Source organism: Myxocyprinus asiaticus, chromosome 8 (assembly GCF_019703515.2).
Source record: "Myxocyprinus asiaticus isolate MX2 ecotype Aquarium Trade chromosome 8, UBuf_Myxa_2, whole genome shotgun sequence".
NCBI lineage: Eukaryota > Metazoa > Chordata > Actinopteri > Cypriniformes > Catostomidae > Myxocyprinus > Myxocyprinus asiaticus.
This window is the reverse complement of record NC_059351.1, coordinates 28,826,971-28,899,059: the sequence shown is the minus strand read 5'-3', so window position 1 is coordinate 28,899,059 and position 72,089 is coordinate 28,826,971. Positions and strand designations below refer to the sequence as shown.

The 72,089-nt window shown below is 41.0% G+C and overlaps 2 protein-coding genes across 5 annotated transcripts; one reads left to right on the top strand and one right to left on the bottom strand.

Annotated features, from left to right (window-relative positions):
* Positions 1 to 35,619: 35,619 nt before the first annotated feature.
* Positions 35,620 to 47,557, top strand: LOC127444953 (interleukin-5 receptor subunit alpha-like). 3 transcript variants are annotated; one of them, XR_007897896.1, is made up of 10 exons: positions 35,620 to 35,720; positions 35,950 to 36,112; positions 36,645 to 36,756; positions 37,276 to 37,454; positions 37,669 to 37,793; positions 37,884 to 38,025; positions 38,117 to 38,228; positions 45,098 to 45,220; positions 46,868 to 46,940; positions 47,035 to 47,109. XR_007897896.1 is itself a non-coding variant. In XM_051704636.1 (9 exons), exons 2-9 carry the CDS (start codon positions 36,016 to 36,018, stop codon positions 47,104 to 47,106), a joined length of 912 nt encoding a protein of 303 aa, XP_051560596.1. In that variant the 5' UTR covers positions 35,620 to 35,720; positions 35,950 to 36,015; the 3' UTR covers positions 47,107 to 47,557. The 3 variants fall into 3 exon arrangements, 2 of the variants coding, with proteins under 2 accessions (XP_051560596.1, XP_051560597.1); XM_051704636.1 differs by lacking the exon at positions 45,098 to 45,220 and having other exon boundaries at positions 47,035 to 47,557; XM_051704637.1 differs by lacking the exons at positions 35,620 to 35,720; positions 45,098 to 45,220 and having other exon boundaries at positions 36,095 to 36,112; positions 37,281 to 37,454; positions 47,035 to 47,557.
* A 699-nt stretch (positions 47,558 to 48,256) lies between these two features.
* Positions 48,257 to 57,712, bottom strand: LOC127444928 (protein aurora borealis-like). Of its 2 annotated transcripts, none has more exons than XM_051704594.1 (12): positions 57,632 to 57,712; positions 57,239 to 57,416; positions 57,055 to 57,161; positions 56,914 to 56,959; positions 56,734 to 56,815; positions 56,574 to 56,627; positions 56,382 to 56,438; positions 53,252 to 53,481; positions 52,938 to 53,091; positions 50,519 to 51,117; positions 49,087 to 49,218; positions 48,257 to 48,898 (listed from the first exon to the last, which is right to left on the bottom strand). In XM_051704594.1, the coding sequence occupies exons 2-12, from the start codon at positions 57,389 to 57,391 to the stop codon at positions 48,878 to 48,880; spliced, it is 1,635 nt and encodes a 544-aa protein (XP_051560554.1). In that variant the 5' UTR covers positions 57,392 to 57,416; positions 57,632 to 57,712; the 3' UTR covers positions 48,257 to 48,877. The 2 variants fall into 2 exon arrangements, with proteins under 2 accessions (XP_051560554.1, XP_051560553.1); XM_051704593.1 differs by having other exon boundaries at positions 57,239 to 57,421; positions 57,632 to 57,690.
* Positions 57,713 to 72,089: the final 14,377 nt, after the last annotated feature.

The window sequence follows — 72,089 nt, the reverse complement described above, 5'->3', positions numbered from 1 at the left end:
AGCTTCTGGATAACATAGGAGGCTGAAGACTTGTATTTCTATGCTTGTCTCAGCATCCACTATTCATGGTGCAAATATGAAGAAGATTAGAGAAAGTCAAAAATTTTGACCAAAAAGTCTCAAAGGGTCTTTGAGTTTTTTTGAGCTGAATTTTCAAGTTTCTCCAATCTTTTTGAAATTCACACCATGGAATGGAGACACCAAGACAAGCAGAGGACTGTGAGTTTCAGCTTCCAATGTCATCCAGAAACTGAGATCTGGACATCCCATGTACAACCTATCACATTTGAAAATTTAGGCTGTTCATGGACAGATGAATTTTGAGGTTACAAAGGTTGCATATTGTTCATGGGACTTGTAGAGTCATATAAATGTGTTATTTTATTAAAAATATGTCATTATAAAAATAGGCTGTAAGGGGGCATCTTAGAGTGTCAGTGGATGCGGGGGGTGGTCGGGGGTGGTCCTCCGACCTCGGGGGGCATTGGTGTCACTTAGATGGGAAGGGGGCAGAATAGGCTGTTCATGGACAGCCCCGCCCCCTCCCAGACACTACCCCATGGTCAGCCAATCGAAATCCTGGATTGGGTGGCCAATCCCAAAAACTAGGCAGTAAGGGGGCATCGTAGGCTGTCCATGGATGCCGGGGGGTGGTCGGGGGTGGTCCTCCAACCTCGGGGGGCATTGGTGTCACTTAGGTGGTAAGGGGGCAGAATAGGCTGTTCATGGACAGCCCCGCCCCCTCCCGGACCCGCCCCCGTGGTCAGCCAATCGAAGTACTTGGAGGGGTGGCAATCCCAAAAATAGGCAGTCAGGGGGCATCAACGGGGGTCTGTGGACACTGGGGCACGGCCCCCCAACATTGGGGGCATCAAATAGGTGGTGGGGGAAGGATAGGCTGTCCGGGCAGGAAGACACCACTCCATGGAATGCCGACGATCTGCGAGAAAACAGGCTTTAGAAAGGCAAACTTTGGTGATTTTTAGCCCCGCCCAGGGGCTGTCCAGCGCTTTGGGAAAAATCATCTAGGGGGCGTCATGCAGCGTCCACGAAGTGCATCCACAGACTGCACTTTAGGCAGTTCAGATACCTACTGTTGGATTCCTTCCCTTAGGGCCAGTAGGGAATCTTTCCTTTGTTGAATTCGAACTACCCTAGCCATACATCATCTCTCGCTCTTGTAATCCACCAAGACAAACACTTGCTCCACGCCTTCCACGGCCCCTGTCTCCAAGCCTACCACGGCCCCAGTCACCAAGGTAACTTCACTCCTTACTTTTCCCTCTTACACTGTGAATTATGGCGGGAACCCTGGGCCACAACCAGTGCCCATGCCTGCCACTGTTAACGAGCCAGTGCCCATGCCTGCCACGGTTAATGAGCCAGTGCCCATGCCTGCCACGGTTAATGAGCCAGTGCCCATTCCTGCCATAGTTAACGAGCCAGAGACAATGCCTGTAGCCTCGACCGTCCCCGTAACCATACTCCCTGCTGACCGGAAGAGGAGGAGAAGGAAAAGGACACCTTCTCTCCAGTCTCTGCCCATATTCATGACCACGGAGGTCGTTCCCCAGTCTCTGCCCATATTCACGACCATGGAGATCGTTCCCCAGTCTCCGCCAGTGCTCACGACCACGGAGGTCGTTCCCCAGTCTCTGCCCATGCTCACGACCACGGAGGTAGTTCCCCAGTCTCTGCCCATGCTCACGACCACGAGGTTGATCACCAGTCTCTGCCTGTACTACTACCATGGGAGTCACTTCCCAGTCATCCACGGCTCTTAGCCCCGAGCCTTCCATGGACTCTTACCTCGATCCTTCCAAGACTCCGCCTTCCACGGCCTCATCCCTCAATCCTCCCATGACTCTGCCTTCCATGGCTCCGCCCCTCGAGCCTTCCATGGCTCTGCCTTTCCTGGCTCCACCTCCCATGGCTCCGCCTTCTATGTCTCCACCCCTTTAGCCTTCCATGGCTCCACCTCCCTTGGCTCTGCCTCCCATGGCTCCGCCCCTCGAGCCTCTCATGGCTCCGCCGTCCATGGCTTCACCCCTCGAGCCTCTCATGGCTCCGCTGTCCATGGATTCACCCCCCAAGCCTCTCACGGCTCTGCCTTCCATAGCTTCGCCCCTCGAGCCTCTCACAACTCCACCTTCAATGGCTCTGCCCCCTGAGTTTTCCACGGCTCCGCCCCCGAGTCTTCCATGGCTCCACCCCTGAGTCTTCCACGGCTTCGCCCCCTGAGTCTTCCACGGCTCCGCCTGCCTTCGTCAAGCCTCTCCAGGCTCCGCCTGCCTTCGTCAAGCCTCTCCAGGCTCTGCCTGCCTCTGTCAACCCTTCCTTGGCTCTGCTCTCTGTTTCTCCTACTGCTCCGCCCTCAATCTCTGGATCTCCACCACCTATGGCACTACCTGTGTCTCAAAACCCAGATCCTCCTGTGGCTCCGCCAGCTCCTCCTCCGGTTCCTCCTCTTGAGACCCAAATCCTCCATCCTCCTGTGGCTCTGTCTCCAGACCCATCTCCGGCTCCGCCATCTAGATCTTAAGTCCATACTCTGTGGCTGCCTCTTAGGCCTCCTGATCCTGTCCCTGCTCTGTGGCCACCTCCCAGGCCTCCTGACCCTGTCCCTGTCCTGTGGCTGTCTCCCAGGCCTCCTGACCCAGTCCCTGTCCTGCAGCCTCCTCCATGGCCTCCTGACACAGTCCCTGTCATGTGGCTGCCTCCCAGGCCTCCTGATTCTATTCCAGACCTGAAGCCGCCCCCCCAGGCCCCCTGACCCATTCCCAGCCCTGAAGCCGCCCCCCAGGCCTCCCGATCGTCTTCTTTGGATCTTTCCTCACCTTCTGCATCACCTTACCTTCCTCATCCATCTTTGGGGCTCCAGGAGACACCCTTTAAAGGGGTGGGGGTAATGTTACAGTTATTCACCGTTTTGTTCTATGGACTCTTATTTTGAATTGTTTTTGTGTCATCCCTCCTTAGTTTCCCCTGGACTACACTTCCCATAATTCACTGCCCTCATCGTTACCATCTGTTCCTTATCTTCCTCACCTGTCCTCCATTTCCTCATTAGCAGCTTTTATTTAAATATTCTCTAGTTTTGTCCATTGCTTTGTCAGTTCTTGTATTGCTACGTTGTGTTGTTAAAATGTTATTTAGTTGGTTATGTGATGTTTAGCATTAGATTTTGTTCCACTCCAGCGAGTTTCCTTGATTATTCCCTGTATTTGTTCCACTCCAGCGACTACTATTAAAAGATTGAAAATTTACTCCTGCGTCTACTCTCTTCCTCTCCACGAACCCAACATTACAAGAAGAGGGCTATTTCAAAGTCTGTTAAAAGTGCATACTTCCTGCTGCCATTTGGTGGCGCTATGACTGTGGCCCATAATAGCTGCATAAATTTGATCAGCCCCCATTACCAAACAAACAGCTGAATATTTAATTAGACAATGCTGTAAAATGTCTTTGCATAGTTAATGCATCTAGCCTACTTACATTTATTTGACATTAAAACTGTTTTCCTGTTGTGATATCAAAAACTTAAATTGTACTTTTGCTTCTTTTCTTAAGAGGTGATGGATTAAGATTAAATGCATTACATTATGAAAGAAATAAAAGCTATGATGCACATTTCTGCAAATTAAAAAATTGAGAGGCCTAATAATTTCGTTGACTCTGAATATGGCATTGTATCTTATGGTTATTAAAAAAAAATTGCAGCTATCTGTTTTTAGGCAGATAGATGCAAGTAAAAGAGATATCCTCAAGTTTGACAAACAAATTACAGTATGATGCACACAGATGTTATACACACTCCAAAATGGGTTTTAGTCTGAATAAGAAGATGAAATATAAAGAATTAGTTTACTGCATTACCATTTTTGTCTAGCTGGCAGGGCAGGAAAGGGATTTTTGAGAGTACAGATCTGTTCACTTATAGTTTATGTCGTAATGTTGTCCAGTGTTTGGAGTGAATGGAACCGTTGTTTATACTGAAATGCTCCCTCACCTGACTTTATCAAGCCCGCTTCACGGGTGCGCTTTAGTGGTCGCATTCATGCGGATATGAAATGCTGCACAACGTATAGTGTGTGTTCAAGCCATATTTCATTTTGGATGACTGTAGACACTGTTCCGCGAGTCCACCTTATTGCCTGTCATTTCTTGGCACTGCTTCAGTTCCCGCTCCATTTTAAACCAACTAGGTTCAGTCTGGCAGTATTGAATGCCCACCTCCGACTTTGGAGATGGCCAATCACAGTGAAGATTTTGGGGTGGCACCTGGGATGGCCAATGGAGCGAACTTTCTGACAGCACTTATTTAAAGGTCATTGAAGTACACATATACATTTTTTTTTAATTAAATCACTTTTACTCTCTACTTTTCAAATAAGCTATAGTTTTTGTAATGCAAAAAAGAAAAAAAATACGATTAATTAAAAACGAAGAGCTGCATCAATGCCATATTTTTTCCCCCCTCTTGTCATCTATGGCAAGGCGGGCCAAATCAAAGGTCATCATGGGCCAAATCTGGCCCGCGGGCCCTAGTTTAGGCACCACTAAAGAAGTAGTATTTTGGGAATCATTCAACAATGGAGCTTGGATGCCCTCCATTGGACATTTCTGGCAAGTTAATTGCCACTCAGAACTGGGTTAGACATATGGCTTTGATATTCTAGTATTTTTACATTTCAGTTAATATTTTTATTATATTTTATTTATATATAAAAATAAAAAGTTTGTGCAGTATATTTTCATTACAATAAACTTAGATTTTATAACTTTTTTGTTTCACTTTAAAAACTGCTTTCACTTGCAATGGCAACAGTATTTAAAACAATTTTACATCAGCAGTATCTTGACATTATTCTAAAGAATGACTTGGCATAATATTGCCTAAGTTTGATGCCAGTCACATGAATCCCTTAGGAGGAGTATTCAAAAGTTCAGGGCCTGCAATTTAAAAAAGAACACATTCAATCCAAAATAGCTGAATTCCTATTGGGTGGAGCTAATGACTGTAATTTTGAAAGTTGCTTGTTGAGAACAAAATATGTAGCAAGTTTGGTGACCGTAGAAGAAAATTACCCCACCACTTTTGTCAAAAGGTGGTGCTACAGAGCTCCCCAGCCACACTCATGTGTTAACATTTGCCCAGGCCTAATGGTCGACATCTCTGAAGTGTGTGCAAAATATCATGAAAATTCAAGCATGCCAAGCACCTCAAAAACAGGTGACTATACATAAAAAGGAATAATGATATTTAATGCGTTACCATGGCAACAGTGTGTAAAATATCAAGAATCCCTTCAGAATTTTAAAACTTGATATTATTCTAAATAAATTGAAGCAATTCAGGTAAACATAAGAGGGATATTTCAGAGTCTGTTAAATGTGCCACACTTTCCGTCAGTTGGTGGTGCTACGACCATGACCCACTATAACCACATCAATGTGATCAGCCCACTAGGCTAAACATTTGGCTAAATTTTTATGTAAATCACACAATGCACGCAGAAGATATGAGACACTTCCTTTTTCCCATTTTTTGACGTTACTTTATCACATCACCATGGCAACACCGTTCGATACATCAAGAATCCATTTTTTTTTTACATCATCAACGTCTTGGCATGATGTTGCCCACATTTGGTACCTGTTACATGAAATCCCTAGGAGGAGGATTTAAAATTCCAAATATATCCAAATCCAAATATATCCAATATCTAAAATTGCTGACTTCCTGTTGGGCAGAGCTTATGACTGTCAGAACAAAAGTTGTCCGGCTTGATGAGATCTATATGTGTACAAAGTTTGGTGACAGTAGCTCAAAAGGGATGTGCTACAGAGCCCCCCAAACATGCCCATCTTCTAGGTGGCACTACACCTGCATGCCCCCCCTGCAACTTTTCCCAGCCCTAATGACTCTGATGTGTGTGCAAACTTTCAAGTGTTTTCACGCATGTTATGTACCCCAAAAGTACTGAAAACCTTGAAAAGAAGAAGAATAAAGAAAAATCCTTAAAAGAACAATAGGGCCTTGCACTTTCAGTGCTTGGGCCCTAATAATCCTTAGAAGAACAATAGGGCCTCCGCACTTTCAGTGCTTGGGCCCTAATAATAATAATAATCATAATAAACCTTAGAAGAACAATAGAGCCTCTGCACTTTCATTGCTTGGGCCCTAAATATAGCTGCAAGCAGCGATGATGGGCCCAAGCACCATAGGTCCATTTCCACCTGGTGTCTTTCGGAAAACTATGCATACTGGACACCGCAACAACTCAACATTCATGTAAACTTTGACCCTAATCATACAAGGCATTATAAATATATACCACCATTACAGTTTGACCACCATGTAATTTAATCCATTGCAATGACAACACTTTTAAAGTTATCAAGGATCCCTTCACAATTTTCCATCAGCAGTGTCTTGACATTATTCGAAACAATTTTGAAGCAATTTGGGTAAAGGTAAGAGGTCTTTTTCAAAGTGCCACACTTCCTGCTGCCAGTTGGTGGCACTATGACTGTGACCCACAATAGCCACTTCCCTGTGATTAGCCCCTATACAAAACATACATCTCAATTTTAAGCTAAATCACACAATGCATGCAGAAGATATGTGACACTTCCTGTTTCCCTATTTTTGCCATTAATTTAGTGCATCTCCATGGCAACAATGTTCAACATATCAAAAATCTGTTTGCATTTTAGCATTTTCAATGTTTTGGAATAATGTTGCCCATATTTGGTGCCAGTCACGTTAATCCCCTAGGAGGAGTATTTAAAAGTTTCGGGCCTGCATTTTTCAAAAAATCCAAATTCAATCCAAATTGGCCAACTTCCTGTTGGGTGGAGCTAATGACTAATTTTAAAAGTTTCCTGGCTTGATTAGAACAATACATGCACCAAGTTTGGTGAAACTGGTCCCACCACTATGAAAGTAACCAGGACGTTCCTTATCTGTCACTCACTCGACGTTGTGTCGATGTAGTGACACTAGGGGTCCCAATACTGTGTTGCGTAGACTGGCGGTGTGAGACGGGCAGACCACTGTGTGCCTCGTAGCCAGCGCACCAGGCTGTCACGTAACCTCCCCCAATGCTCTTATGAGCGTCGAATGGTCCTTTGTCTGCCCAACAAATAGGGACAGGCTAGCCCAGCCATGGCCTCTTTTCCTCTTTTTTTCTCCCCAAAAAGAGTGGAACCTCAGAGACAACACCCCGCCCAAAGAAGGGGGCGGGGGGGGGGGTATTTTGAGTGAAAATACATCACATGGTCTTACCCAGTATTGTCGGAAGTATGTCATGTGGAGAAGTCGCATGGTATGTCCTACCCGAGGGGGGTGGAGTTTCTACAAACATGGTGACAGGGGCAGAGGGGCCTCTGCCCAAGGAAGATGCAGTTTACAGACAGGGAAACATTTTAGTGGAAGATATCACATGGGGTCACCTACAGGGAACCAGCACATGTGGAGCACCTACCCCAGTACAGGGCCTAATTAGCACATGTACTGGGCCGGCAGCGAGTTTCTCAGCAAACTTAGCCACAGGGCTAAGGAGGAATGTCATCCAGGGATCACAGCTTGTGAACACGACTGGGGGTCAAAAGCGCATGTCTTCACCTCAAGGGAGGGGAAAGACGCTATGTGCAAGCGGTACACCCGGCCAGCTGTCCCGGAACTTACCTGCTCGTACCTGACAATACACGGGACAAAACGATGGCATCAACGACCAAGTGGGCGATCCTCTGTTTGGAGACAGCGCTTCCTTTCCACTGTCCATCAAAGCAGACAAAGAGCTGCGCGGCGCTTCTAAAGCTCTGCATACGATCTAAATAGATGCGTAAAGCACACACCGGACACAGCAATGCCAAAGCTGGGTCTGCCTCCTCCTGGGGCAGCGCTTGCAGGTTCACCACCTGATCCCTAAAAGGGGTCGTGGGAACCTTGGGCACATAGCCCAGTCGGGGTCTCAGTATCACGTGAGAGTAACCCGGACCGAACTCCAGGCACGATTCGCTGACAGAGAATGCCTGCAGGTCCCCTATCCTCTTGATGGAAGTGAGCGCAGTCAGGAGAGCAGTCTTCAAAAAGGGTGCCTTAAGCTCAGCTGACTCCAGGAGCTCAAAGGGAGCTCCCCGTAGACCCCGAAGGACTACAGAGAGGTTCCACAGAGAGATGAGGTGCGGTCTGGAGGGATTCAACCACCTAGCGCCTCTCAGGAACCTGATGATCAAGTCATGCTTCCCCAAATACTTACCATCCACTGCATCGTGATGTGCTGAAATGGCGGCTACATACACCTTCAAGGTGGAGGGGGACAGCCGCCCCTCCAGTCTGTCCTGCAAGAAGGAAAGCACCGACACGACTGCACATCTCTGGGGGTCTTCGAGTTGGGAAGAACGCTACTTCAAGGCATACAGGTGCCTCATAGAGGGAGCCCTAGCCTGAGTGATCGTGTCTACCACTGCGGGTGGTAAGCCACTTAGGTCTTAAGGGCCAGACGTGGAGATTCCAGAGGTCTGGTCGCGGGTGCCAGATGGTGCCCTGTCACTGAGAAAGAAGGTCCTTCCTCAGGGGAATTCACGGGGGGGGGGGGGCTGTCACAAGGAGTGTGAGGTCCGAGAGCCACGTCTGGGTGGGCCAGTAGGGTGCTACTAGGACGATCTGCTCCTCGTCCTCCCTGACCTTGCACAGTGTCTGTGCAAGTAGGCTCACTGGGGGAAACGCGTATTTGCATAATCCTGAGGGCCAGCTGTGTGCCAGCACGTCTATACTGAGGGGTGCCTCGGTCAGGGCGTACCAAAGCGTGCAGTGGGAGGATTCCCGGGAAGCAAACAGGTCTACCTGTGCTCAACCGAATCGACTCCATATCAGCTGGACCACCTTGGGGTGGAGTCTCCACTCTCCCCTGAGCGTAACCTGTCATGACAGCATGTCCGCTGCGGTGTTGAGGTCGCCTGGGATGTGAGTGGCTTGCAGTGACTTGAGGCGCTGCTGATTCCAGAGGAGGATACGGCGGGCGAGTTGTGACATGCAATGGGAGCGTAGACCGCCTTGACGGTTGATGTACGCTACCGTCACCATGTTGTCCGTCTGGACCAACACGTGCTTGCCCTGGATCAATGGCCGGAACCTCCGCAGGGTGAGCAGTACTGCCAACAACTCGAGGCAGTTGATGTGCCAACACAGCCGCAGGCCAGTCCAGGAGCCGGCGGCTGTGTGCTTGTTGCATACGGCGCCCCAGCCTGTCTTGGAGGCATCCATCATAACCACGATGCACCTGGAGACCTGCTCTAGGGGAACCCCTGCCCATAGAAATGCATGGTCCAAGGGCTGAAGAGGCAGTGACAGATCGGCGTGACGACCACGCGATGTGTCCCGTGGCACCAATGCCCATCTCGGGACTCGAGTCTGAAGCCAGTGCTGAATCGGTCTCATATGCATCAACCTGAGCGGTGTGGCCACCGCTGAGGATGCCATATGCCCCAGGAGCCTCTTAAAAAGTTTCAGTGGAACCGATGTCTTCTGTCTGAACACCTTCAGACTGTGCACGCTCGTTTCTGAGGCACGCCGTCATCGATTCACCAATTCCAAGCCGAGAAAAGAGATGCTCTGAACCGGGGAGAGCTTGCTCTTTTCCCAGTTGACCCGAAGCCCCAGTCGGCTGAGGTGCATGAGCACCAGGTCCCTGTACGCACACAACACATCCCGAGAGTGAGCTAGGATTAGCCAGTTGTCGAGATAAGTGTGGATGCGGATGACTACTTCCCTTAGTGGGGCAAGGGCTGCCTCTGTGAACTTTGTGAAGATGCGAGGGGACAAGGACAGGCCGAAGGGAAGGATCTTGTACTGGTGCGCCCCCAGCCCTCGAAAGTAAACCACAGGAAGGGTCTGTGTCAAGGTAAGACCGAGACATGGAAGTATGCGTCCTTCAGGTCTACCACCACGAACCAATCTTGATGCCGGACGCTCGCTAAAATGCGTTTTTGCATCAGCATCTTGAACGGGAGTCTGTGCAAGGCCCGGTTCAGTACTCGCAGGTCCAAGATTGGCTGCAACCCACCACCTTTCTTTGGTACGATGAAGTAGGGGCTGCAAAACCCCTTCTTCATCCCAGCCGGAGGGACAGGCTCTAACGCACCCTTCCGTAGAAGGGTTGCGATCACCACACGCAAGGTAGCGGCATTCTCACACTTCACTGAGGTGAAGCGGACACCACTGAACCTGGGCGGGTGCCTGGCAAACTGAATCGCGTAGCCAAGTCGGATGGTCCGGGTCAGCCATCGCGACGGGTTGGAAAGTGTGAGCCACGCGTCCAAACTCCGGGCGAAGGGGACCAAGGGGACAATCACATCGGAAGTACCGGCGGGTGGGGCCTTGTGGCAGGGCGGAGCCTGAGGCGCCACATCGAGGGAGCTCGAACCCCATGGCCAGTCCAGAGTCCAGAGACATCGAAGCACTTATCTGGCTCCTGACACCCACCTTATGATTGGTCGAGGAGGGGGGAGGAGGAATATCGTCCCTGCAGTCCATCGGAACCAACCCAGTGTGGGCATGTTTGTGCCACAGCTGGGCACGCAGGGGCAGGGGGGACCGCCGCTGGAGCGCCGAACCTGTCGAAATGGGATGGTGGACGGCAGCGTGACAACAGCCATGTGCACCTGACATGTGACCCAGGGAACAAGAAAACCACTCTTTTGTTGAAGTTTTAGGTACCGCAGCCTCTTGGGCATGCGGTGAAAAATGTAACAAAAGATTCTCCTCCTGGCCCTCCACCGAGGGATGGAGTGGTCTGTCTACCAGCTCCATAGAAGTGGGTCTTCTCATCCCTGGGTCGCCCATCTCAGGGGTGCTTCGAAGCCTTCCTTGGGTTCTTGGCGGCCGGCCGTGAGACGGGTGGCGTCTGCTTCCTGCGGTGGGCTCCATGCCGGGGCCGGGCCGCGGGGGCGTGCTGCGGCGGAGCCAGTGCTGTTGTTGCAGGAGGACACCCTTGGTGACGAGCAGACGGGGTGCGGGGTCTTGAGCCACGCTGGGGCAGGATGTGTTGAATAGTCTCCGTCTGCTGCTTCACCGCCGAGAACTGCTGGGCAAAGTCCTCGATGGTGTCGCCGAACAGGCCAACCTGGGAAATGGGGGCGTCAAGGAACCGTGCCTTGTCAGCCTCTCTCATCTTGAACAGGTTGAGCCAAAGGTGACGCTTCTGGACCAACAGGGTGGACATTGCCTGCCCGAGAGACCGCACCATGACCTTCGTCGCCCGGAGAGCGAGGTCGGACACTGAGCGCAGTTCCTGCATCAATCCCAGGTCAGAACTACCCTTGTGCAGCTCTTTTAGCACCTTGGCTTGGTGTACCTGCAGGAGAGCCATGGCGTGCAGGGCGGAGGCGGCTTGTCCAGCAGCACCATAGGCCTTAACCGTCAGAGACGACATAAACCTACAGGCCCTGGATGGGAGCTTTGGGTGCCCAGGCCAGGTGGCGGCGCTCTGCGGGCACAAGTGCACCGTGAGCGCCTTATCCACCTGGGGGATCACCGAATATCCCTTGGCCGCCCCACCATTGAGGGTAGTGAGAGCAGGGGAGTGAAAGATCAGGATCGGGTAGTAAAAAGTGTCCCCCATGATCTTGTCAGCTCCTCATGCACTTCAGGGAAGAAAGGGATCGGGGCGGGGCGCGGCTGTGAGTGGCGCTCTGGGCCCAGGAACCAATAATCGAGCCGTGAGGATTCATGGGAGAGTGGAGGGTTCCACTCTAGCCCAGCGCTCGTGGCTGCCCGGGAAAGCATGTCCGTCATCTCCACGTTGGCCTGAGACTGGGCGACCATACCCGAAGGAGGAAGCCCAGCTGAAGCCTCTGCATCAGACTGCACTAGCCCGCTCTCTGATGCTGCGCTCGATAACTCATCATCTTCCCGGGCCCCGAATAAGAGGTTGGACTCGCCCTGAGGCGACCCAGCGGTCTCATCCGAGAGCAAGCGAGCATGCTGAGGAATGGGAGGTCCGTGGGGGGTTACCTGGCGGAGGTGCTCCCATTGAAGTACCCAAATCTCCCCCAGTGCTAACCGACGCGGCCTCATACCCGTAGGTAGAAGGACCTAGGCGGGGAGCCGCTGGGGTGGCTTGCTTTCTTACGAAGGCAAGCCACGACCGCAACGTTGCCATGGTCATATTCTCGCAATGAGGACAAAACTCATCCATGAACGATGTCTCCGCGTGGGCAGCACCCAGACACATAAGACAGCGATTGTGGCCGTCAGAAGCGGAGAGATAATGACCGCAACCAGGAATAACACACAAACGGAAAGGTATCTCTAAAAAGACGTTCCATGTGTGCCGCTCTTTTAGGATTGAAAATATACTCTTTTAGAATATACTCCTTTGTTTTGCTCTGTCGAAGCGCCCAGGGGCGTTCTTTGCACTCCACGGGTGGAGAGGGGGAGAAGCTGCTGAAATGCACCGTAAATGCAGCAGTTTGAGGTGAACGGTAGGGAGAACTTAATTCAGTGCACTGAATGCAATCGCTCGGCTCCGAAGAGAAAATGAGTGGTTGCATACCAGCTCCTTTTATACCCGTATGTCCGGGGGAGTGGCATGCAAATTCCACTCACCAATTCCCATTGGCCTTTTTTCAAAAAGCAGAGGTGTTTTTGACTTTATCACAATTTTTTAATGACATTTATAGTTAAAAATGTTGTACCTCTTCAAGTATCTGAAGAACCTTTTAAAAACATATCAATATGTATTTCCTTTTTTAATACAGGTGCATCTCAATAAATTAGAATGTCGTGGAAAAGTTCATTTATTTCAGTAATTCAACTCAAATTGTGAAACTCGTGTATTAAATAAATTCAGTGCACACAGACTGAAGTAGTTTAAGTCTTTGGTTCTTTTAATTGTGATGATTTTGGCTCACATTTAACAAAAACCCACCAATTCACTATCTCAAAAAATTAGAATATGGTGACATGCCAATCAGCTAATCAACTCAAAACACCTGCAAAGGTTTCCTGAGCCTTCAAAATGGTCTCTCAGTTTGGTTCACTAGGCTACACAATCATGGGGAAGACTGCTGATCTGACAGTTGTCCAGAAGACAATCATTGACACCCTTCACAAGGAGGGTAAGCCACAAACATTCATTGCCAAAGAAGCTGGCTGTTCACAGAGTGCTGTATCCAAGCATGTTAACAGAAAGTTGAGTGGAAGGAAAAAGTGTGGAAGAAAAAGATGCACAACCAACCGAGAGAACCGCAGCCTTATGATTGTCAAGCAAAATCGATTCAAGAATTTGGGTGAACTTCACAAGGAATGGACTGAGGCTGGGGTCAAGGCATCAAGAGCCACCACACACAGACATGTCAAGGAATTTGGCTACAGTTGTGGTATTCCTCTTGTTAAGCCACTCCTGAACCACAGACAATGTCAGAGGCGTCTTACCTGGGCTAAGGAGAAGAAGAACTGGACTGTTGCCCAGTGTTCCAAAGTCCTCTTTTCAGATGAGAGCAAGTTTTGTATTTCATTTGGAAACCAAGGTCCTAGAGTCTGGAGGAAGGGTGGAGAAGCTCATAGCCCAAGTTGCTTGAAGTCCAGTGTTAAGTTTCCACAGTCTGTGATGATTTGGGATGCAATGTCATCTGCTGGTGTTGGTCCATTGTGTTTTTTGAAAACCAAAGTCACTGCACCCGTTTACCAAGAAATTTTGGAGCACTTCATGCTTCCTTCTGCTGACCAGCTTTTTAAAGATGCTGATTTCATTTTCCAGCAGGATTTGGCACCTGCCCACACTGCCAAAAAGCACCAAAAGTTGGTTAAATGACCATGGTGTTGGTGTGCTTGACTGGCCAGCAAACTCACCAGACCTGAACCCCATAGAGAATCTATGGGGTATTGTCAAGAGGAAAATGAGAAACAAGAGACCAAAAAATGCAGATGAGCTGAAGGCCACTGTCAAAGAAACCTGGGCTTCCATACCACCACAGCAGTGCCACAAACTGATCACCTCCATACCACGCCGAATTGAGGCAGTAATTAAAGCAAAAGGAGCCCCTACCAAGAACTGAGTACATATATAGTAAATGAACATACTTTCCAGAAGGCCAACAATTCACTAAAAATGTTTTTTTATTGGTCTTATGATGTATTCTAATTTTTTGAGATAGTGAATTGGTGGGTTTTTGTTAAATGTGAGCCAAAATCATCACAATTAAAAGAACCAAAGACTTAAACTACTTCAGTCTGTGTGCATTGAATTTATTTAATACACGAGTTTCACAATTTGAGTTGAATTACTGAAATAAATGAACTTTTCCACGACATTCTAATTTATTGAGATGCACCTGTATATGTGGCCCTCTAACTGTTACATCTGCAGCACCTGCTATCTCTACTGAATGCCGCCAGAGGTCGCCATGTCCAGAGTACTAACCTTTCCTTCATGAACTACATTTCCCATAATCCTCCACTCAGACTGATTACTCACCCACCTGTTTCACATTATCTCTGTTTATTTAAGTTCCCTGTTTACACGCAATCAGTGCAAAGTCTTGTTCTGCCTAGTCTGCACTTCTGAGCGTTATTTACCATTACTGTTTTCCCTGTGTTTTGACTCCTGCCTGTTCATTGTATTTCCCAACCTGCTTGTGTGTTTTTGGACCACCCCTCTGTCTCTCGGATTTACTTGGTTTGCATTTCTTGGACTGTCTTCCTGTGTACCGAACCCTTGCCTGCTTTTTGTTTACCTTTTGATTTGCTACTTTGTTATACTGTTTATACTTTTATTAAACTGCATATGGATCTTAACATTACTGCCCCAGTGTCTTCGCTAAAGAAGACTTCACCCAACTTAGATCCAGCAGCCTTCCAACAGTTACACGAGCTTGTTACAGCGCAAGCAGCAATGCTTACCAGTCACCATCAGCAGCTGTGCAAACTCACCTCTATAACGGAAGAACTCTTTAAATCCGTGCAGCCAAAACCGCAAGTATCTCCGATGGGGGTTTCCACAAGCAACTCAGCCCGCAGCACAACGCACTCTACAGCTGTTGTTAATCCTCGACTCTTGCTTCCTGAGAGTTTGACGGATCACCCAGTAAGTGTAGAGGATTTCTCTTGCAATGTGAGCTTTTTCTATCTCAACTACCTCGAATGTATCCCAATGATGAAGCTCGTGTTTCCTTTATTGTATCACTGCTGTCAGGAAAAGCACTAGACTGGGCTACTGCAGTATGGAGTCCTGAGAACATTTTAAAACACTCTTTGCCTCACTTCCTAGCTCGTTTACGGAAGGTTTTTGAACACTCTGAGGATGGTAAGGACCGGGAGAACTTCTATTGTGTTTAAAACAGGGGAAGAGGTCAGCTGCTGAATTCTCTTTATTCTTTCGCATGCTAGCAGCGCAAACAGTGTGGGTGGAGGACACTTTGAAACTGTTGTTCTGTCAGGGGTTAAATCCTGATCTTCAAGCTGAACTAGCATGTCATAATGAGGGGAAATCTCTTGATAAATTCATCAGATTAGCCATTCGCCTGGATAACCTGATCAAAGCCCATCGTCCAGTCAGTTCTCTACAGACACTTCACTCTGACATCGCTGCAACCAGTTATCACAAGCCCATGCAAGTGGGTCTTTCTTCTCTCTCCTCCGAAGAACGAAGACGCCATATCCGGGAGAGATTATGTATCTACTGCGGACAGTCGGGACATTTACTGGTTGCCTGCCCTACTTGTCCCCCTAGGAAGGGGGACGCGGCGGTGAGTTTGGAACTTTCAAACCTAATTCTCATCGAACAGTGTGAAGTTTCTGTTACTTTGCATGTTCTAAATAATGAACATCATGTATCTGTCATTTTAGATTCAGGGGCTGCAGGTAACTTTATTGATCTTGGTCTCGCCATGAATCTAAATCTGTCTTTTGTCCCCTGTGTCCCTCCTTTACATGTATCAGCGCTAGACGGATGACCTCTGGGCTCTGGCAAGATTCAACAAATCACACGACCCATTCGTATTCAAGTTGGACTTCATCATGAGGAGATTCAATTCCTAGTCACTCACTCTCCTAAGAACCCGACTGTTCTTGGCCTGCCATGGCTGAGACTTCACAACCCTGAGATCTCATGGAGAGATGGACAAATCACTCGTTGGAGTGCTTCTTGTTTTCAGTCTTGCCTCAACCTTCTTGAACCCATCTCTCTCCCTCCTGTAAGCACCACGACTATCCTCACTGAGAAGGAGAGGTCGATCCTGCCACATTATTATTTGGTTCTCCAGGAGACATTCAGCAAATCAAAGGGTACACAACTTCCTCCTCACCGTTCTTGTGACGGTGCCATTGACCTTCTGCCGGGCACCTCTTCTCCAAGCATACAAATATACCCCATATCAGAATCTGAAACTAAAGCTATGGAGGAATACATATCGGAGTCCCTAGAAAGAGGGTTCATTCGACCATCCACTTCCCTGTTTCTGCTGGTTTCTACTTCGTAGGAAAGAAGGACGGGGGCCTTCGTCCATGCATTGGCTACCGAGGCCTGAACACAGTCACCATCAAGTATCGCTATCCTCTCTCTCTGGTACCAGCAGCATTAGAGCAGTTATGATGCGCCAAAATCTTCTCCAAACTGGATTTTCTTAACGCCTACAATTTAATCCGCATTCGGGAGGGGGATGAATGGAAGACTGCCTTTTCTACACACACTGGCCACTACGAATACCAGGTGATGCCTTTCGGACTTTACAACAGTCCAATTGTTTTTCAAGCCTATGTAAATGACATTTTTCGCGATCTTATTGGCAAATGGATTATTGCCTACATCGATGACATTCTGATATACTCTTCTTCCCTTGAGGAATATGTTCAACACATTAGAGTGGTGCTCAACCACCTCGTTCAACATCAACTGTATGCCAAGATGGAGAAATGTGAGATTCACCAATCTACCATCTTTTTCCTGGGATATGTCATCTCCCCCGAGGGGGTCACCATGGACTCCTCTAAGGTGCAAGCCGTGCTGCAGTGGCCACTACCTGTGTCTGTCAAGGAACTACAGTGCTTCCTTGGTTTTGCCAATTTCTACAGACGTTTCATCCAAGGTTTCAGCTCGGTGGCTGCTCCACTCAACTCATTGCTCCGAGGAAAAGCTCTGAAACTAACCTGGACACCTTCTGCTCATCAAGCCTCAAACGATGCTTTACGACTGCACCCATTCTCCATCCAGACCCCACTCGACCCTTCATGCTGGAAGTGGACACCTCTGATTCAGGAGTTGGTGCAGTTCTCTCTCAATGACAAGGATCTCCCACCAAACTCCATCCCTGTGCCTTCTACTCACGCAAGTTGTCAGCTGCTAAGAGAAATTACGATGTCTACAATCGTGAACTGTTGGCCATGAAAGTGGCTTTCGAGGAGTGGAGACATTGGTTAGAGGGAGCTCGTCATCCTTTCCTGGAGATCACGGATCATCGCAACCTGGAGTACATTCAGTCTGCTAAGCACCTAAATCCTTGTCAAGCTCGATTGTCTCTATTCTTCTCCAGGTTTGATTTTCACCATTACCTTTCGACTTGGCTCCAAGAATACCAAAGCCGATGCCCTGTCCCACATTTATGGGTCCACTACTTGCAACAACCCTGTGACTCCGATAATCCCACCAACCCTCATTGTCGCTCCCGTACAATGGGACATTATGGCAGACATCACCCAAGCTCAGAACCAAGAACCCACTCCCACTGACTGTCCTCCTGATAAGGTCTTTGTTCCCAGATCCTTACGCAACAGAGTTCTTCAGTGGGTTTATGACTCAGCCTGCTCCGGACATCCAGGCACACAAGCTACTTGCAGGTTAGTGCAAAACCAGTTCTGGTGGGAGAACCTAGTGACTGAGGTCGCTGACTATATTAAGAACTGCAATGTGTGTGCCACCTCTAAATCTGTTCGACAGCTCCCGTCTGGTCTCCAATCTCTGCCTGCCCCTCATCGTTCTTGGTCCCATATCGCAGTGGATTTTGTCACGGATCTACCCAACTCTCAGGATTTCACTACCATCTTAACCATGGTGGACCACTTCACAAAGGCCTGTAGATTCATCCCTCTGCCCAAGCTCCCCTCATCTTTGGAATGTGCTGAGAACCTGTTCCAGTATGTCTTCTGCTTCTATGGCTTACCAGAAGACATTGTCTCCGACCGTGGTCCCCAATTCACCTCCCGAGTCTGGTCTGCATTCTTTAAATTGCTCAACGTCAACGTGAGTCTAACCTCTGGATATCACCCTCAATCCAATGGACAAGCTGAATGCCTTAATCAAGACCTAGGTAAATTCCTCCGGGCTTACTGTCAAGTGAATCAGCACGACTGGAGCCATTTCCTTCCCTGGGCCGAATATGCTCAAAACTCCCTGTTCAAACCGGCCACTGGAACCACTCCTTTCAAGTGCATCCTAGATTTTCAACCCCCACTCTTTCCCTGGTCTGGGGAGCCGTCCGATGTACCTGCAGTTGATGATTGGATGCAGCGCAGTGAGGCTATCTGGGATCAAGCTCACGTCCACTTACAACATGCTAAGTCTACAAGCCTGCTTTGACTGCACTGATTGGAGTGTTTTTGAGGCTGCAGACACCAATCTTGACGAGCTCACAGATACTGTAACATCATATATCAGTTTCTGTGAGGATATGTGCATTCCTACTAGGACTTATTTAACATTTAACAATGACAAACCATGGTTTACAGCGGAACTCAGGCAGCTTCGTCAGGCCAAAGAGGATGCTTACAGAGTTGGGGATAAAGTCTTGTACAATCAGGCCAGGGACACACTGAATAAGGGAATCAGAGTGGCTAAAAGAAGATACTCTGAGAAGCTGAAAAATAAGTTTTCAGCTAACGACCCTGCATCAGTGTGGAGTGGCATGAAACAACTTACGAATTACAGGACTCCTGCCCCCAACCCTGTGGTGGACCAACAACTGGCTGACGACCTGAATGTATTCTACTGTAGATTTGAAAGGCCCAATCTCACACCCCACACCCACTCTGACCTTCACTTCACACAAACACCAACACCTCCTGCAACCCCCCTCCTGCTACTCAACCTGCACTTAAGATCTGTGAAGATGATGTGAGCCGCATCTTTCGACAACAAAGTATAAGGAAATCACAGGGCCCAGATGGCGTTTCACCTGCATGTCTTAGATCCTGTGCTAACCAGCTGGCCCCCATCTTCACACAGATCTTCAATAGATCACTGGAGCAGTGTGAAGTCCCATGCTGCTTCAAAAGTTCCAATATCATCCCCATCCCAAAGAAACCAAAAATCACAGGACTTAATGACTACAGACCTGTCGCCCTGATGTCTGTGGTCATGAAATCATTTGAGAGACTGGTGTTGGCCCACCTGAAGAACATCACTGGACCCTTTCTAGATTCCCTTCAATTTGCTTATCGAGCAAACAGGTCTGTGGATGATGCAGTCAACATGAGATTGCATCATATCCTGCAACATCTGGACAGACCAGGGACATATGCAAGGATCCTTTTTGTGGACTTCAGTTCGGCTTTCAACACCATCATCCCAGCTATACTCCAGAATAAATTACACCAACTCTCTGTTCCCTTGTCTATCTGTCAGTGGATTACCAGCTTTCTGACGGACAGGCAGCAGATTGTGAGACAGGGGAAACTCACTTCCAGCACCTGTACAATCAGCACTGGTGCCCCCAGGGATGTGTGCTCTCCCCACTACTCTTCTCCCTCTACACCAATGACTGCATCGCCAAGGACCCCTCTGTCAAACTCCTGAAGTTTGCAGATGACACCACTGTCATCAGCCTCATCTGAGATGACGATGAGTCTGCATACAGAAGGGAGGTTAAACAGCTGGCTGTCTGGTGCAGTCAAAACAACCTTGAGCTGTACACGCTCAAAACAGTGGAGATGATTGTGGACTTTAGGCGGAACACCCCAACACTTACCCCCTCACCATTCTAAACAGCACTGTGGCAGCAGTGCAGTCATTCAGGTTCCTGGGCACTACCATCTCACAGGACCTGAAGTGGGAGACCCACATTGACTCCATTGTGAAAAAGGCCCAGCAGAGGTTGTACTTCCTTCACCAGCTGAGGAAATTCAACCTGCCACAGGCGCTGCTGATACAGTTCTACTCAGCAGTCATTGAGTCTGTCCTCTGCACTTCAATAACTGTCTGGTTTGGTTCAGCTACGAAATCAGACATCAGAAGACTTCAAAGGACAGCTCGGACTGCTGAGAGGATTATTGGTTGCCCCCCCCCCCCCTTCAAGAACTATACACTTCCAGAGTGAGGAAAAAGGCTGGAAAAATCACTCTGGACCCCACTCACCCTGCCCACTACCTTTTTGAACTGTTGCCTTCTGGCCGACGCTTCAGAGCTCTGAGCACCAGAACTGTCAGGCACAGGAACAGTTTTTTCCCTCAGGCTATCCATCTCATGAACAGTTAAATTGCCCCATTGAGCAATAACTATGTGCAATACACAGTTTAGTCTTTCTTACATTTATCCAACACATCCAACCTCTTCTGCCATTTCATTCCTCTGAAAAAAAAAAAAAAACATTTGCACTGTACATAACAGATTTGTATTTACACTGTACATAACAGATTGTATTAGATTTGCACTACCCATGTGTATGTGTGTATGTATGTAAGTGTGTGTCTGTACGTATGTGTATAATTCGTTTTTATTTTTTATTATTATCTATGTCTTGCTGCTGTTTTGGTATTGCTTTTGTATTGCTGTACACTGGAAGCTCCTGTCACCAAGACAAATTCCTTGTATGTGTAAGCATACTTGGCAATAAAGCTCATTCTGATTCATTCTATTCGCCGACAGAGGGAGCAGGCCAATCTCCATCGGCGGCCTGGCCCCAACTATGCTCCAGGGCAGTGGGTTTGGCTATCCACCCAAGATCTTCATCTTCGGCTCCCGTGCAAGAAATTAAGTCCCAGGTATGTTGGCCCTTTCAAAATCCTTCGTCAAATCAATCCTGTGTCCTTCAAGCTTCAGCTCCCTACTAATTACCGTGTTTCCCCCACCTTTCATGTTTCCTTGCTCAAACCCACGGCGCTTCTGAGAGAGGAGGGCTCTCAAGACCCCCAGAGACCCCTTCCATTCCTCATTGATGGAGAGGCCTTTCAGGTACACAAGCTCCTGGACTCTTGACGCCAGGGTCGGACTCTCCAATACTTGGTTGACTGGGAGGGCTATGGCCCTGAGGAAAGTTTCTGGACGAACTCGGAGGACATTCTGGACCCTGCTCTCATCTCTAAATTCCACCACAATTTCGTAATCATCCCACTCCCAGAGGTCGTGGTAGACCCCGACGCAGACAACCTCCTCTCGTCAGGAGCCGCTCGCGGGGGGGGGGGGGGGCTCTGTTACATCTGCAGCGCCTGCTATCTCTCCTGAACGCCGCCAGAGTTCGCCATCTCCAGAGTACTAACCCTTCCTTCATGAACTACATTTCCCATAATCCTCTGCTCAGACTGATTACTCACCCACCTGTTTCACATTATCTCTCTATTTAAGTTCCCTGTTTACACGCAATCAGTGCAAAGTCTTGTTCTGCCTAGTCTGCAATTCTGAGCGTTATTTACCATTACTGTTTTCCCTGTGTTTTGACTCCTGCCTGTTCATCGTATTTCCCAACCTGCTTGTGTGTTTTTGAACCTATTGCCTGTTTACTGGATTACCCCTCTGTCTCTCGGATTTACTTGGTTTGCATTTCTTGGACTGTCTTCCTATGTACCGAACCCTTGCCTGCTTTTTTGTTTACCTTTTGATTTGCTACTTTGTTATACTGTTTATACTTTTATAAAACTGCATATGGATCTTAACATTACTGCCCCGGCGTCTTCGCTACACTAACTTATAAAATTGTACATTTCTATTACTGTTGTGTTTAACCTCTAATGTGCAATGATTTTTATAGCTCTGAAGCTAGTACCAAGAAACCATTTTAATAACTACATTAACAGCTCAACTGGGTACAAATTTTATATTTTTGTACATGAATATTGCACATAACTATTTATTTGGGTGAGTAACATGCAAAACACATCCCTTGAAATAAATGCTTTTTCCACACTCTTTGTATTGTCTATATCTTCAGCACTTTTGGACTAGTGTCTATTACAAACTAGATTTGTAAACAGATAGTTGAATATAACAGCTAAGAAATTCTATGTAATTTAGTTTAAGATTAATCCTGGATGGTGCAACCTACCCTTAGTCTATCTTTAGTTACTCTTTGAATGATTTATAGTTATTTGGCACCCTCTGGTGGACAAACAGTACTGCCTTTAATACTTATGATGGCTTTAAATACAGTTGAGAAATTAGGTATTTCTTATGTTACAGCCACTGATGAAATTTTGCATGTTACCTCAGAATGTTGTTTGTGCATGTATACTAAGTTTTGGTAAGTTTAAAATATGTGCTCACTAAATATGTGTCAATTAGTCATAATAGGCCATACCCAAAAATCGGCTAATATCTTCTGAACAATTTACCATATCAAAATTCTTTTGATAACTTTTTATCAGGAATGTCTGTAGATAATGTATACCAAGTTTTGTCTGAATAGGGCAAACAGCATAGGATGAATTTGAAAAAACAGGGTAGGTCTGTCACGCTACTGGGAAGGACAAGACGAGAGAGTGGGGATCCAAATGTAGAACTATTTATTATGAAACTCAGAAGATGAAGAAGAAACAATAATGAAAATAAAGCACTGGAGCAAAAGGGAAAATCAAACATAACAGCAGTTTGCTGGCTAACTAGGTATATAGCGTTCAAACACTAACATGCTTGCAAGCGAACAAACAAACAAGAACTGACAATGAGTGAAGGAAACAAGAGGGTATATATACACAGATGAATAATGAGGGAACAGGATACAGCTGTGGAAAATGGAGGGCAGGTGAGTGTAATCAAAAAGGTGCATACTGGGAAATGTAGTCCATGAACAAGGGGAAAATTAAACAGTCACTGAAACTGAACTGAAGGTGAGGGAAAAACACAAGGCAGTTCTTGACAAGATCCAGACAGAAGGATGCTTACAGGACTCAGGTGATGAGACTGTCATGCTGCTGTTTTTCGGATAAAATACAATTATTTTGTGGGAGATGACTGTGTAGGAAGCTCAATCTAGCTTTATAATTGTTAGTTTACATACATAATATCCTTATCTAAATGCTGTAACCTACATGAAACGTTTTAGTGTTAACTAAACAACTAATCCTCAAATCAAATCAAATCAAATCACATTTATTGTCACACAGCCATATACATAAGTGCAATGGTGTGTGAAATTCTTGGGTGCAGTTCCGATCAATATAGCAGTTGTGACAGTGATGAGACATATACCAATTTACAAAAACATCAGATTAACACAACACAATTTAAAGTCTAATATACACATAATTACACACAACACAATATACAAATAATAACATACACTGTACAGTATACAATACGCACAATATAGATACCCATTATTCAATAAAATTAAAAAAGTATATATAGTAGTAAATATAGAATGTACAGTATTGTACTGTACTGACATTCAGGCTGTCGGTTGATAGTAAGTTGTTAAGAGAAAATATATATAATAATAATATAATTTATGACAGTCCGGTGTGAGATATAAGAGTAATAGTAATAATAATAAAGTGCAGTGCTGATGTATTTTGATCGTGGGAGATCAAGAGTTCAAAAGTCTGATTGCTTGGGGGAAGAAGCTATCATGGAGTCGGCTGGTGCGGGTCCTGATGCTGCGATATCGCCTGCCTGATGGTAGCAGTGAGAACAACCCATGGCTCGGGTGGCTGGAGTCTCTGATGATCCTCCGAGCTTTTTTTCACACACCGCCTTGTATATATTTCCTGGAGGGAGGGAAGCTCACCTCCGATGATGTGTCTGGCAGTTCGCACCACACTTTGCAGTGCTTTGGGCTATGCTATTGCCGTACCAGGCGGAGATGCAGCCAGTCAGGATGCTCTCTACAGTGCAGGTGTAGAACCGTGTGAGGATGTGGTGGTTCATTCCAAACTTCCTCAGCCGTCTCAGGAAGAAGAGGCGCTGATGAGCCTTCTTCACAACGACTTCAGTGTGGATGGACCATGTGAGTTCCTCAGTGATGTGGACACCCAGGAACTTGAAGCTGCTGACTCTCTCCACTGGTGCTCCATTGATGGTGATGGGACTGTGTTCTCTGTCTTTCCTTCTGAAGTCTCTGTCTTTCCTTCTGAAGTCCTATCTATCCTGTTGATAGATTGAATTTATTATTTTGTGTAGGAAATAACAATGTCTTAGCAGTAACACAATAAATTGTACTGTACAAAAAGAACTACATGCAGTACAAATAAACATTTATTTGGATATACACTATAAACATTGTACAACAAATGTTCAATGTTCTCTGTAAAGCAAATATAAAACAGTATGTATTATTAAAAGCACTGTGCAAATACATTTAATTGATACTGAATTAATGTCCACACTGTTTTCCAAATCACCTTGTCCCCTTAAAGGTGCAGTATGTAAGATTCAGAAACCCTTGTTATTAATGACACCTGTGGCCGTTAAGTGAACTGCAGCCAGCTACCTGTTGCTTGTGCACACACTCCATAGGAATGCAAGCGAGTGAGCATCGGCCAAAACAATGACATACAAAGAGACTGAACGTGATTCACTGGTATCATGCTGACAGATGAGGTAGCATAATTAAAATTACACAGTTATGATTGTTTACTACAAACTTTGAGACTAAACTAAAACTACTTATCAGCTAACGTAGCATACTGATACACACATACAGCTACATATTACCGAACTATACCAGACAGTTTACTGTTGCACTGCACTGTTATGTTGCACTATTGTATGTTTTGTATGTCATATGTTGTACTACGATCAAGAAATGTATTTGCTTACATTTATCCTGTATACCTGACTTTTAGTATAAAGAGAAGATAGTTGAAATTATTTGAAAGTTACAAAAGCAAGGTAGCTTGCAATTCATCAGCGTTAGCAGGCAAGATCAAGTTAGCTAAAATTACACAGATCAATCCTTATGGCACTATATTCCACATGCTTTGCAGTTATGTAAGCTTGCCTGCCTAATAAGAAGAACGCCGATTTGGGGTCGGTTTTGATCCCCAAAACCGACTGAAGGTCCCTCCAGTAATCAAATGCCCTGCCGATGTTCACTCTAGTTTTCGCTCGATCACGTTCCCGCTTAGCCAGACGGGATACAGTAGATAAATGTTTTTTTTTTTTTTTTTTTTTGGCTAACTCAGAGTTTGTGTAGGAGTCGGTGTTGTGCTGGAAGCTGGATGTTTGCTGGATTCCATATCTAAGATAATGTTACCTAGTGTTATTGTTGTTGCTGTTGAATAGTGGAAGAGAAGCTATTATGAGGCAAGGCTTTCGGGAGCGTGCATAAATGTCACATCCTTTGGATTTTTTCCCGGCAAAACTGACCCGCTCCCTTCGCATGAAAATCAGTCTACAGGCTTTAATAGGTAACCTAGGAAATCCGGGAAGGGCTCATTTTCTAAGTTGCATTACAAGCATTTCACACATTGGCAAAAAAAAGCCGAATATTACATGAAAATTGTTACATACTGCACCTTTATGAGAAGACATACACATTCTGCAAAGACACTCAAAAGAAAGTGAATTGCAGGCAGGAAAAATGCAGGAAAACATCTCACTATTGTACATGTCTCATCTAATAATTATGTAGAATCATCTAATCACCTATAGAATTTATCCATTTAGTATCAGCATGAAAACAGTTGAAAACATCATCACAACTCACAGACAGTTCAGGAAAAACACAGTTCCTTTTTATACTTAGTAATAATGCCATTTCAAAACACGTGAAACATTCACAAAGGCGAACACTGAACAAACTCTCAAAATTTCAAATAAACTTTCAGCACATTCACACACCTATTAGCACAATAATGCTATCGTTTATAGGAGTTGTTGCTCCTATAAATGCTCAGTTTCTGGTCATCTATCATAGCTGGATCATAACGGTGGATAATATAAGTAACCCCTGCTGCTGACTTCTTGCCAGTAAAGTGAAAAGAGCACACAATGAATTATGTCAAGCTTTTTTCAAACAGATGTTTCTAAGTCAATCCTTCTGTAGGCAACCGATGACAGAGTCAGCATCTGGAACTGGAGTGCTGTGCTTTGAGAGTGGTTTCTGATAATAACATTGCTGTTTTAGAATAAACTTTAGTTTCACTTGATTAATAGGATAACCATTGGTCCGGGAAATTTATGTCATCTTACAACATTTAAAAAGCAAGAATCTAACCGCATGACATGTAAGCAAGCAGCGACCGACTACACAAAAAAACGCTGACCAAACGCACTTCCGCTAGCCATCCTGAAATTTCGCCCACTTTGTGAAATATAGTGGACTCGCTGAGAATACTGTGGATAGGGAGAGAAAATTAAAGACAGGTGCGCTGATAATCAACGAGCTGCGCATTCAGCGTCTCCATAGAATTGCTGATCACGCTCAACAAGTGACACCTGAACACACAGAACAAACCTGACAATCTCACCAGGACCATGACAAGATGATGGAGATTTTTCGGTTAACGCAACCCCTGGACCCACCTATATCTGTCACGAGCTGCAATACATCAGTCATTACATTACTGTCTTACTGCAGGATTAATGTGTCACTTGTGGCTATATTTAAATAAATATAAATCCCCCACTGTCTTCCCCTGCTTGATATGCAGAGTTTGATAGGCTAACTTTGGCCTCTATCCCACTTCCCACCACAACTTGCTGAATGTTTGATAAATTCAGTTAGTAATAGCTAAATTATTAGTAGTTAAAAACTAATAGTTAAATGATTCATTCAATTAAAAAAATAAATAAAATAAAAACATATCATGGTTCTTCAACACTACACCTTTAAGGAATCGCCATAGCTCTTTATGCCAATTCCTTTACGTATGTAAATTTGATGTCTTCCATAATAGATGACGTCATCACTTGATCTAGCTAATTTTAGCAACATTTCAGCAAGGGTTTGGGGACTTTCCATGAGAAATAGTTTGCAACACTGAGAGCACACACAGATTTAAAGAAGACTCAAATGTGAAAACATCCATAGCGACTTTCAAGCCAACATTTCGGATATCCGCTTCCCACACCACCAAAGTGATTTCCATAGCTACTTTACTGAGTTTACTTGTCTAGTGAGAGGACATTTTCCTGCACGTGCTGCGAGTGAGAGAGGGAAGAAGCACATGTAGCCTGAAGTAAAATGAAATTTTGTATCTGCTATATCCTCTTTTTTTAGTAATATTTGTACTAATATTTATGTTTAAAATGTGTAACATTAAGATAACAGTAATTTAAGTCCAGCCTTTGTAAAAAATATAAAGCCAAATGTAAATGTGTAAAAATCTTGAACAGTTTAATGGGGAAAAATATTAACCAACTAGTAATTCCAGTGTTGACTAGCAGCATCAGAACCGTTTACTGAGTCGACTAGTCTCGCACATCCCTAAAACATACATATACTGCTGACCCTGAATACCAACAGATGCTGACAATGTATGAAGAACCAGGCAGAAAGCTTCAGGCCAGGGGTTCTTCTCCTATGCCAAAACCAACCAGCCCGGCTTTATCTCAGCTCCATACAAACCCCTGGTCACGCAATGCAGATGATCAGCTGACCAAGAGAGATCTTCCATACCTCTCACGTAGAGTGTTTAAATCTATGGAGGCCAGATTGGTGACTCCGCCTCTGAAATCAGCTTCAATAGCTTTTTCAGACAAATTGAAGAGGGCCTGCAAGAGCATTTTAGTTAATGTGAAATCATTAAAGTTGTCCTAAAAATCACAAAACCTGGCTGCTTCAAAGAAATGCTGATGGAGAAAGAGGACTTAACATTCAAGGAGTTAAAAGGGTTCTTGCAGTCACTCTTGATAAGAAAAGTAGCATAGAACTGTTCCAAGATCTAATGTGTGCATGTCAAAGAGAGCATGAGAACCCACAGCAGCTCTTATATTGTGTCATAGGCCTTAAACAAAAGATCTTGTTTGCCTCCAAACAAATGACAGTTGATATAAAATATGATACAAATACCATACAAGAAGTGTTTCGCCATACTGTGTGCCAGGGTCTGGGTCCTAAATACAACGAGATCCACTGTGATTTTAAGCAACTTGTCGCAGCTGGAGCTGTAACAGATGTCATGCTTCTTGGACATCTTGTAAAGGTAACAAGTGAAGAAGAGGAAAGACTGTGACAGTACAGTCACTCTCATGACCCAAAGCCACATATGCTCGCATTGCTCAAGTTGAAGAGTTCAGAAACCAGGGCAGCAGTTGCAGCATCTGAACTAGCAGATAAAGAGATTTGTAAACTCATCAATCAAGTAGAGTCTCTGACATGTGTTGTTAATTCATTGCAGCATACCTTGTCAGTACAGCATGAATTTAGCAAGGTTAAAGCACCTGATAAAAGGAGACGAAGATCATGTTGTCCCAATTGTGCTAAGCTGTGGAAATGGAGACCTGCAGTCACTGCTTCTCATGTGGTGAAGAAGGCCACAGGGCTGTCGGCTGTATGAACAGACAAAAGACATCAGTGGCCAACAGTAAACCCAAAAGCACTCAACAAACAGCAGTCCCTGATTCACAATCACCCAAACTTAGCTACAAAGTTGATGCTGGAGTGTGGAACCATGATGAGAGTACTGCATTGAGGCCACAGAAAAGACAACTACAAAAGTATGGAGACAGGGTAGTTCAGTTTGTAGGGAAGAAGTGTCTGTTGGACGCTGAAATTGGACGACATCAAGTGAGCATGTTTTAGACACTGGTGCCCAGGTTCACATAATTGACTGGGCCTGGAGACCGAAATACTTACCAACACATAATGTCCGCCCTCTCTCTGAAATCACTGAATTTACCAAGTGCCCAGCAGCCTTTCAGTGAAGTATGGAGGAGATGTTAGAATCCCTTCATGATGAGTGTTGCCTGTCCTATTTGGATAAAGTGCTGTGTTTCCCCAAATCCTTTAAGGATCATGTGAAAAGACTGCAAGTGGTGTTCAGAGCTCTTCGCCGACATGGAGTCAAACTGCATCCAGCTAAATGCGAACTGTTCAAACAGGAGGTCCGATACCTAGGTCGTCTGGTCTCTGGAGATGGAGTGAGAATAGACCCAAAGGACCTGGAGGTTGTCAGAGTACTCCGTGACAAAATACCCCAGACTGTTGGTGAAGTTTGACACTTGCTAGACTTTCTTTTACATCCAGGATTTTGCAAGGTTTGCTAGACCGTCCATCCCAAGTGAAATGGAGAAAAGACAAGGGGAAGAGAAAGAGCCTACAGCTGCCATCTCAAACACCAGTCATGTGAGAAGACAAACATCAGCAAAGCCCAGATAGGCACATTGACATGCTAAACAGCCCACCCGTCCTCGCTTACCCTGACTTTGACCACCCTTTCGTACTGCATATGGATGCTTCAGAGCAGGGACTCGGGGCAGTCCTATAACAACAACAAGAGGGGAATTAACGCATCATTGCATATGGGTCAAGGATGCTGACACCAGCCGAAAAGAACTACAGACTTCAATCTGGCAAGTTGGAATTTCTTGCACTGAAGTGGGCTATGTGCGAATAATTCCTTGACTATCTCATCTATGCCCCACTTTTCATAGCCTACACCGACAATAACACTCTGATTTACGTAATGTGTTCTGCGAAGCTAAATGCAGCTGGTTATCGTTGGGTGGGAGAACTCGCAGACTTCTGGTTTGAGATCAAATACGGACCTGGCAAGAGTAACGATGCCACTCCATCCAAGTCCCCTTCTTAGTGAGTCAGCTGCCGTTAGAGAGACCTCTATTGGAATTCAATGTAATTGCGGAGCTTTTTTCTGGCCCACAAGGCAATGCAAATACTCTAACCACTCTGGATAGTCTCATTAGAAGCACTGGAAACAGCCAAGATGATGACAAAGCTCAGGTGTCTGTTGGTTTCATTCGGGCCAACCAAGTTAACACCATTCTCCCTGGTCAGGTAGCCAATGTAAGGTGCCCCTAACTTCAACACGTCCAACTGGACAGTCCTTTTTGAGGCCAATGATGATAGTCCATCTCTAGGGCAGCTTGATCTCAGTGAAGGGCTTGTTGAAATTCACAGTGGACAGCCATACATCATGCTCAACAGAAAGACTGTTTCTGACTGCCATCCCCTGCCATGAATTCAGGACCTGATAAACACACTTGGTGGTTCTCCGTTGGTTCTCTATACTGGACCAGGGTTAGGCCTACCACTAGGGGTTCATGGCCGAAGGGTCACGACACCTGACAGCATTTATAACCCCTGGGGCCTACTCAAATGCGAACTGTTCAAACAGGAGGTCCGATACCTAGGTCATCTGGTCTCTGGAGATGGAGTGAGAATAGACCCAAAGGACCTGGAGGTTGTCAGAGTACTCCGTGATAAAATACCTCAGACTGTTGGTGAAGTTTGACACTTGCTAGACTTTCTTTTACATCCAGGATTTTGCAAGGTTTGCAAAAACGGAGTACAGCTCAGCATTCAACACCATAGTGCCCTCCAAGCTAGATGAGAAACTCCGGGCTCTGGGCTTAAACAGCTCGCTGTGCAGCTGGATCCTGGACTTCCTGTCAAGCAGACGCCAGGTGGTTAGAATAGGCAGCAATATCTCCTCATCACTGACCCTCAACACTGGAGCCCTGCAGGGCTGTGTTCTCAGCCCACTACTGTATTCCTTGTACACACATGACTGTGTGGCAACACACAGCTCCAATGCCATCATTAAGTTTGCTGATGACACAACGGTGGTAGGTCTGATCACTGACAATGATGAAACAGCCTACAGAGAGGAGGTGCACACTCTGACACACTGGTGTCAGGAGCACAACCTCTCCCTCAACGTCAGTAAGACAAAGGAGCTTGTGGTGGACTTCAGAAGAAAAGACAGAGAACACAGTCCCATCACCATCAATGGAGCACCAGTGGAGAGAGTCAGCAGCTTCAAGTTCCTGGGTGTCTACATCACTGAGGAACTCACATGGTCCATCCACACTGAAGTCGTTGTGAAGAAGGCTCATCAGCGCCTCTTCTTCCTGAGACGGCTGAGGAAGTTTGGAATGAACCGCCACATCCTCACATGGTTCTACACCTGCACTGTGGAGAGCATCCTGACTGGCTGTATCTCCGCCTGGTACGGCAATAGCACCGCCCACAACCGCAAAGCACTGCAAAGGGTGGTGCGAACTGCCAGACACATCATCGGAGTGAGCTTCCCTCCCTCCAGGAAATATATACAAGGCGGTGTGTGAAAAAAGCTCAGAGGATCATCAGAGACTCCAGCCACCCGAGCCATGGGCTGTTCTCACTGCTACCATCAGGTAGGCGGTATCGCAGCATCAGGACCCACACCAGCCGACTCCACGATAGCTTATTCCTCCAAGCAATCAGACTTTTGAACTCTTGATCTCCCATGATCAAAATACATCAGCACTGCACTTTATTACCCTTACTCTTATATCTCACACCGGACTGTCATAAATTATATTATTATTATTATATTATGTTCTCTCTTAACAACTGACTATCAACCGACAGCCTGAATGTCAATACAGTACAATACTGTACATTCTATATATATATACTTCTTTATATATTTTTATTTTTCATTTTTTATTGAATAATGTGTATCTATATAGTGCGTATTGTATACTGTACAGTGTATGTTATTATTTGTATATTGTTGAGTGTAATTATGTGTATAACAGATGTTTAAATTGTGTTGATAATTTGATGTTATTGTAAATTGGTATATGTCTCATCACTGTCATGACTGCTATGTTGATCGGAACTGCACCCAAGAATTTCACACACCATTGCACTTGTGTATATGGCTGTGTGACAATAAAGTGGTTTGATTTGATTTGAGACTGTCCATCCCAAGTGAAATGGAGAAAAGACAAGGGGAAGAGAAAGAGCCTACAGCTGCCATCTCAAACACCAGTCATGTGAGAAGACAAACATCAGCAAAACCTTGATAGGCACATTGACATGCTAAACAGCCCACCCGTCCTCGCTTACCCTGACTTCGACCACCTTTTATACTGCATATGGATGCTTCAGAGCAGGGACTTGGGGCAGTCCTATAACAACAACAAGAGGGGAATTAATGTGTCATTGCATATGGGTCAAGGATGCTGACACCAGCCGAAAAGAACTACAGACTTCAATCTGGCAAGCTGGAATTTCTTGCATTGAAGTGGGCTATGTGCGTATAATTCCTTGACTGTCTCATCTATGCCCCACTTTTCATAGTCTACACTGACAATAACACTCTGATTTACATAATGTGTTCTGTGAAGCTAAATGCAGCTGGTTATCATTGGGTGGGAGAACTTCTGGTTTGAGAGCAAATACCGGCCTGGCAAGAGTAACGATGCGGATTTGCCATCGCAATGTCCACTGGTGAAATTTCACCATTAATAATATAGGATTGAAATGAAAAAGACTCATTTTAATGCAGGCAAATTATAAAAATTATTTTATGCTTGGTGAATTGAGAAAAGAGTCATCAGTGTCCATAATTGTGTTCACTGAAGAGAATTTTCTTGTTACCAATACAGAGGATGTGGCCATAGAGATAGGCATAACATGTAATAGAGTACATTGGTGGGGGAGATCCTGAAAAGCAACCAGTCATAGTAAGCACTAGATGTTTAGACAAATGGCCAGTAAGAATATATTACTAAGTGGAAAGGGAGTCAGGGAAGTTCAAAAGAATTTGGACATTGGTGCAGTCTGGCTACAGGGAGAAATAATAAAATGTTTATATCTGTGTGACAAGTCACAAACTCTCTTTGGAGGAGGAAGCGAGGGCCAGGTGAACAGTCAACGTAAATCTTTTTATTTTTAACACAGGTTGGCTTTTTAGCGTAACACACATAAATAAATGCACACATCCACACCGCTGCGTGCAACTCTCTCTCTCCCCTCCGGCGGTCTGGATTGCCTCTTTTATCCATCCAGTTCTCACTGCAACACAGAACAGCTGTTAGAGATCATTTCCCACTGGTGTCAATCCTTACCGTTCTTTCTCTCCTGGCTTCACTCCCTACACGTCGCTCGGCCACGCCCCCATCACCACAATCTGTCAGATGTAAAAATGTTTGTCAGATTTCATCAGGCTTATCTCTAGATCAGTGCACCAGTTGAAAGATCAGACCAGTTGAAAAAACAATAAAGCGAAATGCAACTCTAGTTGTTGTATGGATGTGAAGATGTTGTGTATGTTTTGTGTTTTTCAGATCACTTGACCGCTAAAACCTGAGCACCAAGGACTGTCTTACAACTACAAAATTACTAAATTATAATGAATTATAAAAGCAGTTTGTTTCAGGTAGTTTAATGGGAACTTTGAAAGCATTGATTAACATGAAAGGTTAATTGATTATTATAAAAGTTATTTATTCAATGTATATATATATATATATATATATATATATATATATATATATATATATATATATATATATATATATATATACATACACACACACACACACACACACTGGCTACCAAAAGTTTGGAATAATGTACAGATTTTGCTGTTTCGGAAAGAAATTGGTACTTTAATTCACCAAAGTGGCATTCAACTGATCACAAAGTATAGTCAGGACATTACTGATGTATAAAACAGCACCATCACTATTTGAAAAACAATTTTTGATCAAATCTAGACAGGCCTCATTTACAGCAGCCATCACTCCAACACCTTATCCTTGAGTAATCATGCTAAATTGCTAATTTGGTACTAGAAAATCACTTGTCTTCAAAGACAAAGGACAACTGGCTCTAACAAGGACAGAAAGAGATGTGGATGGCCAGATGTACAACTAAACAAGAGGATAAGTACATCAGAGTCTCAAGTTTGAGAATTAGATGCCTTTATTGAATTCTATCCTCTCAACACCAGTTTCATGTACAACAGTAAAGAGAAGACTCAGGGGTGCAGGCCTTATGGCAAAGAAAATGCTACTTTTGAAACAGAATAACAAAAAGAAAAGGTTAGGGTGGGCAAAGAAACACTGACATTGGACAACAGATAATTGGAAAAGAGTGTTATGGATCTTAACCCTATTGAGCTTTTGGGATCAGCTAGACTGTAAGGTGCATGAGAAGTGCCTGACAAGACAGCTACATCTATGGCAAGTGCTACAGTAGGCGTGGGGTGAAATGTCACCTGAGTATCTGGACAAACTGACAGCTAGAATGCCAAGGATCTGCAAAGCTGTCATTGCTGCACGTGGAGGATTTTTTGATGAGAACTCTTTGAAGTAGTTTAAGAAGTCAATTTTTCAAATTGTAATAATAATTTGTCACGTAATTAATGTCCTGACAGTACATTGTGATCAGTTGAATGCCACTTTGGTAAATAAAAGTATAAATTTCTTTCCATAAGAGCAAAATCTGTACATTATTCCAAACTTTTGGCAGCCAGTGTGTGTGTATATATATATATATATATATATATATATATATATATATATATATATATATATATATATATATATATATCCTTCTTCAATCTGAACTTTTTTCAAACATTAGAGCTCTTAATTTTTTACGCTATAGACAAAATCCCAGCAAAACTATCAGCTCTGCACAAACAAATACTTTTGTCTTGGTATTTAATCTGCAGTACATGCATCATTTTCTCCTTACAGAAACGTTATCTGGAACAATAGAGATATTTTATACAAACACAAATCTTTCTTTTACAAGAACTGGTTTGATAGCAATATAAATTTGGCTTGTCAGTTAGACAATGCTGATGGGTTACTATTTTCTTATGAAGAATTTTTTTTGCACTTTAGGAGGTGCCATTTAAACTCATACACAGATCCTGTCCAGCAAATAATTATTCACAGATATACAATAAAGATATGAAAATAGACAGTAATGTTTTCTGTAATGATTTCCATGAAACTACTTAACATTTATTTTGGCATTGCACTCATTCAGTGACATTGTTGCGTCAGCTACATACATTTATTAATGAAAACATTGTATTCAAATCCTTTTTTGCTGTTCTGTGAAAATGTACAGTTTGGCTTTACTGATTATCCAAAGATAAGAATAAAAAAATGAAAAATAAAAACATTCTGGCGAAAGTTTAGACACGTATGTACTAGTAAAAATGCCAATAGACAGTAGCCTATTAGATACTCTCAAAATAAAAAAGCTATTAAGACTTATGGCTTTCTAAAGTTTTTATTTGAATTTTATTTTGAATGTACTTTGTATTTTGCCTTTTGTGTTTATAACTACTGTTTATAAGTTGTTTTTTACTTACCTTATTTTGTGTTAAATATTTATAATTATACAAATTCTGTAATGTTGAGTTTATTGAATCAAAAATGTAGAAGCATTATTTTGAGTATTCAGAAGCACCCCATACAGTTTAATCATAGCTGCTTTTAATACTTCCCCCATTTTAACTTCCTGGCCTGATGCTTTCCAGTAAAGAGTGGGCTGCGCTTCCTCTTTTTCAACTTCACAGTGCTGTGCAAATTCTCATAAGGGAAGTCAGTTGTTGCATCAGCTATACGGTACCATCAAAATATTGGTGAAAGGTAACACATTTTATGTTATTATTTACAGTTAATAGCACTACTTTTTCAAATGAAATATTATTGAAATTAATTCTAGAAAACAATTTTTTCACACTCTTAAAACATGGGGACAAACAACACGATGTGCTATGTGTTACACAATCAACACATGTTGTAATGTGTGTTTTGTTTTCATCACATTTGTTTAAGGAGTGTTTCAGTGTGTCTGCTCTGTGTCTTTTATCCACAGACTTTGTGGTTCTGCTTCTGATTGAGGATACCACAGATTGTCTGACAGAACATTTCTTCATAAAACATGATTTGTGAAGCACATTTGCCAAGAGTTATTTGTCTCAGTTTCATTTTGACATTTGGGTTCATATTCACTCTGTCATTTACAAGGGCAGATACTGGTCAGTGTGTTCTCAGATTAATTATATACTATTAGATACAAAACTAATCTACTGGCTTTTATAGATTTGTAATGTAGCCTACAGTTACATATGCATAGAAACAAACTAGTAAAAATATTATTTTACAGATTTGTATTAATTTTAGTTAATGTTAATTTCAACATATACTAATACATTTTTAAAATTAAAAGTTGTATTTGTTAACATTAGTTAATGCACTATGAACTAACATGGACAAACAATGAACTAACATTAACAAAGATTAATAAATACTGTAAAAATATATTGTTAATTGTTAGTTCATGATACCTAATGCATTAACTAATGCTAACAAATAGAACCTTATTGTGAAGTGATACCGTTTTTTTTATTTTCTTTTTTCACAGTTTTTTATTTTTTATGTATATATATATATATATATATATATATATATATATATATTTGTTTAATTGTTTACCATTGTTTAAATGCTCTTTGTATTATTTTCATGTGAACCCTGTTTTTCCTTGTCTTTCTCCTCTATCCTCTAAAGCACTCCATTACTTTGACTTTGACAACATTACCTGCATCCTCGATATGAAAGATCAACTCAACTGTTCTTGGAATATAACTGGTCTCCCTAAAAATGCTCAGTACTCAGCTTAGTAAGTTTGAATTTGTTTATCATGATCATAATCCTGTTTAAACTATCTTAAGTACTCGATGAGTTACTGCAAGTACTACTCCTCAGATTATTATATAATAACTGTTTGTGTTGAGTAAATAATTTTGTATTTAGGTGTGCCCTTTGTGTGAATCAGTTTGGTGTAATGATTAAAAGCTGGATTTTTACAGTTATATTCCTTGGTACAGTTGCCTGAGGTCCAAGATAATGAGCTTGTAGTGAAGTTTTTTTTTCCCCACAGTATTCATTTGATCTTACCCTTCTTTATGTGAAGCAAACAAACATTCAGTAATACATAAAATAGCAACAGTTCATGTATCGCACAATGTTGCCTGTGTTTTAACTGCAAATAGTCACTAACTGGTCCTGTAGTCACTAATTTGATCATTTTGACATAGATAATATGCACATTCAGCAATTCCACTCAACCTTCTTTCAACTTCACAGTTTATATCTTTCAGAAAATCAGTAAAATCTTTTCTTTGTCTTCATTTATCAGTGTAGGCCAAGGAAAGTCAACCCATCAATTGAACTGTTCACATGTTGCAGCAAATGAGTCTGTTAAATGCCACGGCCATATTGCTTTAAAACAATCAAAATACATGGTTGTTAAAGTAAATGTTTCTATACCAACGCACTGGTACATCATTGGGAAGGAGATTAATAAAGTAAATATAGGTAAGAAATTCTCTTTGCATATATGAAGTTCCTGTATTTATTTAATGTATGAATAGGTATTTTACCATTGCAAATATATACAAAATGAATAACATAATAATGTAGCAAGTCTTAAGTGTGGATGTTCATTCTACTGCTACAAATACTTATACTGCAGTCAAACTAAATGAAATGAAGCCATTTGGCACTGGAAATATTTTATTTTTATTTTCAGAAAAGCTTGACCCCCCAAATAACATTAAGATTTCAATCCATTTAAATAAGCTGAAAATAAATTGGACATTTCCTGAGGGTGAAAACAATGAATGTTTAAAGTATGAATTACAGATCAATGATGAGGTATAGACACTAATGAATTAATATTAATTTAATATTTACATTTTCTTTATGCACAGCTGCAAAACTTCATAATAAACATTTTGTCTCAAGGTGGTTCATCTGTCAAAAGGAGAGTTGTCATATGTTAAGGAAGACACAGACCTGACAAAGAAGTATGCTGTTAAGATGAGGGTGACGAAAACTCAGTACTGCACTGCTGCCAGTTATTGGAGCGACTGGAGCAATGTTCAAGGTAAGTCTTTATTTTATATACTGTAATTGATTTTGTGTATCAGTACAAGTAAGAGCTTTACATTCCTTTTTGTTGTCTGTTTTTGAACCAGAGGTTGGCCCATTTGAAAAGGTGTACCAGGTGAATCCATGGGTGATAATAGTCATAGCATTTGTCCTTCCTATGCTCCTTTTGTCTTTCCTGTTGATCTGCAAGTGCCAAAGGTACAGTGTTCTAAAACAATTATGTTTTTTGTATTATTAATTTTTGTTAGATATGTTAATCAATAAAAACATCTAATTTAAAGTGGCGGACGTAATTTGAATCAACATTTAAAAAAAGTGCATTACAGCAATCCATTATGCACTCAAGTTTATCGGTCTGTCCAAGGTATACATGGGCTGATCACACAGAACACATTCTCACAGTCCTTCTGAGCTATTTTTTGATTGTACATATGCATCAGACAGATGTCTTTGGTCTTTAGAATTCTGCAACAGTAGGTTGAAAGTTCTGCTGCTGAAATTGTTCTGTGCTAACTGAAATTCGAACCATTGCCCTGAGTGGCTGAAGCTGGAAGTGTTAGTTATGTACTACAATCAACATAATGTATATTTTATTAACCCTACTCCATAATAACCCAACACTAAACCTAACCATCTATGGAGTAAAAATTTAATTTTAGAGCGAAAATGTAACATTGTTTAAATGAACATGATTACTTCTTGGCTTCCATGGGTACAGATTACAAAACCCATGTCTAAGAGTAATTCAGCAGAATGGGGTCTATTTTAAGGTACATGAACAGTCAGAACCAATGTATTGATTTCCAATGCCGATCATGTTGCTTTGTCTGCCGTGAAGCATCACGCTGTCAAATACTGACAATACTTTTTTTTAATTTTAATTAAAAAGTAGTTCTGTGAAAAGCGTGTCTCAAGACACCCTGTATTCTTTTCTATTCTGTTGTGCTCTGTCTTGTTTTTTTTGTTTTTTTTTTACGCAAGAGCACGTTCTGTGAGAATGAGACTAGTCACTAATCAACGGGTCAGTTGTACAATGTACTTAATTACACTGGTGGGAGACAAATAGGCACTCAAATATGATATTTAGACACAATGTTGCTGTTTTATTTCTCCTATTTTTGACAGAAAACATGACAGGAAATGTGCACTGATTGTCACTGATCTTGATCCTTCCCATATGCCACTTCTGTCAAGTGTAGCTTCTGGGTAATATAGCAATAGATGATGTTAGGGCTCTCACATGCACTAACTCACATGAAAGGTGTCTGTGTTTCAGGTCCATTTGTCTGGATTTGTGTTCCATTCTAATCTGTCATTTTTAATTCTGAGCACAATTCTGTTCAGGACAATACTGTATTATACGGGATGGTTATTTTTGGACAACTAGTCTTCCTGGCTCATCCCTAGATGTATGTAATTTTTGGGCTTGTGCTTAAATTGTGGGGTGTGCAAAGACAGCTCTGCTCCACATTCATCTTTAATGATGGTTCTGGATTCTTCATTGTTAAATGTTTGTAAAATGTTTTCTGTTTGTTAGTGCCGCCATACCGTATAAGCACAACATACAAACACATGACCCAAAGCTCAAATCTTATTGTGTCAGTATGTGTTCATCAACAAAAAAACAACAACAAAAAAACACTCACTAAAGAACTCTGGTTTGTCATCAGATGAGGGTTGCCAGTGTTAATATTTCCAAAAGAGTGTATTGTTTTCATTCAAAATCTTGTTTGCGTTCAGTAGTTGCATTTGTATATGTCACATCAATACAAATGAAAATGTGAAATGTCCTTTAAAGTGTCTTTATGAAGTGTTTCATGTTGATGTGCATAGCTATGACAGTAACGTGTTCAGGATTATTTGAGACAACCAGTTTTAACAGCACTCACACATGCTGTGCTGTCCTGTGTAAAAAGACAATGTGTGACTTCACACTATTTTATAGACACACTATAGACTGCAAAACTCACCATAATGACAATTTTGTTGCACTGCTAACTTGACAGATGCTAGTGTACTTGTACAACCGAAACAGCTTGACTGACAAATCCTAACTCTTCTTGAGAATAGGGCTTTAAAAAGAGAGAACAGAAAAATACCCAAAAAGGGAAAGTGACACTAAACCTAAAAGGCTGTATATGTGCAACACTCTCCTCTTGATTTAACTGTTATTAACTGTTGAGTGCAGGGTTGCCAATTCTCACACATTTAGCATTAGACACACACTTTCAGACTCTGTCTCAGGCCACCCAAATAAATAAATGTTATAAATATTTAGTCGAAAAACATAATATCAAAGTCAAAATAGCACGCCATGACTTCGGCTCTCTGCAGGTAAATATCTCTGATCGATCACAGGCAAAGTCCTGGTAATATTAACCATGAGATACATTCATGCAGAAGAACTGTGACAAAACACAACTAATGTAGAATGTTCCTCCGCAAGTTGCTTGCAATTTTAGAGTGCCTAAATTTCCGGAGTGCAGCTTTTAAGATACTATAGTACTAGTATCAAATATGTGCATGGAATTGATTCACCCCATGTCATCAAAATCTTACTCCAACCATTTAACTAAAGTTGGTGATCCTCTGAGTGCATATTTGATGTAATGTACTGTAAATAGATAGACATAGTTTATTTACCCCCTGGGTCTAGGGGATATTAATTAAAGGGATAGTTTACCCAAAAATTAAAATTCTTGCATCATTTACTCAACCTCATGCCATCCCAGATGTGTATGAATTTCTTTCTTCAGCAGAACACAAATGAAGATTTTTAAAAGAATATTTCAGCTCTGTAGGACCATACAATATAAAATAACTTAAATATTGTTCTGTTTCTCACCCACACCAATTATATCTAGGGATGGGAATTGTAAAATTGTGTGGGTGTGTTGGTATGGATGTCAAAGTGTGTTTTGTATGTGTGTATTGAGAAATGTGTGTGTGTGCGCGCGTGTGTGTGTGTGTGTGTGTGTGTGTGTGTGTGTGAAAAAACAACGGTGGCATTATGTAAACAAACTTGCATTTAATGGGTTAAAATCCTGAAAATGAATTAATATTTGGTAGTTATTATCAGGACTGATGTTGGTTAAAAAAAATAACTCATTGAAAGTGGAAAATAATATTAATATGTCAGTTTTTGACGCGGACATTTTTGTCCTCTAAGGACCTCTGAGTAACTTTTTTAAAATTGACACATAAGGGTTAAATCTCACAGCTGATCATTAAATAAACAGTAACAGTTCCAGAGACAGTTTAGACTGTGTTTTGTAGCCTAATGTTGTACTTCAGGCTTGTAAGATTTCAACAGTTCTTATTTAATTTTGAGTTGGACATTCATAACTTGCACATCAGTATAAAGATTACTTGTATACTGGACTATAAATGGAAGCGCTGTATGTTTTGCGCTGTAGATTCAAAAGAACCGACTCATTAGAATGATTCTTTCGGGAATCGAACTATACCGGAAGTGCTGTACGTTTTGCACTGTAGATTCAAAAGAACTGGCTCATTATAATGATTCTTTTGGGAATTGAACTGTAAAGAAAGCGCCATATGTTTTGGGCTGTAGATTTAAAAGAACCGACTCATTAGAATGATTTAGAATGATTCTTTTGGGAATCAAACTGTGCAGGAAATGCTATATATTTTGGGGTGTATGTTTTGTAGTCAGTAGAGGGCAGCACTGCTGCAGAGATGCACTGTTAGAAACACTGGCCCTGACCCAATATCCCCACTTGCAGTTTTGGTCTTGCCTACTTACCCACTTGTCTTACGTATTTCTGGTGTTTGGCCACTAGTGTGTGGCCCTGTCCCAATACCCACACTTGTGGTCTTGGCCGCTTGATTGCACGTGCACATGACAGGAAGTAAGTGTTCAAGACTGTCCCATGTCTAAAACATGCCAAAGCTCAGTGCATTTAACTCACACTAAATCCACACTAGCGTGAATACTGCTTCGGAGTGGTCTTTCAGGCTAAGTGTATCCCAGAGTTCATCATGATCAGGAGCCACACCCCGCCTACACATGCGATCGGTGTATTTTCGCCATGATGACATCAAGAGAAGCTTTTCAACATAAGTTATTTATTATAATCAGATATAAAATCTGGAGAGATGTGAGAACTTCAGACTTCCTCAGGGAAAGGAAACATCTTGGTTACTTTCGTAACTTCCGTTCCCTGATGGAGGGAACGAGACATTGTGTCGATGTAGTGACACTAGGGGTCACCCTTGGAAGCCCCAAACACCTCTGATCTTTGAGGAAAGGCCAATGGGAATTGGCGAGTGGAATTTGCATGCCACTCCCATGGACATAAGGGTTTAAAAGGAGTTAGCTCGCAACCACTTATTCAGGTTTTGTGCTGAGGAGCCGAGACAAGGTCCCGGTCGTTTCAACAGGTAGTTCAGTGTTGTGGCAGGAGGGACACAACATCTTGTTCCCTCCATCAGGGAACGGAGGTTACGAAAGTAACCAAGACGTTCCCTATCTGTCACTCACTCGACGTTGTGTCGATGTAGTGACACTAGGGGTCCCTATACGAAACGCCACAACTAGCTGAACTGTGTTATGTGGACTGGCAGTGTGAGACGGGCAAGCTGTTGCATGCCTCGTAGCCAGCACACCCGGCCGTCATGTAACCTCCCCCAACGCACCTACAAGCATTGTACGATCCCGCGCACCCCGAGGACAAGTTGACTGCCCAAAAAAATGGGGACAGGCTGCCCCAGCCGTGGCCTCTTCTCTTTTTTTCTCCCCAAAAAAGAATGGAACTCTTGTTCAGCTGGGGGGCCATAATTGTCCGCGTCGGGGAGGTGTCCCTTCCCAAGGGGAAGACACCACGGAGGGGAGGTAATCGTGTGGAAATACGTCACATGGTCTTACCGAGCTTGTCGGCAGTGTCGCACGTGGAGAAGTCCCCGTGGTAGGTCCTACCCAGAGGGGTGAAAAAATCACATACATACAGCTTAAGAATACAACAAGCATTTAAACCGACAAAGACAAGATAAGAGAAATTGACATAATACAATTTATAATGCAATTAATTAAAAGCTAATGATAATAAATATGTTTTTAAGGCCCCCTGGAAAGACACTAGAGACGGAGATGATTTCATGGCCAATGGAAGCACGTTCCAAAGTCTAGGGTCTGCCACCGCAAAAGCTCTATAACCTTGAGTTTTAAGGCAAGATCGAGGAACCGACAGACACAGCTGATCACCAGAGCGGAGAGACCTTGAAGGTTGATGCAAACGTATTAAATCAGAGATGTACTCTGGTGCTAGACCATGGAGAGCCTTAAATACATATAGCAACACTTTGTACTGGATTCTGTATTGGATCGGTGACCAATGTAGGGAAATCAATACTGGGGTAATACGGTCTCTTTTCCTGGTTCCAGTTAAAAGCCTAGCAGCTGAATTCTGGACTAGCTGCATGCGAGAGAGAGAGAGACCTGATTCACACCCAGATACAAAGCATTACAACAGTCCAGACAAGAAGACACAAAGGCATGCACAACCTTCTCCAAATCATCAAAAGAGAGGATGGACTTCAACTTTGCTATAGATCTATGATGAAAAAAGCTATTTTTAACAACAGCATTTATTTGCCAATCAAACTTGAGCTCAGTGTCAAAAATAACACCCAGGTTTTTCACATAGGAAAGTTTTTTCCCTGGAAGCAATGACAAGTTGCCATCTAAATTTATCCCACATCCCTTTTGACCAAAAAGAATAAACTCTGATTTATCCTCATTTAATTGGAGAAAGTTGTTTGCCAACCAACACTTCACATCGGCCATGCATTTATACAGAGACTCAAAAGAGGGTTGCATCCCATGTTTAATAGGAAAGTAAAGTTGAGAGTCATCAGCATACAGATGGTAGTGTATGCCATGCTTATCAAAGATCTTTCCAATTATGTGTTTGAGTTGAGACAGGGACACAGGTACAAAATAGGTCAACAGATTTTGCAGAACAGAATAGGTAACAGGATCATTACAAACAGGTAAGATCCGTGAGCATATAACAGCAATTTTAACAGCCTTGAGCCTTGAATTTTTTCTTCCTAATTTTTAATGGAGCCACAATATTTAAGATGCCAGAACATGACAAGTTGAACTGGGAGACCAACTCCTCAGGCCCCATACCAGAAAATGGAGACTCCAGCAGTGAATTCAGCGGAGAAACATTAAAAGTAGCTGAAAAACGACTAGTGGTAGAGGGAGAGATAAAACGAGATGCAACAGCAACAGGGCCATCATTAGCCTGATCATTGCATGAAAAAATAGGGTTAAAAATAACAGTATTATGGTCTGAGAACTCAGTGTCAGCAATTTGCACATTGCTAATGGAAAAACCAAGAGATAAAACCAGATCAAGAGTATGACCACATATATGTGTAGGGCCAGCAACACTCTGAAATAAACCAAATTAATCTAATAAATTAACAAACTCTTTGACCAGGGGTCTCGAAGGATAACACTTCCTACATTTTTTTTTTCTCTCTTCAAATTTTTTTTTCTCTCTTCAAAAACATTTTTTTTTTCTCTTAAAAAAAATGTATTCTCTCTTCAAATTTTTTTTTTCTATTTTCCAAAAAAAAAAAAAAAATTTCTCTCTTCAAAAAAAATATTTTTTTTCTCTCTTCAATTTTTTTTTTCTCTCTTCAAAAAAAAATGCATGCGGTACCAACCTTGGCCACCAGGTGCCACTATCAGTAAACATGTAATCTTATGCTTTTAATGCTTTCTCTGTTGCTAAACTGTGTCATCTGTTAATATGGACGGTGAAACGAAACACACTGCTCACGGAGTATGTGTGAACCCGGTGTCAGACTATTTCACGACGCTGTTCCAGCCATGTCAGCGGAAAATTGTACATTGGAGAACCGTTAATGGAACCGAAAATCACGAAGATCATAGGTATTTTTTAAAGAATGGAACCGGTTCTGAACAAGAACCAGTTCTCGGTTCCCAACCCTAATTATATTGCTTCTGAAAATATGGATTTAACCACTGAAGTCTTATGGATTACTTTTACATTGCCTTTATGTGATTTTAGAGCTACAAAGGTCTGATCACCATTCACTTGTATTGTATGGACCTACAGAGCTGAGATATTCTTCGAAAAATCTATGTTTGTGTTCTGCTGAAGAAAGTCATACATATCTGGGATGGCACGAGGGTGAGTACATGATAAGTGAACTATACCTTTAATGGTTTAATTTGTTGTGGCTTAATTTTATTGTGTTGTATCTTGTTTCTATTGTGCTGTTGTTTATTTACATTGTGCTTTTATTTGCTTTTCTAATTTGTCTAAAACAGTCAAGGCTTGTCTTACTCAGTTAAACCTTTTTAGCCATGATTATTTTATGGTGGGAATTTTTCCCAACCAATCAAATGTTCCGTTTTTGTAATGGGGAGGGTCCGTGTATGGTCCATGTACTTTTGCGTCCATTCCTTTTTCTTTTTATAACCCAAAAATTAAAAATTAAAAATGCAGTTTCTTCTTTATTGGTTTTAACACTGATTAATAGAATTAGCAGATACAAACAAATTTTCTGTTGACCATTTCATTTTCTATTTAAAAATGAATTAAGAAAAAGGTGGAAACGGCTTGATTTTTCTATTTTGTTCATTGTTTAAAAATGTAGTTTTCAGCTTGAATATTTCATACGAACATGTGGAACGCCCCTGTCATCTGGTTGGTCAACCCACCCCATCTTCTGTACTGCCTTAATCCTACCAGCCAGAATTGGAGTTGGGATCACTCTGCATTTGTCTACATTTTCATTAAATATTGTCCCGAACCACCACTCACTGTAAAATATGCATGCCATAGGTAGTAAACTTGTTACTGGGCAAATAATTGGTGTTGTCCTCTAATGGACGATGTGTGAGAGGTCGCAAGCCACATCACTTGGGTATGCTGACTGGGAGTTGGTCTATTATATATTATTTTTATTCTTAATAACATTGTATGATTTTTAGTACCTGTTTATTTGTGTCCCATTGATAAATGTGATAAAAAAGAGTTGCGTCACTTTGTATAAAAGCCCCATGATTTAATATTATCTGCCCACAATATTTTATTTTTGGCATTTAATAATACATTTACTAAATATTCATCCAGGCTCAGGCGAATGTGTTGGCAGCACAATTCATCAGCAATCTATGGCTTGCAGAAATTAACATTGCACTTATGGAGATAGGGTGACCAGACGTCCCAATAACAGGGACAGTCCTGATTTTACATGCCGTGTCCCAGGTCCTGACATACTTACAGTCATCGCCTTGTGTCCGAATAGTCTTAGCTATTAGAATTTTATGTCCACTCCATTCCATGATCATGATGCCTAACCATTAATTTAGCATAGGCTCACTATTAATGAATGAGTGCTTACTAGAAACCAGTTCACTCAGAGACCATTTCAAGTCCATTTTGTTCAAGCAAAATCTACTGTTCTGTTTGCTTCATTTATGGCACACTGAAGACCTGTTGCGAACAGTGGAGGGCATATCGCATTGATGGATTGACAGGGTATTGAGCCAATCACAGCGAAGTCCTCTCACATGACTTTTCCCCTGTATTTTGTGGTTACCCCCATCAAACTCAGTCCACACTTTAGGAGCTCAATGAGAACACAGTTAGCTCAAGGGATCAGCTGTTTGATAGTTTTGTTAGAAAAAAAGTTGGAACTAACTTTCCAAATTTTGTCTGTCCTTGCCCTTATTGAATTATTAAAAGACTATATTTCTTGGCTTTGTGGAGCCATTTCCTTCAAGTTATATTCAGCTATTCATGAAGGCTTTGGTTTTGTTAACTTTACAGGCTCATAGAAAAGCTTTTCCCTCCCATCCCGAGCCCATCTGTAAAACTTCTTGAGAAAGACGACTTCTGCCAGGTAAAATTACCAGACTTTAATTCACCATTCCCATACTATTTAACGAATGCTAATTATTTATGTTATCTCACTCCTCCTTTTTTGTTTTTGCCAGCATTTGCCTTCCGGTTATGTGGAGCATGGCACAGTCACCACAGTGTATGGAGTTGAGGAAAGGAATTGTTAGATCATGGGATAAAGATCTTTAGACATCCAAAATAATCCCAGAATCCATATTTGTAAATACTTGGAAAGGCTACATTCATTGGTTGTGTTTACATGTATATCAATAGTCTTGTATTGTACAACAAATGTTTTGTTATTTATGTTTCAGTCCTGTGCATAAGCATAACTTGTTATCAGTCTGCAGCACATGCACACTTTGGTCAGAGTATATAAAGCATATAAAGTATAATGCAGTGCAATTAAAACTGCAGTACTCCACATATTACTGTGATTATGGTTACTCTAATTATGAGCAGAATTGTAATAACATAACAGAATTTTCTATACATGTGCTCTAATTTAATTTCAGTACTGCCTTAATCGCATTACAAAGGGGCATCTAAATGTATCCAATGAAGAAATTAGGGAGTTGAACTTAAAATGTCCTTTGGTGACTTTTTATAAACATGTATTTGTTTACATGTGAGAAATCCAGAGCTAGATGTCAAGATAATTCTCATGTGGTTTTGAAGCTATTTAGGTAACATTCAATTCATTTCATAACAGTCACAATTCATTCATTTTACCGGTCTATTTCAACATTGAACTATTTAATTATACACAAATCCAGTCTGTTCTTTCTAAATAATTATGCATAAAAAATATTAAGCATACACCGATCAGCCGCAACATTAAAACCACCAGCATAATATTGTGTAAAACAGTGCCAACCCACATCTCAGAATAGCATTCGGAGATGCTATTCTTCTCACCACAATTGTACAGAGCGGTTATCTAAGTTACCGTAGACTTTGTCGAACCAGTCTGGCCATTCTCTGTTGACCTCTCTCATCAACAAGGCATTTCCATCCACAGAACTGCCCCTCACTGGATGTTTTTGGTTTCTGACATCATTCTGAGTAAATTCTAGAGACTGTTGTGTGTGAAAATCCCAGGAGATCAGCAGTTACAGAAATACTCAAACCAGCCCGTCTGCCACCAACAATTATCCATGCAATTATCTAATCAGCCAATCGTGTGGCAGCAGTGCAGTGCATAAAATCATGCAGATACAGGTCAGGAGCTTCAGTTAATGTACACATCACCAAAATTTGATCTTAGTGATTTGGACCGTGGCATGATTGTTGATGCCAGATGGGCTGGTTTGAGTATTTCTGGAACTGCTGATCTCCTGGGATTTTCACACACAACAGTAAAATGAAATGAAAAATCTGTTTCAGATTAGCATAAACAATGTTATGCTGACTTGTAAGAGAACAAATTGCAAGATGAAAATCTCTAATCAAGGACACAGGCTCCATTTTTATCAAGACTCTTTATTACAATTCAGGTATACATGAAGCCATAATATGCATGCATAACTGCACAGAATGTGGTCTCTCCATGATCTTGTTAGTGGTTTGGATTAATTCATAAATAATTATAAGATTGTAAAAAAGGCCATATAAAACTTAGCAAGAGGAAATGGTCACACCTGCCATCCTCTTTAACAAATTACAAATAATGCCAGCAGTTACATTGAACTATTACAATCAATAAACCATACAAAAACATTTATTTCAAGTTTTCTCAGTCTCAAATTCATGTGATTTCTTTACCAAGAATGCTTAAAACTGTAGATTAGTTCAATTATAACAAGGCACAAACATAATACTTCAGTATCAAACATTCTCTCTGAGATAACATGAGTATTATACAGCTTGATGTAAATGTATTGTCTTCTCCACAGCTTTGGGATAAAGAGTGTAAAGTGCCTGAATTGTCCCTCATGCTCAGTGTGGTGGAATGAACAACTGCAGAAACAAAACATTTGTTTCATCAAGTGAATGCAATGTATTTAGAGTGTAATTTAAAAGTGACAAAACTAATTCAATGTCTCAAAACAGTGAATAAAGTCTTAAAGTTGTGAATTACAGTGTGAACAAGTAAACTTTTATTTGAAAAATGTTTTTATGTGATCTATTGAAGTGTGTGACATTACCTTAGGTTTAGTGTAAAAAATGCCCTCCTCAGCAGTGTGTGTGTCCAACATTTCTTTACTCTGGCTGTCTGAACTGAGGGTGTCCATTAAGCTGGTGGTGCACACCGAGTGAGTGTTATAACCGCTATCCACCTGCACAGAGAACATGAGAGACAGATTAGATCTAAACCTGACATGAGAGTTTAAGTCTGTAATAAACAATACTTAGTAGAATTTGATTGAAACCTATGGTGATGTCACCATGTTCCACAAACAAATGGAATAAATTTGGAAAAAATGAAAATGGATATTTAAACAATAAAGGGTTGGTCCTGGCAAACATTAAAATTCTTTCATCATTTACTCACCCTCATGGTGTTCCCATATAACTTTTATTCTGTGGAACATTAAAGGAGATGCTAAGTAGAATTTTATTCTCAGTCACCAATCACTTTCATTATTTGGACAAAATATGCAAGAAAAGTTAATGGTGACTGAGAATAAAATTGTTCCTAACATCTCATTTTTTGTTCCATGAAAGAAAGTAACATGCATTTGGAACAAGTAAATGACAGAATTTTCAATTTGGGTGGACTCCATTTAAAAAAACTTTTTACTGCAAGTAACCTGTGATAGAGCTGAAGAGGCTTAGTAAAGCAGCAGCTGCTACCACCCACTCAAGTTTTACGACTGTTTTATGTCAACTACACGTTGGGCTACCATTTGACTCATGAAGTCACTTAAAGAAATGTTCCGGGTTCAATACAAGTTCATCTCAATTGACAGCATTTGTAGCATCATGTTGATTACCAAAAAAATTAATTTCAACTCATCCCTCCTTTTCTTTAAAAAATAAATAAATCAATCCAAAATCTGGGTTACAGTGTGGCATTTACAATGGAAGTAAATGGGGGCCAATTTTTTTGTGAAAATACTCATCAAGTTTAGCCACCAGACCTAAACAATATGCACATTAACATGATTTTAGTGTGATAAAATCACTTACTAACATTTTGTGTGTGTAAAGTTATAGCCAATTTTACATCTTCATTGCCATAACGATATAATGTCAACAAACCCTAAAAACCTAAAACGACTGTAAAAATGACAATTTAAACAACTTTACAGCTCAAATAGTACATGAGTTTTAACAGAAGAATTAATGTAAGTGCTTTTATCTAATTTTAAACTTCACATTTCTGCTTTTTAACCCTCCAAAAATTGGCCACATTCACTTCCACTGTAAGTGTCTCACTGTTTTGCATTTTTTAAAGAAAAGGAGGGAAGAGTCTAAATAAAATTTTGTGGTAATCAACATTATGCCACAAATGCTGTTGATTGAGCTTAACTTGTATTGTACCCAGACCATTCCTTTAATATTTGAAAGCTACTTCATAATGCTACTTCTGATCAGCTGCTGGTAAACTGGTCAACTGACAGTAAGCATACTAGCCTGCATGCTAATGTCATATGGTGTGATGCTCCCTTCTGCCAGCAGGGATACAAGCATGTGTGTACTCTCAGCATTAGGCTCACTGCCGGTCCGAGTGCTGCTCAGTCTAACTGGTGACGCAGTATCCTCTACCGGAACCCAACCACAGGACTCCTCTCTGCTCCTGCTAATGACCACCTCCTCCTCTTCACTTTCCCTCCTGTCAGTCTCAATATTTCCTCCCCTGTCCTTCACCACCAGTTCATCTTGATCCATTTGCTCTGAAACAGCCAGGGAGTCCTCACACTCACTCCCCCCAGACTGAAGTCCTCGCAGACCATGAGGCCCTGTTGAACCGGCATCTAGGTCCATGGTGGGTAAAGGTTCAGTGTGATGGATGTTCTCCTTGTCCTGGAAGGTTGGGTAGAGGATAGGGGAAATGTGAGTAGGTGAGGCCCAGATGCAGACTCTGTTTCTGGGCTGAGATTGAAGAGGGGAGCAACTGCGTATAGGGGAACAGCCCTCCACAAATGGGCTTTCTCCACATCGATTCACATCCATGTCTGAGCTGCCCAAAGGAGCACCATCGGGGGACAGAAATGACAGTCTCTTTCTCTCACCTAAAAGACAGAATCTTTCATATACAAACTCCTTTTATGTCACCTCACATACACTTTAAAGCAATGTTCCGGGTTCAATACAAGTCAAGCTCAATCGACAGCATTTGGAGCAAAAAATTGATTACCACAAAAATTTATTTAGATTCGTCCCTCCTTTTCTTTAAAAAATCAAAAATCAAGGTTACAGTGAGGCACTTACAATGGAAGTGAATGGGGCCAATTTTTTAATGTCAAAATACTCACCATTTAAAAAATGTATCCATAAGATGCAAACAATATGAGTGTTAACATGATTTTAGTGTGATAACATCTAACCTTTTCTGTGTAAAGTTATAGCCCATTTTACAACTTTGTTTCCATGATGGTGTAATGTAAACAAACCCTAAAACCCTAAATTGACTGTAAAAAAGGCAATATAAAAAACTTCACAGTTCAAATAATACATGTGTTTTAACAGAAGAATTAATGTAAGTGCTTTTATAAAATTATATGCTTCATATTTTGCTTTTAAACCCTCCAAAAATTGGCCACATTCACTTCCATTGTAAGTGTCTCAATAGCTGCATTTCCACTATCTGGCCAGTGTGAACCAGGGCCATAAAATAGTCAGCAGGGGCCAATAAACTCGGACCTCGAGACCAAAATCGCTTTGCATTCCCACCATTGGGCCAAAAGCCCCGCAGCGTTGCCCTAAAACTCACCCTTAATACAACGCCCTGGTGCAAACGTCACACACATTTCAAAAACATCACATTTCAAAAGCCAAAACAAACACGCATGATATCTAGTTATCTAGAATATCAAGTTTATATTGTATGTAAATGTTAGCTAGCAAGCAAGATAAGTTAACGCTGACAACTCACCGACTTTGACTGCCATGGTGGCCCAAGTGGTCTCTCCACTAACAGCGGGACAATGTCCCAGCACACCGTCCATGATCTCGAACCATGGAAAGTCTTTCATTTGGGCACTCGTTTGTCCATTGTACATCTTAATGGATCTGTAATGTGTCTGCAATTTTTTTGCTGAGATGCAGGTGCGTGACGTCACACAAACATGCCGGCACCCGGAGATGTAGAAAGTTAGTGATAAATATTCACTTTTATTAAATGATATCAATCAAATGAGTCAAAGTTCCTCCATTACAAGATATTAAACGCTTGCAGAGACAGGTGTACAAAAACACAATAAATTAAACTCTCTTTTGATGATCGTACACCTGTAGCACAAATGCTAGTGTAGCATGACTGTTTATCAGTTGGGTTGCTAAGAGACGCCTCTGGTGACAGTCAAACTCCTGTTATGCTAACGGGAGCGTTGCAATTTTGGTTGTTTAAATGTCATTGTCAAAGTACCTATCAATTAAATTCCTTTATGGTCGGAGATCAGAGAATTCAAGTAGGAATATTCCACATCCGACTTAAATGGAATGCAGCATGAGTATCTCGCTAAACTCCGCCTTTGACATTGACCCCACCTCAATCCCCAGCTGGCCTTCTTTGGCCCAAGAGTAAATGGCAGGCCAAAGGCCATTGGCCTTGGCACGCACTAACACGCCTTCATTTGGCCTGACAGTGGAAACGTGGCTACTGTAACCTCAATCTTTTAATTTTTTTTAAAGAAAAGGAGGGAAGAGTCTAAATAAATTTTTGAGGTAATCAACATTATGACACAAATACTGTCAGTTGAACTTAACTTGTATTGAACCCAGAACATTCCTTTAATATCTACATACAGGGTGAGGGTCATTTGTACAAGTCTTGTATGACGTTTTAATTAAAACTAGCCACTGACACAGGCACCACCTCAAGACTTCTTACCTGATACAGGAGTCACAGAATGCTGAAGCCTGATGGGAGACAGAGTAGGAGATTTAAAAGCAGGCGATGATCTCTCTGAAAACATTGGACTGGCAGCATTGCCCAGACTATATGCTCGACGCTGACCTTGGATAGGACTCGATGAAAACTGGCCCTGAGGATTAAGGGTAGAAACATAACATTTAAAAATGTTATATGTAGTGATCCCTTGATTCAGTTTTGTGTGTGTGTGTGTGTGTGTGTGTGTGTGTCAACAAGGATGTGTAATTTCAGTCTAGGAAACTGGCTGTGATCAAATATGATTTGGTACATACAGACAAGGGCATCCCCGTTGGAATGCCAATCTGAAGCGGAGAGACTATAACTGATGACATCATTTCTCGATTGCTGGGAGCAACGTTATGAGAATCCCTGTCCGGGCTGGGAGGGCTAGAGGACTCAGAGCCGCTGTCATGGCCATCAAGAAACAGCTTTCTCCGCAAAGAAGAGGAGCTAAGGCTCTCCTGCACCTGCTCAGTTAACTCCTCTGTCCTATAGTAATCACCTGGTAAAATAGTAAGTTCTGAAATTAATATTAATAGATGCCCGATTGAGGAAACATGCCATTAATTGACACATTTAAACCATCTGTAGGCAAGATCTGACACAAGTTCTAGAATTTCAGTGAACTGATTTTGCGTCATAATGTTCTATTTATTTTATCGTGTAAATAACACCTGTGTACTAGGCCTCATCCTGCATTCACAGGGATGCAAACTCATGAAAGGTGAAAAAGGGTAGAAAGTCATAGCAGGTGTTCCAGATTGATATTTTCAGTTCATTTGTTTGTTGTATTTAAAGCCTGTTTTAAGAGTTTAAGCTTAAAGCAGGGTTCGTACAGATGCTTCAAAGTTAAATTCAAGGACTTTCCAAGCACATTTTTTATTTGTTCTCAAGAACTATGCTCGAGATGTCATTAAAACAAATTATTTTTGTTCATTTTAAATTAAAATATTTTTAACCATTCAGTTAATTTATTTTTATAAAACACCACTTATTACAAGTACAACAATGAGCAACTTTAACTACATATTCTCAGAGTAACAATTCTTGGTTCATTCATGACGAAATTGATGTGCAATTGTAGTGTGCTCCCTTAAAACGCATTTCGCTTTCTAACAAAAGTGAATAACTGGGTTCGTAAACAATAGTCCATATGACTCATGTGCTGTGTTCCATGTTTTCTAAAGTCACACAACAGATTTATGTGAGGAACTGACCGAAATTGCAAATGGGTCATTCTCAAAAGATTTTTACTTTCCAACGTACAAAATATTGAAATTTTCCATTTAGTTCAGTTTTTGACTATAAACGCTGAGGGTAAACATTTTGTAACATGTTGACATTAATTTTTATTCATAAAGGACAACTTGGCTGTTGTTCTTTTATTATTTAATTTTGTTTCACGAACAAAGCAAGTTAACACTAACGAGGGTTAAATAGGTTACAAAACCACATTTTGAGGGTTCAATGGGGTACAACACCAAATATTTTTGTATGAAAATATTAGTTAAAATGTGAATAACTTTTTAACATGCTGGGAAAAATCACCATATGCATATTTAAGCAGCCTCTGAATTATTTTTCTACAACTTTTTGTATTTAAAATTTTTTTAAAACATAAAAAAAAAGAAAAAAAAAAGAAAAAGGTTTTAACATTGATAAAAACCAATAACATGAAATCAAGGGACAAACATTTTTTTTAAATTATTAATAATAATTTTGTTTTGCTTTTTTGAACACTTGTTCAGCCTTGCACTAATGCTTTTATTAAAAATAATTACAAAATATATACACAAATAACTTTACATGTCATAGAAGTGGTGTACCAGATGAAGGGAACAAGGATTTTTTTCAGGCAATTAACAATTTCAAATATATTTTCTAAACAATTTGCAAAACAGAGTCAAGCCATTTCATATCATTAAGGTTTAGGTTATATAATTATAAAAAAAAATAAAAAAATTTTTTTTAAATTTTTTAAAAAATTCCCTCGCTATTTGAAAGCTTTTTCATGACTAAAAAAGTCAAGGGACATGTTTGTCAACATATTTGGTACTGACCCAAATGTTGTCAGAAATAACCTATTTTGTGAGACACAAAGCTTTCTTTGCAGAAGGGGGCACTAGAAGGCTCACAAAACTGAATCCTCCATTGATCTGCATTCAAATCATTCAAAACGTTTTACATCTCATATAATTTTTTCACTCTGGAGAGTAAATTGTAATTAAAATTGATAGTTGCAAGGATTCATACTTGTTAATTCCGCAACAGCAGTATCTATAAAATATATATTTTTTAAATCCTCCAGTAACACTTGATTGTGTTGGCCCATTCTGAACGGTGCTGCCAAAAGTAACAGGTGCCACGTGATAGCGCCGTCTATGCGATGCCTGCTTCAGCATTGGTCTGTTGGTCTGTCGTTGTGTTTTTCCGAAAATAAATAAATACATTTCATGATTAAATGATTTAAGCAACGTATTTTAAGATTTTCTATAATTCAAGAACTTTTTAAGCACCTCTTGGTAAAAACTGCTATTTTCAAGAGTTTTCCAGGACTTAAATTTGAAAAAGCCAAATTCAAGTACTTCAAGCACCTTGTACGAACCCTGTTAAAGGAACCATTTCAAGTTATTTTAATAAGAGAAATGTAGAAAATGTTACTAAACAATTTGGGCAAATTAGCTTCAGAAAAGGTAACTTTTAAAAGGCAAGCAGTTTGCATCACTATCATAAAGAAAGAAAAAACAGCTCAACAAAACAGAACTTGATTGATCAGGATTTTAGCAGAAGCATCCGGGTATGGATATGGGAAGATGAGGCTTTTTTTATTAACAAGATTTTAGGCTAAAAATTAATGACCGTATAAGGGAATGCATGTACTGATATATATATATATATATATATATATATATATAAACACATATACTGATATACAGTGTATATACATACTTCCCTTATCCAGTCATGTATTTTTAACCTTTGTGTGTGTGTGTGTGTGTGTGTGTGTGTGTGCTGTGACTAATCACAATTTCTTTTTTACCATTGTAATAAGCTTTTTGCCTTCACGAACTCATTTTATATAGTCCTGCGGCATGGCAAAAATACAAATATGCCATGCAGTCCAGGTAAAAAAAAAAAAAAAAAAAAAGTGGTTCTCTCTCTCAATGGGGTGCGTGATAAGTTGTGTGTGGATCACGGAGAGTAGCATGAGCCTTCACGGTGTCATGCACAACGAGCCACGTGATAAGATGCGTGGATTGATGTCTCAGAAGCGGAGACAACTGAGACTTGTCCTCCGCCACCCGGATTGAGGTGAGTGACCGCGCCACCACGAGGACCTACTAAGTAGTGGGAATTGGGCATTCCAAATTGGGAGAAAAGGGGATAAAAAAAAATAGTTACCCAGAACTTTTTCAATATTGAAGTCCACAGGTAGAGACAGGACTGTCTGACAGATGACTATAACACAACAAGGGAAGACCAGTTATTCAAAATGTACATAATTAAATACATTGTATGTAAATCTATGCATGTACATAAAGTTAACAATAGGGATCATTTCTGAAATGTCTACTGTAGAATTACTGAACAAACCATTAATTTTCTTTGGTGATTGAAGCTCCTCTGTAACCAGTGGGGACAAAGAACCTAAAACCAGACCAGTTTGAATTAATATCTTTACATTGCTTTTGTTATAATACACTGGCATCAGATGATTCACAACAATTGTTTCTATGAATGGGTCATGACTTACTTTTCTGATATGGCAGCTTTACTGATTGTTTAGCTGTTGGGGGTCCCCATGGAGAGGGAACAATGGCACTTTTAGTGAAAAACTGCACAAGATAAATAAAATTGGTCATGTATTTTTCACCCCAGTTACATAAAAAACCACGGGGGTTAAGTTGTCATTTTACAGGTAAAGTGGATTTACCTGTTCAATAGCATGCTGTCGTTTTTCCTCAATCTCAGCATCAGCTCTTGTTGTGTTACAACAAACTCGAGTTACATAATGTAAATATGGAGTCATTATTGTAAAACACTACAGATAAACATACTAATACAGCAAAGATACCTGGCTTGGCTCAGAAATACAGCCTGGCGGTGAATATCCTCTGGGTCTATTTCCACAGGAAGTAAATTAGCCATTTCATCAATGGACCATTTGAACTTTGCTGGTGTCTGGAACATATGATGAAAACAGACATGAAGTTTTTTCTTTTTCTGTATCTACCTCAAATGCACAATGAGATACTCACTGCTGCAGAACTCCTGGAGCTCTTGAACACGGATGGGCTTGGCACCAGAGATTCATGCAGGCGATGATAATCGTTTGGGCTCTCAAAGGGGTTCAGAATAGCGGGTCTTCCCGGAGTTTCGGGTAGTATATGAACCTCTGCCACATCTACCATCTTGGACGGTGTCAAGCCAACCAGCCTGCGCTTTGATTAAAAAAAAAAAAAAAGTGATACAAATGAACGTTTGGAGATTATTTTAAGTATTCCAAAATTACGAGTGGAAAATCTCCTGCTTGGTTATATATTTCTGCTGCACAAAAGACTACAGATCGTATTCTCCACTTTTGTTAGCCTGAGCATGTAACCTTAACATGAGTAAATAAATAATAAATGTTATTAATCACAAATACTCACACCGCAACGAAACTCAACAAACGCGACAGTAATCTTGAATGGGTCCAACGTCTGATTTAATTTTCACACAGGAGACGCTAGCCAATCAAAATTCTGCTGTACGTGCAAAACAACCAACCAGGTGACGAGAACAGACAGCGTGTCGTCTCAACGTAACTTCCTTTCAAACGTTTAAAACTTTATTGACAGGATTACCACAACAAGCCGTAGCGGTGAATGAATCCGCTTGTCAGTTAGATTACGTTTTTGCGTATTGTTTTGTGCAAAACTTGTGACTTCGACTGGTTTTTATGCACAAATGGTGGGAAAACATCAGGAACCAACGGAATAAATGAGTCTGGGGCATCTGGTCGGAAGATAGAGTTCTATTATTGCCATTAGATAGCTTTAGCAAAATAGCATCATGGCTAATCCCGCGAGCGCAAACATGAATGCTGTCCGCGAGGCTATGGATGGTAAGAGAATCTTCAAGCTAAACGGTTCTTTTATGCATGTGTATACATAAAAGAAACACTCCTATACAGTGTGTTGTTTTAAAGCATATCAGTCTTCATTGAAAGGCATATTATTACATACAATAACACTAAGTTAGCTTTCTCCGTATTGGTTTTGTTATTAACTCTGGTTTGCAGTTGCATCATTGCATGGTTTATCATATACCTTTTAATTAGACGGGCTGTCATTTTAGTTCTTGGACATTATCTGTGTCCTGAGTTGTTCTTAGGAGTTATTCTTACATTTTCAGTGCTTCTGGAGATATCAAGGCTTCTGAATACAGGATTGGACATGGAGTCTTTGTCCATATGTGTCCGTCTCTGTGAGCAGGGGATCAACCCAGAGGCCTTGTCGTCTGTTATTAAAGAACTCAGAAGAGCCTCTGACTCATTAAAGATAACGGCGCTATATTGGTATATTAAAGGTGCAATATGGAAGATTCAGAAACCCTTGTTATTAATGACACCTGTGGCCGTTAAGTGAACTGCAGCCAGCTACCTGTTGCTCGAGCTAGCGCTCGTGCACACACTCCATAGGGACGCCTGCCAGCATCAGCTAAAACAATGAGGTAACCAGACTGAACTTGATCCATCGGCATCATGCTGACAGTTGAGGTAGCATAATTAAAATTACACAGTTATTTTTACTACAAACTTTGAGACTAAACTAAAACTACTTATAAGCTAACATAGCATACTGATACACACATACAGCTACATACTACCGAACTATACCAGACAGTTTACTGTTGCACTATTGTATGTTTTGTACGTAATGTGTTGTAATATGAATAAGAAACCAGCGTATTTGCTTAAATGCATCCTGTATACCTGACTTTTAGTATTAAGCGAAGATCGTTTAAATTATTTGAAAGTTACGAAGCAAGGTAGCTTGCAATTCGTCAGCGTTAGCAGGCAAGATCAAGTTAGCTAAAATTACACAGATCAATCCTTATTTCACATGCTTTACAGTTATGTAAGCTTACCTGTCCAATAAGAAGAAAGCCAATTCAGGGTCAGTTTTGATCCCCAAAACCGAACGAAGGTCCCTCCAGGAATCAAATGCCCTGCCGATGTTCATTCTAGTTTTCGCTCGATCACGTTCCCGCTTAGCCAGACGGGATTCAGTAGATAAATGTTTTTTTTGGCTTACTCTGACGTTTGCTGGATTCCATCTCTAAGATAACGTTACCTAGTGTTGCAGACTGCCTGTTGACGCAGAAGAGAAGCAATTACTGAAGCAAGGCTTTCGGGAGCGCGCATAAACGTCACATACTTTGGATTTTCTCGGCAAAAGCGACCCACTCCCTTCGCATGAAAATCAGTCTACAGGCATTAATAGGCAACCTAGGAAGTCCAGGAAGGGCTTATTTTTTAAGTTGTGTTACAAGCTGTTCACACATTGGCAAAAAAAAGGGTGAATATTACATGAAAATTGTTACATATTGCACCTTTAACAAATGAGTTTGTTTCATAATTAGCCTGATATATTAGGTGAGGTCTGCCAAACTAGCAGTCATATTTTCTGAGTTGATAAAAAAACAATTGTCATAAATGCATGATAGAGTAACTTGTGTATGTGAATTGGACCAGATCACATATTGGGTATTCAGTTAATGTTTCACTGATTGAGGGGGCCTGGGTAGCTCAGCGAGTAAAGACGCTGACTACCACACCTGGAGTCGTGAGTTCAAATCCAGGGTAGAGTCACGTTGGGTTAACCTCCTCATGGTAGCTATAATGTGGTTCTCGCTCTCAGTGGGACGTGTGGTGAAAAAACAACAAAATCTTATTTTGCCATTGCAAAGCCTCTCTATTAAACTAACCGGAGAAGTTAAGTTACACCGTCATCTCGCATTTGCACGCGGTATGGACAAAAGTGTCCAGTGTTTAATTCAGACATTTATTTAAATGTTGCCTCGAGCATATGGCTGAACCCAAAATTATGTATTAATAAGTCCCCTCTCTGCCGGTCAGAGTGGATTGTGAGGGAGGTTAATACACTCGGTGACCTATATGAGAGTGGAGTGTTGAGATCCTTTTGAAAATATGGTTCAACATTTTAGGATTCCCAGATCTCAGTTCTTTAGGTATTTACAGTTGCGCCACCTGCTCTGTGCTATTTCTGGGAGTAGCATACACCCCCTAAAGCAGCAGATTTTGGAATTGGTGAATACTGCTTTTGGAAAAGGTCATGAGGCATCATTGCCCTCATAACATCCCTGTTAATTCAGAGTCTGGGGGATGGAGCTTCAACTTCTTAAGAGATTATGGGAGAAGGATTTCAACTTCGTATTGGAGGAGGGCTAGGATTTTAAAAAACATCAAGTCTACATCTAGAGATGCAAGGGTACTTCCGATGCAGTTTAAGATTTTACATCAAGTCTATTGGACCCCCTCTAGATTGTATAGGCTTGGTCTTAAAGACACACCCACCTGCTGGCAATGCCAATCAGAAGACAGGGACACAACCCATTTTTTTGGGGGATGTGTTAAGATCCAAGAATTTTGGTTGAGGGTTCAGAGCTTTATGTGTGACGTATTGGACACATTTAGCCCCAGACTCTGTATCTTAGGCGATGGGGTGGTCATTAATATTGGGGATAGTCATTTAAAAAGTTGGGTCCTAGCCAGAGTTATGATCGGCAGACAAATCATCCTCAGTGGGTGGAAGTCGGCTGGGGCACCCTAGATTCGGGAGTGGTGTGGGGAGATGGGCAGGGTGGCAGCATTCGAGAAGGTGATTTTTAGAAGGTTGGGAAAATGGAATTTGTTTGATATGAAGTGGGGTGGATATTTGGCTTTTTTGAAGGGTTCTCAGAGAGGGGCAGGGGAGAGGGATTTCTAGTTTAGATGTGTATGTGCATAATTGTTTTTGAATGTATACTTTAAAAAAAAAATTAAAACATTTTATGTTCTAATTGTTGGTGACCACTGTAGTGCATGTTTGTGTCGGGGGGTGGGGGTGTTAATGTATATAATTGATTCCGTATTTTATGTTGTGTTTGTTTGTCTTATGGAATCAATAAAAATTGTCAACAAAATCTAATCACGCATAGCATAGATGAGGTAAAGTCATTCAAGTCTCGCTCGTTAACATGCACTCATTTACAACCACTATTTACAGAAATGCCAGTTTCCTTAGAGACGGTACTGGTTTTTTGCACATTCAACAAATCAATGTAAGCACCTGTAAATAGCAGCCTACAAATTATGCAAACAAGTAACATGTTACAAAATATAAGCAATGTAATATCATATTTATTGATTATATACATTGATTTATTCATTTTTAAAAAGCTAAAATGTGACAAATGATGAAAAACTAATAATTAGTAAAAATTAGGGCTGTAACGATTATGAAATTTAGCTGATGATGAATTGTCAAACAAATAATTGCAATTATGATGATTAATTGTCTGTTTTAAGGCTATGACGATTAATTGTATCATTTAGGGCTTTCACAATTAATTGTCATATACATTGTCATATTTCTTAAGGTGCATGTGTGCTTCGTACACCATAAGAAGTCTTTTTTACACATTTGACTTCAAATATATAAATAGGGATATATGATTTCCTTTTAAGGCTTTAAAAACTTTTGAATGATGAAAAATGTTTCCAATATCAAATATTTCTAAATAATAAAAATGTGTCTATCTTTTTGGTCAACTTTAGTTTTGGTCAATTTTACATTTACATTGTTGTTTTTGGAACTAATAAAAAATATATATTTTTATTATATTATGCAATAGGATGATATTTCTGTCCTAATTTCTTCGTAATATATATATATATATATATTTAAATAAAAAATTATATTAAATATAGATTTTTATTATATAGTATATTATATTACATTATGCATTAGTAAAATATTCTTGTCCTAATTTCTTCACTTTCACATGCTCTTTGATTAAACCCACGAGCCTTTATTTCTCATGAAGCAAAACCTTTGAGATACCTTTCATCATTTTATCACTCCACAGAAATAGAGTAAACGTGCGTCACCTCTCTGTCACTGCATGTCCTTAACACTGCGTGTATAAACTCCCTATGACCAGTTATATTTGCCATTGCACAGTCGTTTAAAGTGAAGCCGTTCACTCTTAAAGTTTATATTTGTTCGTTTATATTTTTGCGGGAGTTTGGCGCGAGTCTCTGCTGACGGCGCTCTCATCATAACGCTTGAGAAGTTTCATGTGCTCTTCCGGACAGGAGCTGATCAGGTTAACGTCCGCGGTGCTGCTCGGTTACCTCCGAGTTCAATTGAATGACACACAAATGGCAAGGTATTCATGGCATTTATATACTCCCTTAAAATTCGCTTATTTGGGCATTAAAATGTGATTGGAATTTGAAATGCATAATAATTGCGGTCATCTCAAATAACCGCAGTTAGATAAAATAACCGCGATTAGACGATTATTTAATAGCGACAGCCCTAAGTAAAATGAACTTTTTCATAATGTACCTAGTTAGAAGGTCCCCTGTTTAATTAACAGCATTAGCAGGGAGAGATTTCTATCATACAAAAGCAAAAAAGACATTATAACTGAAATATAGCTACCCGTATGAATCAATTTTGGTTCAGAATCGAATCGGGAAATCTGTATCAATGCCCAGCCCTAAACTCTGGATTTGTAAACTGTAAATGTGGGTCATGTATATATATATATATATATATATATATATATATATATATATATATATAAAAAATAAAAAAAAATTAAAATTACTACAGTTCAAAGATACATAATGAAGTGCTTTTTACGTTTTATTGTTACAAACTCAATTTGGTCATCCTTTGTGAGGCAGGCCAATCATTGTACAACTGCATAAATAGTGCGCTGGGAAAAAAGTGCCATCCATTGTTCCTGGCAGGCTCCATATGGTTAGGATTAGGGTGGGGAGGGGGTTAGGGCATCTGCTGCCTGCCAGGAAAAAAAATGTGGCCTCTATGTACAGTGGGCCATAAATAGAAGCGTATTAGTCCTTGACAGGGTGAAATCCACTAAATTGGTCAGTTATGCCTCTTTTTCATTTGCGTTGACTGTCAAAAAGTAGCCAAATTTTTTTTAGGCTTCTGAAAACATCACTAGTCAAGGATGATCAGTCTAAATGTCATCACTGATTTGACCCTGTTTGAGAAGAATGAAATTGCATGATACACAGAACATAAGCATATTAATATGCTAAATGTGTGAAAGCAGTAGGTTTTGACCTGCATTTCACCTCAGTATGTACTTTTTAAGTGTGTGGTTTCCTTATCATTTTAGCCCACTTAATGTTGTTACCAAGAACTATAATGTATTACAATGCTAAATGCAATTTTGAATGCAGTTATGCTCCTTCAAAACAGATTATCTTTCAGTTTAATTTTTTGCATGGTCTATTATGTAACATGCTCTTTTATTGATGTGGCCTCTGTGCGTCTAATCACTCATATTTCATTTTATTTGTAAATTAAACAGTGTTTCTTACTTTTTCAACATCGATATCTGCATATGCAATAGAGTATGTCATTTATCTCCATGTGCATTTGTGTCTTTTAACCACATGATGGCAACAACGGTGTATTTGTGGTTATCTCAGGGACACACTGGTTGCACCTTCTGTTTTGGATTGTTTCATAGTGTTTCACCCTTTGAAATGTATTAATATATTTTAAACATTTATGATGAATGTAATGTTCAGCAACTCCATTTTTCACTTCCGAGCAACAAGCCCATTTAGTATGGCTGTTAGTTTAGATTGTCAGGTCTCTTCCCTGTTCTCCACTCCATGGGTGCCTTTTTGCACAGATCTGACATAAGTTTTGACTGATCCCTGGGAATATTTATGGTCACAGCCGTGGATTTTAGATCAGCCCTAAAGGCAGTTTACCTGGTGTGAGCTTCATTAACATCCAGATGCTCAGTGAGGGTGAGGTTGCTATGTCCTTGCCTCCTGCAGACGTGAGGCCTAATGTTTTACTCCTGCAGTGAGAATTCATTTGTGTCTGTAATCCCCTCCTATGACTATGTGCATGATTTCATGTGATTTTCATAATCACTAAATGTATGCATGCTCTTTTAATTGCATGGGACAAAGAGCATGCAGTTAGTTTAGTCCTATTGTTTTAATATTTTAAATAAGACTACTTGACACAATTGTTTTTATGAATACAATGTGTACTTCCTACGAGTAAGGAATGGGTCAAGGGAGCACCATCTACAAGCTTCCATTAAATCACCTTTAACAAAGACACAAACATGAACAGCATGCGGAGAATGATTGCTACCGCTTGTTGGAATGACAGATGTTATCAACTAAAGTGGACCAGGTGTGTCTCTTCACAAGGCTGGCTAATGATGCATGGCAATGAGGATAGTTTATTTCTCACTGTCTGTGAATTAGTATCATAAAGATTGATTGAGTGGCAATGATATCACTCATCAATACTATCAAATAACTTTTGTTAGATTGACCATAGGTCTTTAAGCAATACGCATCTCTGCACATTCTGTTTATGATCAATTTTGATAATTGTTTCTTGATAGAAAAGAGCACCAACACAAAAGTTGTGTGCTTACAAAGTGTTTGCAGAGTGAGCCAACAGTGACTTTGGTTAATTGGACTTCTAAAAGGATGGAACCAAATACACAATTAAGTATTCTGAAGTTGATGTGAAATTATCATATACCCATCCTCTAATTCATGCATTAATTGCTTTAATTAGGAAAGCAATTAAAAAAACAAAATAATGCTAAGCTCTATAATAGCTTAGCAGTGCCTTCAGTAACTGTTTATGTAAATTCCCCTGTGTTTGCTGTAGGTTAATGGAATGTTTGTTATTAAATGGGAATTCTGTGTGTTCAAGGATGTAATTACCAATAGGTCTGCTGTAAATGTAATAATTGTGTTTTAACCTAAGTGATGCATGTGCAATGCAACAGGATTCTTTGTTCACAGGTATGTGATGAACAACTGGTATTAATCTAAAGCTGATGGAAACGAGAATACCCTTGTACAAGGTTAATTTAAAGTTTAAAATGTATAATTGTAGGTTACAATGCCATTATTTTAATTCTCTAAAATATATATGAATGATGAAATCTATGACCTTTTTTTTCTAAATTTGCCCTCAGCCCTTCCTCAATCAAGAATGGTTCAAACTTTTACTCAGTTGAACTCATGAATTGTTAGTTATTGACATTGGGCCATTCCAGCTTATTTTTGTATATACATTTTCTCCATATGTTGGTTTAAATTAGGCTATTTTCCTGTGAAATCTGCCCAAACTAAAACTAATAATGGCATTGTTTTATAACAGATGTTGAGTAAACAAGGTAACATCATTAAACTACACTGAGATACATTAAAGCAAGCATCAACTATAGCCTATTATTAAAGTTGTAAAAAGATTTTAACCAAAGTTATACAGCAGTCCCATTCCTCAATCTTTTTGGATAAGCGGCATTCCAAGAGTGCTGACATGACAGCAGCTAATTGCACTAAGTGCAAATATGTATAGATGCTATTTACAATAAGTGTATATAGCAACAAAAAGCATCTTCTTTGCAAATAGTGTTAGATGCTATTTGCACCTCTAATTAAGTACTAACATACAATGTAGGGGCATCATTGCAGTGTATTTATTTAGAGTCCCACAGACACCCTAAACCTACCTCTAACCCTAACCTTACAAAAATTAACCATGGCTTTACTATCGTAACCATAGTATTATCATGGCATTTTGTAGTAATGTCATAGTAACCACAAATTTAAATATGGTTAATTAATTAACACTACATTTCTGTAGTAACACCATGGTTAATTGCATTAAAACTATGACTTCTGCCAAAAACCATTGGTACTAAAACATTAGGTGTAGTATAACCATGGTTAATTTTACCCGGCTCAAACCTTTCAACTCCCGGACCATCACATGACCAAATCACTGTGAGGCAATCGACTTTTATATTCATTGTTATTTATAAGTAGTATTAAAGAGAATATTAACAGTGGAGACCGGAAACAGGATGGGGAAAAGTGGGACAAAGGGGGAATCGAACCCGGGTCCGTCCACACAAAAAATACACATCCACACTCTCTTTATACACTACCCCATAACAGCAACACTTGAAGGTGCAATTTGTCATTTACCTCTGTCTTTTCACCTGACTTTTTGAGTTCAAATAGCTGTGCTGTGCGGATAGGTGCTATTTACACCTAGTGCAAATAGTCACTCCTTGCTGGTACAGCTGAAGTCAGAAGTTTACATACAACTTTTAATAAATTTTAACTCAGTTTTTCACAATTCCTTACATTTAATTGTAGAAAACATTCCTGTCTTAGGTCAGTTAGGATCACTATTTTAAGAATGTGAAATGTCAAAATAATAGTAGAGAGAGAAATGTATTTCAGTTTTTATTTCTTTCATCACATTCCCAGTGGGTCAGAAGTTTACATTTAGTATTTGGTAGCATCGCCTTTAAATTGTTTAATTTGGGTCAAATATTTTGGGTAGCCTTCCACAAGCTTATCACAATAAGTTGCTGGAATTTTGGCCCATTCCTCCAGACAGAACTGGTGTAACTGAGTCAAGTTTGTAGGCCTCCTTGATCGCACACGCTTTTTCAGTTTTGCCCACATATTTTCTATCGAATTGAGGTCAGGGCTTTGTGATGGCCACTCCAATACCTTGACTTTGTTGTCCTTAAGCCATTTTGCTACAACTTTGAAGGTATACTTGGGGTCATTGTCCATTTGGAAGACCCATTTGCGACTGAGCTTTAACTTCCTGGCTGATGTCTTGAGATGTTGCTTCAATATATCCACATAATTTTCCTTCCTCATGATGCCATCCTTGTGCCAGATACTTGTCTAATTGTTTCCCCCAGCATCTTCACAAGGTCATTTGCTGTTGTTCTGGGATTGATTTGCATTTTTCACACCAAACTACGTTCATCTCTAGGAGACTGAATGTGTCTCCTTCCTGAGTGGTATGATGGCTGCTTGGTCCCATGGTGTTTATACTTGCATACTATTGTTTGTACAGATGAACATGGTACTTTCAGGTGTTTGGAAATTGCTCCCAAGCATGAACCAGACTTGTGGAGGTCCACAATTTTTTTTTTCTGAGGTCTTGGCTGATTTCTTTTGTTTTTCCCATGATGTCAAGCAAAGAGGCACTAAGATTGAAGGTAGGCCTCAAAATACATCCACAGGTACACCTCTAATTATCTCCAATTAGCCTATCAGAAGCTAATTGCCTAAAGGTTTGACATCATTTTCTGGGATTTTCCAAGCTGTTTAAGGCACAGTTAACTTGGTGTACGTAAACTTCTGACCCACTGGAATTGTGATATAGTCAAATGAAACAATCTGTCGGTAAACAATTGTTGGAAAAATTACTCATGTCATGCATAAAGTAGATGTCCTAAACGACTTGCCAAAACTATAGTTTGCTAATATGAAATCTGTGGAGTGGTTAAAAAATGAGTTTTAATGACTTCAACCAAAGTGTATGTAAACTTCCGACTTTTGTTTTTCCCATTATGTCAAGCAAAGAGGCACTGAGTTTGAAGGTAGGCCTTAAAATACATCCACAGACACCTCCAATTCAGTACACCTCCTATCAGAAGCTATCATTGGCTAATTGTCTAAAGGCTTGACATCATTTTCTGGCATTTTCCAAGCTGTTTAAAGGCACAGTTGACTTAGTGTATGTAAACTACTGACTTCAACTGTAGTCCAACAGCACTCGGGCACTTCACTGTGGACCCTTTTCACATATCCGGGTTGGAAATTGGAAGTAGACACATAGCAGGGTAAACCTGAATGGCGGTGAATAGGAGACCACAGCAAATGTAATTTTTGCTTACCTGTTCGCTCCAACAGCAAAATAAAGAAATCAACAATTATGCTTTCAGAGCTTTGCAAAAGAAGATACAAATATAGAGTGCTGAATAACAGCAGTAAGAAGAGAGAAATAGGCCACATTTTCTGTCACTTTAGCAGCTGTGGTAACTGATTTTTTTAAAACGTATTCCAGGGTAATTGCCCATTTTAAACCCTGTTACAAGGAGGAGGCGGGAACCAGCTGAACAGTCAAAGTAATATTTTAATGAAAATTTAAACAAAAAACACAAACAAACACAGACACATGGCAGTTGCGTGTGGCGCTCTCTCTCCCGAACTGCCGCATCTGGCTAAGCTGATTAGCACGATTGGGGGCCGGCCGTGCGCACTCACAGTTATATTACTCACAGTAATATAATACAAAGTCCAATGTTATAAATTTACACTAAATATTTTTACAATTGGAAATATAAAATAGTTGTCTACATTTACGTTGTTAAAGAAGGCGGAAATGCGTCATAACAGGTCTGTGAAAAGGGACCATTTGTATCAATGCATTCTTCGTGTTTGTGCCTTTCCAAATAGTGTGGTTTTTTTAAAAACTTATTTTAAGTTTTGATTTCATTCACTAATTCATTCAGTGACCATTTCTGGAGATTGCATATTTACACCAGTAAGTGGTGACAAATGAACATCTTTTATCTGATGCGTGAGGCAGTCAATCTCAGTTGATTTGTTAGAAAAAAAGAGCTTCACCACTGAAACAGTGGAAGTAAAAGAGAATGGTTTGTTCATTTAAAGATTTGTTCAAAAATACTGATTTCTTTTCGAATATAATGCCACTAGTTTAAAGCCAGATATAAGTCAACCTGGTCTCATAGTGAAAACGTGACTATATACATTTTTGCAAAACTTGTTATACGTGTTTCCAGGTACAATTCCCTGCAGTTTCTAGTTGAAATGAACAATAGAGGCGCCACAACAACTGTGTGTTTCATTCACTTTCACTGAAATCATGACTTTAGAGGCTGATTATCAGAATCAGAATGAGCTTTATTGCCAAGTATGCTTACACATACAAGGAATTTGTCTTGGTGACAGGAGCTTCCAGTGTACAACAATACAAAAACAGCAGCAAGGCATAGATAATAATAAAAAATAATTATACACCTACGTACAGACATACACATACACATGGGTAGTGCAAATCTAATACAATCTGTTATGTACAGTGCAAATGTTTTTTTGTTTTTTTTTATCAGAGGAATGAAATGGCAGAAGAGGTTGGATGTGTTGGATAAATATAAGAAAGACTAAACTGTATTGCACATAGTTATTGCTCAATGGGGCAATTAACTGTTCATGAGATGGATAGCCTGAGGGGAAAAAACTGTTCCTGTGCCTGACGGTTCTGGTGTTCAGAGCTCTGAAGCGTCGGCCAGAAGGCAACAATTCAAAAAGGTAGTGGGCAGGTTGAGTGGGGTCCAGAGTGATTTTTCCAGCCTTTTTCCTCACTCTGGAAGTGTATAGTTCTTGAAGGGGGGGCAGGGGGCAACCAATAATCCTCTCAGCAGTCCGAACTGTCCTTTGTAGTCTTCTGATGTCTGATTTCGTAGCTGAACCAAACCAGACAGTTATTGAAGTGCAGAGGACAGACTCGATGACTGCTGAGTAAAACTGTATCAGCAGCGCCTGTGGCAGGTTGAATTTCCTCAGCTGGCAAAGGAAGTACAACCTCTGCTGGGCCTTTTTCACAGTGGAGTCAATGTGGGTCTCCCACTTCAGGTCCTGTGAGATGGTAGTGCCCAGGAACCTGAATGACTCCACTGCTGCCACAGTGCTGTTTAGAATGGTGAGGGGGGGTCAGTGTTGGGGTGTTCCTCCTAAAGTCCACAATAATCTCCACCGTTTTGAGCGTGTTCAGCTCCAGGTTGTTTTGACTGCACCAGACAACCAGTTGTTTAACCTCCCTTCTGTATGCAGACTCATCAGTCATCTCGGATGAGGCCGATTTTTACAGAGGGGTCCTTGGCGATGCAGTCATTGGTGTAGAGGGAGAAGAGTAGTGGGGAGAGCACACATCCCTGGGGGGCACCAATGCTTATTGTACAGGTGCTGGAAGTGAATTTCCTCTGTCTCACAAGCTGCTGCCTGTCCGTCAGAAAGCTGGTAATCCACTGACAGATAGACATGGGAACAGAGAGTTGGTGTAATTTATTCTGGAGTATAGCTGGGGTGATGGTGTTGAAAGCCAAACTGAAGTCCACTAAAAGGATCCTTTAATAAATGTTAAATAAGTCCTAGTAGGAATGCACATATCCTCACAAAAACTGATATATGATGTAACAGTATCTGTGAGCTCGTCCAGATTGGTGTCTGCAGCCTCAAAAACACTCCAATAAGTGCAGTCAAAGCAGGCTTGTAGTTCCAGCTCTGCTTCGTTGGTCCATCTCTTTACAGTCCTTAATACAGGCTTAGCAGATTTTCATTTCTGTCTGTAGTTTGGAAGAAGATGAACCAGTCAGTGATCAGATAGTCCCAAAGCTGCTCTAGGAACAGAGCGATATGCATCCTTTAATGTTGTGTAGCAATGATCCAGTATATTTCTGTCTCTGGTTGGGCATGTAATGTGCTGTTTGTATTTGGGCAGTTCATGTGTGAGGTTTGCTTTGTTAAAATTCCCAAGAATAATAATAACTGAGTCCAGGTATTGTTGTTCTGTGTCTGTGATTTGATCAGCCAGCTGTTGCAGCGCTGCGTTCAAACACGCGTTTGGCCTGATATATACACTCACCAAAATAAACGCAGAAAACTCCTGCGGTGAGTAGAAAGGCTTACAGTTAATAAAGAGCACTTCCAAATTAGGACAGCACATCTTCTTTACCGTTGTTACATCTGTACACCAACTTTCATTGATGTAAAAGCATGTTCCACCGCCTCTCGTTTTCCCCGTTAACTCCATGATGCAATCCGCTCTGAACAGCTGAAAGCCCGGCAGATGTAATGCTCTATGGCTTTAGAGTTTGAAAAGTCCTCGTTTGTGCGGGTGAGGAGATGTAGTTCGTCCGTTTTGTTAGGGAGAGAGTGGAGATTCGCAAGATGAATGCTCGGCAGCATTGTGACTTTATAAATACTTATTTTTCTCTCTATTACTCAGACCCTGCTATTTTATGATATCGACACACTTTTACTCCAACGCATCTTTTGAAAAACTATACATTTTAATGCTTGTATTACAGACCCACCTACATATATACACTTACACAACATGAATAACTTATGCGGTAGCTCACCTGAGAGGGCGTTGGACTTTGAGTCGGAGGATTGTGGTTTCAGTCAAAGACAATTTTGCAGAGATGGGCCACTTCTATTTAAATGAATGAATGAAATTGGAACGCCCAACCAAGAAGCTCTAGCACCTAACAGTCAACAGATGTAGAAAGGAAGTCCTGCCTGACAGGTAAAAGAGCCAATCACCTTTTAGATACAGACATCGCCTGTCAATCAACTGAAGAATGCACATGCGTATTAGCTATACAAGCCGGGAAAATTGCGTTTTTTAGCGTAATATGAGGTAAAGAAGCATTTATGATTGCAGAATTATCAAATTTTATTGCTGATTTCAAATATGTTCTTTGATTGTAATCTTGATCAAACATTTTTTGATTTTGGCCGACAGTGGACTGACTGCTAGAAAGACTTTGCTTCAAGTCCAGCCATGAACTCAAGCTGACACGTGACATGACAGAGTCATAGAAGCTGCACAGAAAATGTGATTTTTCATTTCGCTTCTGCATTTTAAAACACAAATGGTTAGGTTTGATTTGGTAAGGATGTCTTTTTTTTAAGCGTCTCATTTATATTTTAAAACACTATTGGTTAGGTTCAGGCAAACGTTTTAGGTTAGGGAGGCATGTTTTAATCATTAAAATATCCATCTAAAATTTACCTTAAAACCTCGTCTTAATACGACACCATTTTACTCGCTTTTGGCGACCCCAGCTGGACAGTTCACTTGAAAACAACAGCCAAATGTGTTATACAGCACGTAAATTTTGAACTGTATAAATGTTGTCATGTTCAAGTAAATTTTATGAGATCAGGCTGGTATAAGAGCA

Bases quoted from the DNA above. Each gene is read 5' to 3' on its own strand.
- LOC127444928 (XM_051704594.1), bottom strand. From the start codon at position 57,391: ATGGTAGATGTGGCAGAGGTTCATATACTACCCGAAACTCCGGGAAGA. The intron at 56,960-57,054 runs GTATCTTTGCTG...TAACACAACAAG, and splicing joins GTATTTCTGAGCCAAGCCAG to AGCTGATGCTGAGATTGAGG. The intron at 53,092-53,251 runs GTATGTACCAAA...CTTAATCCTCAG, and splicing joins CAACGGGGATGCCCTTGTCT to GGCCAGTTTTCATCGAGTCC.
- LOC127444953 (XM_051704636.1), top strand. From the start codon at position 36,016: ATGATTTGTGAAGCACATTTGCCAAGAGTTATTTGTCTCAGTTTCATT. The intron at 36,113-36,644 runs GTCAGTGTGTTC...TATCCTCTAAAG, and splicing joins ATTTACAAGGGCAGATACTG to CACTCCATTACTTTGACTTT. The intron at 46,941-47,034 runs GTAAAATTACCA...TGTTTTTGCCAG, and splicing joins AGAAAGACGACTTCTGCCAG to CATTTGCCTTCCGGTTATGT.